At 38.5% G+C, this 62,962-nt stretch overlaps 2 protein-coding genes across 2 annotated transcripts; both read left to right on the top strand.

The window, feature by feature from the left end:
- The first annotated feature begins 40,080 nt into the window (after positions 1 to 40,080).
- LOC139741176 (uncharacterized) lies at positions 40,081 to 43,648 on the top strand. The gene is made up of 2 exons (XM_071651769.1): positions 40,081 to 40,376; positions 40,759 to 43,648. Exons 1-2 carry the CDS (start codon positions 40,081 to 40,083, stop codon positions 43,646 to 43,648), a joined length of 3,186 nt encoding a protein of 1,061 aa, XP_071507870.1.
- Positions 43,649 to 43,745: 97 nt separating this feature from the next.
- On the top strand, positions 43,746 to 44,807 carry LOC139741175 (uncharacterized). Its single transcript, XM_071651768.1, has one exon. The coding sequence runs from the start codon at positions 43,746 to 43,748 to the stop codon at positions 44,805 to 44,807; it is 1,062 nt and encodes a 353-aa protein (XP_071507869.1).
- Positions 44,808 to 62,962: the final 18,155 nt, after the last annotated feature.

Genomic DNA, 62,962 nt, shown 5'->3' with positions numbered 1-62,962 from the left:
CCCGATATACTCTGTATCTATTTCAATAAAATGTATAGATTACGTTTTCTTATGGATAGTAATTACAATGATCGAGATACATTTATTCCCATATTGTTATTATCATTTGTATCTTAAATAAAATTATTTGTATCATACTTTATAACTCGAACTTCTTATAAATTGTTCAAATAACAAAATATGTCAAATGTATACTTTGTATTATGTAGTACACTCTATTCAATGGGAATACGGTACACTGTATAATAGAAGAATTTTTAATTTAATTGAATAAAACATGAGAAAAATCAATCTCTCTTTGCTTTGGTGTAATCTATCTTCATCTAATCCCTTGAATCTTGACGCAACTTCTAGATATCCATATAAAGACAGTGTAACTTTGAAATTGGCTGGGAAATATTTTACCTCAGTGATCTGGCTCATTCAACCCTCTGTGGTGCCACATTTATTGTCTGTCCATAGGTATTTTGTGTGATATTTGTACACATTTGATTCATTGGCACAGGAAAGGTTAATGTAAATTGAGCTCACTTCATTCTTCTCCATGCACAATGTAATGTACAAAAAAAAAAAAAAAAGATGGAGTTTTCCCCTTCAGGAATTTATTTCCATTCATACTCCCTGCATTTGAAAACATGATGTCAATCCATGCAACGAATATCCTTTTAATATATACTTGTATGGGCTGTGATGCCAGAAATGGGCCCTTAGGGCATAAAATACCAAAAATGAGTTTCACCACCACATTGTAGAATGAACTCTGATGTAACTAGATATGCAAACCATTTCTGAAATACCACTCCTAAATGCCCTAATTATTACATTTCAAAAATCATGTCTTGTCCAAATTCTGCCACTTTTTGATGCGTCAATGCAGGTAGCTAGCTGATCTTTTTTTCTTTTCTTTTCTTTTTTGCGTGTATTCGTCTGTCAAATTTCCACGCCGTTTACTGCCGTTTGTGCGCAACAGGGCTAAGGACCATTTCCTTACATCATGGCCTATGTATACTTATTTCAGGGACCTTGTAACATATCTGAAGTCATGAGTTCTTGTTGTGTGTGCTTATTTGAATTCTTATTCTTTTTTTAGAGTTAAAAGTGGATGTTACATTTCCCTCAAGCCTCTTCAATTTCAGCAGCCACTGCATATCATAAATTATACACATTTATCATAAGATGGGTCCTTTTTGAACAGCATCACTGAGGAAGGAAATGTTTTTATGCAGAACTTTGTTATCCTCCTGGCGAAGTACTCCACCAATTAAGTGCTGTGATATCATTCACGGGGGGGGGGGGGGGGGGGGGGGGGGGGGGGAGAGACAGCTGTCTTCTACTTTTATATTCTTGTCACGACCAGGGTTTGATGTACGCTGGCAGCGTCAATCATCCTCACAATTAACCCTCTCACGCGAGATCTCATCGCCATGCTCTCGTCTGCATTCATACGGGCACGTTCCTCTCATTAGGGTGAAGTATCCCCTTCAGTTCAATGATCAAAAAGTTGGATGTTTTATCAGGTGTCCAAAGACGAGGAAAGAGATTTACACCTATAGAAAAAAAGACTAACAGGTTGACTGAATGCACTCAAAGAAATTTGACCTCATTAGCGAGATGACAGTTTTCAAAAGAAATCTGACAGCTATTTCATTTTTTTTTTAAATCAACTCTTGAAAAGGGAAAACAGATAACGGGGGGTAAATAGAATAGATGTATAGCATGTCATCCTGCATCATCAATTTTCCACCAACTTCACATTACTAAGAACACTTAAACACACACAAACACACACACACACACACACACACACACACACACATATATGCATGCACAATTGGGAGTAAAGGCACAAGAAAGCAAAAAACCAGGTTAAAGGACAAGTCCACCTCCATAGACATGTGGACTGAGTGAATGTAGTAATATCAGTCGAACACATCGGTGAAAGTTTGAAGAAAATCAGACAATCCGTTCAAAAATTATGAATTTTTGCAGTTTGTGCTCAGTCACTGCTGGATGAGGAGACTATTACAGCTTGTGATGTCACATGTGTGAATGATATAAAGAAAATATAAAGAATATTCAACATATTTTCACTTTTCTTACATGATAAAAGAGCACTTGACTTGCCTCTCTCAGAAGGCAGGGGGAATAATATTACCCTTAACATACACCAGTGAGAAGTTGAGGAAATGTGCACTTTTTTCAAAAAATAAGAATTTATGAAATTCTCTTTATATTTTCCTTATATTGTTCTATGCATGTGACATCATACACTGCAGCAGAGACTCCAACTCTCCCGTTTTCGACGGGAGATCTCCCGCCAAAAGCCCATTTTTGCACAATCTCCCGTTCTCCCGTTTGAGATTTGATTTCTCCCGCCCTGGCTCTGTGTCTCCCGGTGGAAAGGATTTCTTACTTATTTCTATCGTATGTTGAAAAAATAAGCCTTAGATAGCACCAGAGAACATCTAGAATCCTAGGAACTTCGCACAAATCAACTTGGAGTCTCCCGTTTGCTAGGGGTTTCGGGCGGGAGAATCTCCAGATCAGAAGGCGCTTGGGGTTGGAGTCTCTGCTGCAGTAGTCTTCTCATCAAGGAGTGACTGCGCAGATACTTTAAAAATTCATAACTTTTGAACGGATATAGTCTGTTCCCCAAACTTTCACTGATGTGCTCTATACTAATATTGCTGCATTCACTAAATCCACATGTAGGCCCTATATGAAGGTGGACTTGTCCTTAAAGCCCTCAAAACCTTGCAGACCATACAGCTACTGATGTACAGGTGTATTACCTACAATGTATGTCTCTTAGAGGGACTTTTATATTGATACACCCATCTTTAGACTGGATTATAGGGCTGATTTGTCATTGTCGTCACTCTTCCCACTTCTTGAAGAGCTAATTTACACTGCACATCCCAGGACTATCATTAGTCCTGTACCAATTTCTTCAGCTTTTTACACTCGCCAATTAGTCCCATACTATCTCTTGCCCGGGGCTAAGGAGAAAACTGACCTTTTTACACTAGTATTTCTTAGCCCCGGACTTTCCAAACCACATGAATATTCATAATTACACTGTGTACTGTACACGTACATGCACGCACCGGCAGCACTTGATTACCTCGTTTCTGATTGGTCAGTGAGGGTCGGACTTCGTCTCCGTCGCTTAGCCCAGGATTATTTTTTCGTTCTGTTTACACTCACTTGCTTGGCACTGCAATTGCGGTGCTAACCCCTGCTATTTTGCAGGGCCAGATAGTACCGTACTATCGGTGGGGCTAGCCCACTTTGGCAAAAACGAGTGTAAACAGAAAGTGGGCTAAGGATAGTCCCCGTACCAACGGTGGGGCTAAGGCCCCCCCCCCCCCCCCCCTCCTTAGCCCCACCGTTGGTCCGGGGCTAAGCAAAAATTTACAAGTGTAAAAAGCCCTTATGACATCTAAGCAACTTTCTCTTACTGAAATCTGTTCACAGAATCCCATGGCTGGCTCCATAGACCAATTTGAAATTTGTGCAGGTTAAAAGTCACGCCATCACAAATAAGGACACAGTTTATAGTGTGTTTATGAAAAGAGACAATGAGAAACATATACCACTAGCAAAAGATCAGTGATGGTTGACCAACATTAACCTTTAAATGCAGATTTTCCAATCTGCCCGGTGGCAAACCTAGTGATCTATTGAGAGACACGACAGGCGATCAAAGAGACTCTAAGCAGATTATCACAGTTGAGAGAGGCGGCTAAAACCTAATGGAACTAATGCACTTACAGGTCACTGACAGAGACCATGCATCACATGTCCTTTCTGCTGAGCATTGGAGGTGGTATCCCCTCTGCAGGAATCAGGGGCACAACTTATACCGGTATGACTCTGCATTTTTCGTCCCCCCACCCCGCCTCCATCCCAATCATGAAATCGACTTAAAAAGCAGAACAGTATTGAAATACACTTACAGCAGTTTTCTGGTTCTCCTAGGCTAGAGACATTAATCTGTGTCATGCTGTTGCTTCCAAATCAAGTATCGCTTACCCCTTCTTCTTCTTCTTCTAAGAAGAAGCTTACCCCGTTGAGGATGAACCTGATTTTACTAAAACACATATTTTTTATAGACACCTGCCCAAGAATACTCGGGACCAGTCTTCCAACAAGTTAAATTGTGTATGTAGATAATAAACTACTGATCAAATTTGTGAGTGAGCCTTGTACTAGTCCGGAATATACTCGGGCAAGCGTCTATGGGAAATGCATGTTGTAGCAAAATCAAACTGTCCTCAATGGGTTCAACTGTATTGTCCCAAAAGCAGTCCCCCTCCCCTTCCCTCCCTCCCCTCCCCTCCCCTTGCAATTCTGCAATTTTTGTCAGTGTTATGGCAAAATCAATACTCTTCATGTAGCTCAAAACAAATTACCCCCCCCCCCCAAAAAAAAAAAAAGAAAAGAAAAAGAAAATCAGCATGGAATTGAATAACATGTTTTTCTAAAGTAAATTTCTTTAATTAGCCAAAGAAAACATTATGCAAAGACTGCTTGGTTTTGTTTGTGTTTTTGCTTTGTGTTTATTGTATGATCGATGAACGATGGCTGTCATTCGGTCATATCCTCATCTCTCTCAAAACTTTGTGAGATAGTCGGTATCAGGTGTCATCGATACTGTCCAGCCATGGCGGCAACAATGTGATGAAGGTTATAGGAGGAAAGAAGTGTCTGGATATAACAGGCATTGTGAGGCAAGGTCCCCCGCTCAGACTGGGTCATCTGACAGCCAGTGTTATGTCTGTCCATTACTGACCTTGCCATCACCGTGTGATCACTCGGTTGTCTATTGTCACATGTCAGAATAGGAGGATATTTGCCTTGAGATATACTGTGTAATATTGTCCATATTTCTCTCTACCCTGCCCCCCTCCATAAGCCAGCAGATTTTTTTTTTAACTGTTGCAACAGGGCATTCACATACGCAAATGTATTTATATATGTGATAGCTGTGTTTGTGCATCCTTCTATGTTGAATAGCATGTATTCCTGAGTACGCACCAATTTTAGGTCAATTGACAAAACAGTTATACAGGCAATCAGGAGCCAGAACAATATTAGATTGCTCTTCCCATACCTAGGTGGGCTGTCTTGATTCATCGATCCTAGGCCCGAGACTCTTCGTATTAAACACTATCTACTACATTCATAATGTGAAGGAAGCAATGCACTTTTATTTTGTGTGTGCATGATGATGCCAAATAAAATAGGGGTGAGGATAACAAAAGGCTTATCCTTCAAACAAATCCAATAAAAAGCAACATCATTCAAGCAGGCAGGTTTTAAAACTGGGCTTGGAACCAGTTGCCTGAAAGCAGGGCAATCTCTTTGGTGTCATACACACAAAGCGTGCAGTAGTCAGTCCGCAGTTGATGTGAAGGAGTGAAACCATGTCGCATTGTGAGGGGTCATTATATATATCCCAGACCAGACAGAAATTACACGGCAATGTTAGGAGGGCACAAAAGAAACGGACCGGTGATAAACGGATGTCTCACGAATATACTAATAGCTCATAATTTGCAATAAAAAGCTTCCTACTGTAACAGCCAGAAAAGAAACTGCAGCGGTTCTTGAGTTTCCCCAAAGCAATTGAACGTACACACTAATTGAGGTACCTACATTAGCACATTCGTGACAAATGCGACTGGCCTCAAAGCACACCTATGCCCTTCGCTATCCAATTCTTTCCCAACTTCCTTACATAATATCATGCTCATGTTAGGTTGCTAGAATTTCAAAGTCTTCCTGGCTTTTACAATGCCAGTGTTAAAAAGTTTACCTCTGATCTAATAATAAAAAAACCCTGTACAATATAGTATGAAAATGGTAGAAAGGGAACCATCACATACAGTTTCGAAAATCATTAAGATGCACTCAAACCTCTGGAGATTCAAAACACAATGGCTACATGCATCGTAGAATCTGAAAAGTTACACAACACAATTATAGACAATGAAATCTGCATAGAAAGTTGTGAAGACACAAAAATGTATGTTTTTAGGAAAATATGAATCATTCAGTTTTGATCAAATCATGTCTTACAATATTCCAGCTTTCTTTATCAAGATATCATAGTGACATACACAGTGTGTAAAAAAAATGAAACCAAGTTTCATTGCAACATTTGCTATCAAAATCATAAATTTGGTTCTTGAGATGTACATGAATGGAAAGGTACATGCTTCTCTTCTTTTGTGTTTGATGCACAACTCATTGTTCATAATTCATGAATGACTGAGTTACAACAATGGACAGTGCTGCTGCCAAATTTTCATTTGCACAAGCAAATTGAAACTTTGAGTGAGTTTTTCAGACTTTTACTGTTATTTATTTAAAAAAACAAAGTTCATAGCTAAAATATCCAAACTTTCTTTCTTCATACAAAACCTTGTGCGTAGAATATGAATGACGCATGCTCGAGAAAAAGTTGCAAGAAACATGCTTCATTTTTACCTATTTGATGGATTGTTGAAAAACAAGCATTTGGCTTAAGCATTTAGCTTTCCTAGCAGTAAACAATTGGCTCAATATGTTTGTGTAAATGCATCGAAGCATGAAGGCCATTGTTATCTGTAAAGTTTGGTGAGCTAAATGGCTCCTTATTTAATATCCATCTATCTGGGTAACTTTTGAAAAAAAAAAAATCAAATTAAAGGGACTATACAGTTTTGGTTGAGGTGAAGATTTAGCTTTTAACGTTTTGCAAGCTATTCAGAAACCACTCTATGAGATGTCAAAGAGCATGCAATTCTAAGGGGAATCAAAAGTTTATTTGATGAAAATCAGTTTTGAAATGACTGAGATATCCAAAAACAAGGTGAAACAAAGAGATCATAATAAAAGGCGTGGCCTGTTGCCTTTTATCACTATCACTTTTTTTGGATATCTCAGCCATTTGAAAACCAATTTTCATCAAATAAATGTTGAATCCTTCTTAAAATTACATGCTCTTTCTTATTTCATAAGAGGTTTCTCATTAACTCACTTAGGAATGTTTTAAACCTGAATCCTCACTTCAACCAGTACTGTACAGTCCCTTTACATTTTCTATAGCAGGCATTAATCATTTTTATGCAAGAGCTGTCATATGGAAGGAAAAATAATGGATATTAAGGCTATAATATTCTTTTTTTGCAAAAGATTGCCAAAAGGGCCTGAAAAACTCACTCAAAGTACAAATGAAAATTTGGTAGTGCTATTGTCCTTTGTTCTAGCTCAGTCATGCATGAATTATGAACATTGAGTTGTGCATCAAATGAACGAAGAGAAGCATATCTTTCTATCCATGTACATCTCACAAAGCATATTTATTATTGTTGGTAGCAAAAAAGTTGCAATGAAACTCGGTTTTGTTTTGTTTTGTTTTTTCTGGGACACACTGTATATCTATATTTGTCCATCTCATCTATCTGTCTATAAAAGAACAAAACCAGAATGAAGAAGATAGATTGCATTACGTACACAAGACAGACTGACCAAAATGGGGCAAACATGAGACAAAGACATACAACACTAGCATGCATGCGCTTGATTTTAAATGCATTGATTTGGCACTCCCGGGATGAAACGGTACACCACAAAACAATTCAGCAATACCCTCATGAATATTTATGACATGTGGCACCGATGGTACATTTCCTAACTTGAAATATTCAGCTCACGGAACAAGAGATGCTTCCAACATCGAACCAGACATTATATTCAAAATTGGGCAACACTTTGGGACTACCTTCGTAGTTCTCTAGAATCTAGGTGATGAGCAGAATATATTATCTGGAAGGACTACAAAACATACCTTGTCCTGGGGATCTAAATGCTGGATTTGTTGAACATTTCAACTCATATTTTAAGAGAAAGCCTGAACAAAAAAAGGGCAAATAATATGGTGAGCTATGGTGTGCTAGTCTTTACAGATTGATTGACATTCAACCATTTATTTACATGTAAGGCCTACATATGCTTTTCAGATTCAGGCAAAAATATGACATCCAGTATCTTAGTTTACATTTTGTAGCATTTTGATTTCTAGGAGAATTATGATCAAGTGTTATACATGTTTTTAATTTCATGCATAATTGTCCATTCAATGTAACCTGGAAATGGTCCATATACAGATTTGCAAAAACCCACATAGAGCTTGACTATTTACTTCTCACAAGTAGATGCACATCTACAGTCCTTAAGGGAAAAACAGGCAGAGAAAGAAAGAAAAAAGAAGAATGCTTTGCACCGCCACTAATACACAGTAACAACTTCTCCTCGTAAATATAAATATAGATATACATCTGTTCTTCTCATTTAATTCATTCCCTCATTTTCATTCCACAAATGTCAAAGTTACAAGCATTGTGCTTTACGACACAATAACAGGAAACAGTGCTACTTCCTTCCTATACTCCTGCTGGAGGCACAATTCCCACAGTTTCTCCCTCTCCGCCCTCTACCAGTCCCCCCAAAATGTGGTAGAGTAACTCTCTGTTCACTTAACGAATTATCACACATCTCGGACTAGGAAGTTATTAATTTATCGCACATTGATAATTGGGCTTGCCTGTGCTCTCCTGAAAGGCTTTTTGAGCTCTGAGTCAACCTCTTTCCCCTTCACCAGCCTCCTTCCGTCCCTCCCACCCCCACCCCCAGTCCCTGTCAACGCATTAACACCAATCAGACATTATGGAAGAGCTAATGAGTGGATGAGAGACTGATGGGGGTGGTCTAGCTACTCCCAGTGATTAAATTGAACTTCACATTTTCAGTTTTATACTAATAAAGCTGGAATTGAAAACTTTACACAATTATGACAAGAGAGACCCGCTCCCCAAGTTCCCATACCAATGTGCTCTGAAAAGACTGTGGGGAGTATTGTGCCAGTTACTGTCAAATTTGGACTCTCTGAAATGTAGTAATCCAAACATTCCTTAGGTAAATATACCCCTTTCATACTGGGCACTATACAATACATGTAGGTCAGCCCTTGTGCACAGCCACCACATTGCATTTCTTTGGTGTGAAAGTGGTTAATGATGAACTCCTGTTGAAATATTGCTGAAAAATCGCATTTAAAAGAAAATGAGCAAATGTTAACCATCTCAAGCCCAGAGAAACACAAGATTGCGCAACAGGAAGCATTGATAAGTTTTGACGCACAGTGTCAAGGCGTATAAATTTGCTTTTCTCTTGCTGTAAATGCTCTTATCCCCGTGGCCAACGTATAAACGTGCAATGCCAATAGCATTTAAGGATGATGATACAGAAAGGGGTAAGATGATTAAAGGTACAGTTTACCATTGGGAGCAGTGATTTTAGAAATGTTTGAGTGCATGTGTATTATGTTAGTTCCATCACAAAACATCCTACCATAGAAAATTTGCAATAAAGCCTAAAATATAAGGATATATCACCATTTTTCACACTAAACCATAACTGTAGATGGTTTAGTTTAGAAATACTTTTATTATAACTACTGTTCACATTTTGTTTATTTAACAATACTTGATACTGATTATACTGATTCAAATTTTTTCACTGGTTGTTTCCATCGTAAACTCACAGTTTAGAACTATTTTGAAGCACTAACATATGACCAAAGCTGGGTTTTTGTTTCATCTGCAAATGGCAAATAATGCCTTTAATGTGATTGCAGGCCCAGAGCCTGGTGATATTTGGGATACGAGTGGATTCTCCTTTAGTCCTGCACAGCAGATGGAGAAATCTTTTCATTGCCTTTTCATGCTATTTATTCATTTTCACTTTCAACAAAGAATATAAGTATACAAAACATATCATGCAAAAGAAAAAAGTGATATCCATATTAAATATAATTAAAAACATCTATAATCCCACAATAGGGTGTGAAGCCCAGATGCATGTCGATACTAGGCAATACTAAATGGTCCTGAAAATGGAGGGAAAGCTAAAATAATCCCCGACAGCAGGCTATATTCTCCCTGCCACATTGGTGGAAATTAAAACACTTGTGATATGTTCTTTTTATACATTCATGTAAAATTTCATAATATCATATTCAGAACCCCTTGAGGTGTGCTAGGAAATAATGATTTTAAAAAAAATATAAGGCAAACCAACACATCAACAATCATGACAATAGCTCTAGTTGGGGGTTTAAGAGGAGGGAACTGGTATCTGTTATCTTTTAAAAACATGCCCCAAGTCCTTATTCTAAAGTTTACTTCAGGGCAATGCGATCTACTCTCTGCAACCTTAAACTTGCAAGTGCTATCGGGCTCAGCTCTTGTGATAAAAAAGCCCTGAAGCACTGTTCCTGGGTGAGCATGTCACATGGAGATGTGAAACCTGAGAGTGTATGTGTGTCTCTCTGAGTACCTAGGTACATTTGAGTAAATGTGAGTATGTGTGTGTAGAAAAAGGCTTAAAGAAAAAAAAAAACCACAAGAATATTGCCTTTAAAGACATGGTAGCATTGGGGTTCAGGGGTGGTCCAATACTTTAAAAGTGGATATTTTGGCATGGGTAATTTTTTTTGCACTCAGCTGGACATTAATTACTGGAACATATCAGATATAGCATGCAAAAATATTTGCAAGCTTTTATTTTCGTGCTAGCTTCTGGTTGAGCGAAATGTGCAAAAATTTCTACTTTTACAGTAGGTACATTAGAGTGAATGTGAGTATGTGTGTAGAGAGAGTCTTGAAGAAAAAATATGAGAATATTGCATTTAAAGATCTGGGGGGCATTTCATGAAGCATTTTGTCCGACAACTTGTCGGACAAAATTTGCTTTCAGCCAATCAGAAGCAAGGATTTCAGTAGCTTTTAGCAGTTTGTCAGACGAAATATCTGACAAATTGCTTCATGAAATGCCCACCTGGTAGCTTTGGGATTCAGGGGTGGCCTAACTGCATCGATCTTCATTCCATGCCCACCTGAGTACATTAAAAAAAAAAAAAAAGCACAAGTAGCATCTTTCAGCGAATATGTGCGTTGAAGCATATGCTCATTGGTGATGGTTGCCTTCAGTCAAGATTAGGGACTTTTCGATTTCACATCCTGGACGTAGATTAATGGCAAGGTAATGATGTCATTTAAAGGAACTGCGCATGCTCCAGGTTCTCTAGCACGTCCAATGCCATGGATTTCACATCCTCCTAGATTCAGAATGTGAATGATGTCATCGCTAGGCATACCTACTGCCAGCCTATGGGAGGGGATGGGGCCATGATGTCATGATTTGCAAAAAGAATAGACTCGCTAAATATATGACATGTGTACCTTAAACATGAAGTACCTTCATCCCACCCCCCAACCCCCCCCCCAAAAAAAAAAAAAAAAAAAAAAAAATTTACATATATGATATCATCAATGTGTCAGAAGTTTATGTGGTCATATTCATGCAATGCCATCTTTAAATGAATCGTAGTGGAACTTGGGAGATGAGAAAGGAAAGCTGATACCACTGATATAGCAGATAAAAGACATCAAAAGTTCAGTTGTGTTTTTTTTTTATACTCCGGGTATATCCCTGTACACATTTCTTAAGCATTCATCTAAAGTCCTTCGACTTAATAAAACTGTAAGTCTAAACTTTTTTCACAGAAAAACGTTTGACTGTTATTTTTTTAAAAGTGATGAACAATTTGAAGATTGTAAACACTTTCTTTTTTAATCAAATTTGTATTGTAGTATTATGTCTTTGTGAACAAATGTTGCAATTCAGCTTTTTGGCTGCGAGAACATTTTATCTAATAAACCATACCATACCATACCATACCATACCATACTATACCATACCATACCATACCATACCACACCATACCATACCAAAACTTTTCCCTGTGATGATGTTATGGAAATGATATATTACTAGGAATTGCATGGATTCTCAAATATTCTTTTCACTGTGATCCTACTGTAGAAAAGATGATTTATAGCACAGATTTCTCTATTGATTGCTATGATAATAATGCTATCATAACTCCGATGGTGCTATTTCCATGAAGCAATGGTATCAGGGATGTATTTTTCTTTAATGCTTTGCATGTAATTTTGTTAGATTAGTCACACATTTCACAGAAAAATCAATCCCGGTCGTGATTCACTGCAAAGTCGTTCTCTTTTCTCCTAATAAGACCTCTCTTCCTCAGAAAGAGTGCTCTGATCTGTATTTCCAGTCATTTAAAAAGAAGGCATTCCATATCACTGTCATTTTATCTGCATGAAACATCCTGGATATTCAGGTTAAAACTGTCTCCAGTTCATCTGTTTTCACAAGTTGAGGAGACATATTTTTTCAAATTCCAGATAGCAGATCTGTATAACAGAAAGAACGGAATTCAACAATCTTTCCTGAAAAGTCATAGAATTTCCAAACAATAACAAAACTTGCTCCAGGCTGAGATGATTGATCCTTGAAACCTGCACTACTATTATTGTACCTACAATGTATGGTTATATGTGAAAAGAATTACCAGCACAATCTTACCATACATTTACAAGTACCAAGAAATATTAAGGCCTACATACGTAATAGCCGATCATCATAAAATAATGATCTCAGTACTTTGTCCTTTTTAGTAACCATTATGAGAAAATAAAATAAAAAACAATGACTTCCAAAAGAGTGCTATCTGATTATCAAATTACAATCCTTTGTAGCGTCTTCTTCTTTTTTTTTTGCCAAACTAAAACAGACATTTTTTTCCTATGCTTTCCAATATTTCTGTCTATGAAGAGACAATGTAGAACATTCACACAGGGGTCACATAAGGATAATGATGCCTAAACACACTTCATACTTTTTCTTTTGTACCAATAGTCACAGAAAGAACAAGTTCCAAGTAATTATTGATTTTCTCTCACATCTACTTCAATCAAAGGCAGGATATCACTTGAAAGGATATCCAATTTCTTACATCTACAAGTTTTATATGTCTATCAGGTATTTCGTAAGCCTGTCCAGCATTAAAACAATAATTTAGTTAGTGCACAAAGTATTTCAAAATCACTGCATCAAGTTTTGATATAAGATTTATATGATTTCAGGACAAATAAATTCCTTTATGAATTTCTGATACTTTTCTTGGAATGCTAACAGGCTTCACCCATCTACACTATAATTAAAAATGCACGTTTTAGTGTATCACATCATTTCTTATAAACTGCTAAAAAATATAGCCAAAGCTGTTCTGTTTCTCAAACACTAAAAGAAAAATACAGCCTTAAAACAGCTGCTTGCCTCCCCCCCCCCCCCCCCCCATTTTAAATGATATTGGGATTAGATAAATAAACCAACCAATTCAAGAAGTAGTGCAGGTAGGGTAGTACTTTTTATCTTTTTTTTCAGTAATTTTGTCTTAAACTGGCAAGATGGGATGGTTCAATAGAAAATTTTCTAGCTTACAGGTCCAGTTTCCCTTTGGGAGCAGTGATTAAAATTATTTTTCAAGATATCACATTTGATGCATATGTGTAGGCCTGTCGTATCATAAAATGTCCTACCATATATATAATTTTCGCAATAAAGCCTAAAATATAAGGAGATATCAGCATTTTTCTTAATAAACCATAACTGTAGACGGTTTAGTCACGAAACATTTCTATTATGATTATTGTTCACATTTTGTGTATTTAACAACACTTAACATCAATAGTACGGATTTAAATTTTTACAGTGGTTGTTCTAATCCCTAACTCATATTTTAGAACCATTTAATCAAATCAGAATTTGAATTAGGATTTAATGCAATGAAATAGAAAATGTTTGTAAGCATGCAACCACATGACTGCTTGTACATCTTGGAAGGTTGTATAAGATTCTTCTTGCCCACTGGGCAAATATTGATTACCCAATTCTTAGCAGAAATGTTGGTTTTGCGCAATTCTGCTGCGGTCGCCCATTCACAAGCTGAAAGTTTTCTGATGCTGATGTAGAGGTATGAAGATGGGACTATGACAATATCTCTCCGGAAGCAATTATACTCACAACTTCCCGTAATCATTCCTGGGTAAATGATCATGAATTACCGGTAGATCCCTCCATGAGAAGCAAATGACCTGGGGAGCTTAGTCTCTCATCCAAACCCCACATCCTCGGTAATCACTCATTGGACGCTGACAAATTTACTTGGGGGTAGGGGGTAACGTCCCCTCCACATCCTCCATCCTCATTCCTTCACTCGCTCACTCGTTCACTCGCTCGCTCGTGGATGAAGAGGAATACGTATCGATTTCAGTTTTTGCCGTTTAATCTCTGGACCCGCACAGGTACGCGGAGAGAGGAAACAGGAAAGATATTGATTGGGTTGTTCGTGCCCGGAGGGGTGTGCGTGGAAATGTCCGCCAGTGAACCCCGAGCAGATTTCTTGCGCGCTTCCTCTTACCAATGGGGCTACACCCCTGTGGTCAAGTTACTTTACTAGCAAATGTACTTGGCAGAGATACCGCTGATGAATTGGTGAAGTGCAATAAAAAGCAAAAAGCAGGGATATATCTAGGCAAAATAAGATAAACATTCAAAAAGTCATTACTACTGAAAGAAGCTGATAACAGTGGTAGTCTGTGTTTACATAGGCTGTAAAGCATTGATCTCATTTCAATGACTGCATAGAATATATTCAGAACTAGCTTTTTGTCTGTAAGATGTGTCATTAATTTGTCTAGAAATTGTAGGGCCTATATTTATTTTTATTCAGAAAAGGTTGATTCCTTGATTTGTTCTAAATGCATTGTATTGACACTCCTTTTGTGTTCAAGAGTAATTATTGGAAGTTTTGTACAATAGCATCATCATCTGACTCCCATATTGCTCTTGCACAATTCTCAAGTAAAGCCTTACGGTTAAAACAACTCATTTACACTCAAACTTCAAATATTCAAAAGTTCTCAATCAAACAAATATAATTAAAAGAAACATGCTTAGTTTTCAGTAGCATAATGATGTCAAGAAATTGTTGAATGGACAAGAGATGAAAGCATGCAAAATAAAGAGTATTTTAATCATACATTATTGTTATACAAAGTTACAATGGTAATCAAAGCACACATTGAAAGAGTACTTACAATTTCATTTGTTACAATCTGAACTGCCAGGGTACAGACACAGTTCAGGTGCTAACTGTGATCCTCGGAATCTAACCCTAGTCCCAAGCCAGTGCATGCATAGTACATGAGTGTACATGAGTCCATTAAGACTTTAAAAAATGTATCACAACACATGATTCCCAACAGCTCCTGCTGTTAAGAACAGGAAACAAAGAAGACATAATGATAACCATGACTTTGGATGAAAAACGCTGACACTTGGGAGAATGATGGGTATTATAAAAACAAAAACAAAACAAAAACAAAGGAGAAAACATACTGATACAATTATTCTTTAGTACACTAGATGCACAGGAATAAGTGGAACAAATAAAAGCAACACACAGTGAAATCACTTAGCTGTTATCTTATCCTAAATATGAGATTTGGGAAAGTAAAGAGAATTGAGAATCACAGTAAACGCACTTCACTTTATTTTTACTCTGCACTATTTTCCTAAATGTAATAAAAGAGAACAACAGTGCACTCAAACGAGGGTCACAAGTTTTGATAATCAATGACTACAAATAAACTCTGGTGACCCTATGTCACTCATTCCATGGCAAATGGTCTCACATCCCACCAATGAGTAAAAGTGAATGAAAATCCAATGCGGATGAAACGGCCCAAACTTTGGTAATCAGACTCGAATGTGGTGAAGGAGGTTAGACATGAATTACAGGGCGAGTCGTTAAAAGCCAATGATTTGGCAAAAACAGGGGTCCCAGAGAGTCAAAAAGAAAAAAGGTTAGAAATGATTTACTGAACAAGAAAAAATGAATCTATCAATTATCAAACAGCTTGGAAAGGATTAGCCAGGATGAGAATCATTTCCTACATGGCCAAACATTAGCCATGACAAACTTTTAGCTTAATCTCGCAGGAAGATGTACATTCAATACACAAGATGACAAGCTTGGCAAAATCGTGCATAATCACCAGACAGTCATGAAAAAACAGATGTCACTGCTTGTTGGATTTAGGATACTTAGACATTAATTTGTTGGTCTTTTAAAACTGAATACCAGTAATTGTTATGAATCAAATCTGGTTTCCATGCCACTGATACAAATTTGACCTTTCTATCAAAATCTGATATCATATCCAAAGTATGACGGATCCTAATGCAAAGGACTATTTTTTTTTAAGGAAAGTTATCCATAAATCCTTCTCTTCTGTTGCATAAATACTCGTATTATTTCTTTGTCGCGCCCTTTTAAAAACTGCAGTCGAAGATTAAACATACTAAATATATACATTTTCTGGAATTCAATATCCATCGTTAAGTCATCCTGTGATGTCTCAATCATCCATAAGAATACTAAATCATCTGAGGGCATGTACAATATCCCCCATCAGGACAGCGAATATCTCGAGCCTTTAGGGAACACCAGGAATAAAAACACATAGTGGGCTTGGGTCCAAGTGGGCAGTTCCACCTCCTTTTCGTTGTGTCTGTCCTGAAATGACCCTGCTCCAATCACAGTGGGATTACTCATAGGGTTGGGATATATTAGTCCAGAGCAGTTGATGATATCTCCAAATAACATATATTTCTGTCACTGTCACTCATTGTATCTATCTTATTTGTTTTTTCTCTCTCTCCAACTCGCTAGTCTTTTGGATCAGGATATTACAGTTCACTGGCATCTGCAAATGACATTGTGCTTCCCTTCATCCCTGCCATGCCTTGTTTCTACAGCAAGGAAGTTAATAATTACTCAAAAATTATCAAAGAATTCCAAAAAGCAAAAGGAAGTATTTTTTTTTCAGTTTGTCATCATGGATGGACTGACCCCTCAGGTCCTTGCAGCCTCAAGGGAAAATCATTTAAATAGATAAAATCAAAATTTGAATTCGCTACCATCTTGTTGTTTTCATTCGTTATGAGATCACTTTCTGAGGTTATTACACAACCATTTCTGGTGGTGTTTTTTTCTTAGTCTCAGAGCTGCAGAGACCTACACTGCCAGGCTTTATTTATTATCTTGACTCATTCTTAACTTAATAATGATAATAATAATGATGATAATAATAATAATAATAATAATAATAGTAATAGTAATAACAACAACAACATTAATAATTACAATTATAAATCACTTATACTCTCCTATCAAAAATGTCTAATTTAAAACTTACTACCTGTTGACTTTCCTCTTCATATGTAAATATGAACCTTATCAATGATGCAGAAATGGTACATTTGTCATGCAAACCTGTCATCTTTATTGCATGAATATGAATTTACATATTCATCACTAATGCAAGCCAGCAAGGCAAAACATTCATTATTTTTGTTCAAGATTTTGCTACAAGAGCCATATTTTTCATATCTACTAGAGCCTGGACATGAAATTCTAGCCTTGAGATGAAGACATGGACAACAATAAATCCAATGGTAATTCAACTGATTTACAGAGATGCCTTTATCGTATGGTATATGAGAGCCACTTTGCATAAAATATTCTACTAAAATGATGGAACTTCATTGAAAACCTTCCATTTAATGTTGAAAGGCAATGAAAAGCATATACGTATGTAAATCATGTTTCTGATAAAGTCTGGTTGAACTTTAAAAGTTTTGTCAAAAGTTCAACAACCTCATCATGAAAACTTAATGGAATGTGTCTCTACAGCTGAGCAGTCGATGATGCTAGCATACTTGAAAGGGTATGTACGTTCATCACAGGTAATGATGGGTCTGTGCACATCACTTGAGAAGTTGAATAAGAGATGGATTCAAATTTCATCTTGAAAGATTCAATATTTTGTATGCTCTTTGGGTTCACCCGCCCGGTCAAACGGGGGCCTGCGATCCCCAAGATGCATCATGAAATGAATTCTTGATAGATTCGTCACACCTTATCTGAAGCTCATCACATGACCGTGGGGCAATGTGACTTTAACGACAGCTATGATAGCTCGCACAACACCAACAGTTATTGGTAATCATTTCGGCTGTCGTCGCCCGAATCCACCCGCAGATTTTTGCGTGGGGTTTTGCATGATGATGCCAGAGGTCATCTACTCCCTTTCTTTCTCTTGCAACTGCACCGAATCACTCACATGGGACTGATGAGGTGGCTGCTGCACAAGCTCATTGAAAAGTCATGCACAGTAATGAGGATAACTTTCAGATTAGCAAATAACTTATTTGTAAATATTTTAAGAAAGGTGCTTTATGCTTTACAAGCAATTATTTCTAGTATGTCTGAAAGAAAACCGGAATCATCTTTCTGAAATGTCCTGTCTAGCTGATTGTAGTCTAGAGTTGTTTCTTACTTGAGTTTTGCTCCTTTAATGTTCATGGTTTTTGTTTCATTAGTTTGGTCTGTAAAATATAATTGCCAAAGCGGAGATCAGGTTTACTTTGTATACACTTCTCTGCTATAGTATTTGTATATACTCCATGACTCTCGCATGTAAGCACATCAAGACTTATGCATTTCACTGCCAAACCATGATGTCTGTAATACAGCTTTCAAATGAAAAGTAGTTTGCAACAGGCTGTCAAATGAGGATACTTATTTCAACAGCTGAAACACTCCATACCTCAATGTTTTAGGAAGAGAAGTTTTCCAAACCATGTTCACAAACCACTTTTATTTTGTAGGTGTGAAACTCCTCATACTCATCATCACCGTCTCTATCTCCTCATCATCGGCAAACCTTTTCCCAAGTCTGGGCAAACAAGCGTAGCCCTGTGAGTCTCGAACGATAAGTATCAGGATGTTTTTACTGACAGATGAAACAAATCAGTCCTTGGATCTCTTGGTGATTCACCACAGATCTGAGAACAAACACAGCTTTTGACATCTGACTTGGAAGCAGCAGGAAATTTAAAAATCTTCAGCAAAGACTTTCAGCCAGTGAGCTGAAGGTACCCGGATAATGAGAACAGCAACTGTCACTTATTTGCCGATGAAAACTGATTCTGCCAGGGACATCAATCTGGGTCCTGAGAGGGTCATTAAATTTCTCAATTTGGGTAGATTCTGCCTTGAAAAAGAAGAAAGTCAGGATATCTTCACAGTCTAAGATAAATCTCTACAAGACGGAGCATAAAGAGCTTGGCGTCCTTTCTGTTAGATATCCACAAGAAAAGTTGGAAAATGGAAACAAATGACAACATGCCGACAATGGACTGACAGACGTTTAACATCCTTTGATACTTGATTGCAGTGATATACAATGCCATCAGAGTGTGTCATTGACACAACTGCAACTTACCACCAGCATCTCTAATATTCATGTCTCATATTCATATCTAAGTACTTCAGAGACTATGTTCTGTGTAACATTCAAAACCTATCCCTTTCAACTGTTGGAGTTTATTCAACTTTGGTCATTTTCAGTCTGTCACAGACATTTCTGAAATAAAACATTACAACGAAGAGTTTTTAAAGTTTCCTTTTGTGATGTTTGCCTACAAATTTGAGCACATTGATTTGACAAAATTTGAGCGACTGCTTCTTATATGAATATCTCTGAAATGCTGCACTAACAAACATTGACAAATAAATTTTGAAAAAAAAATGAATATATTGAACACAAGTTAAGCCTTGAGACAATTTTTAAAAGTCCATTCTCCTATTGCTTCTGTAAATAGCTTTGAATAGCCTTCTTTTTTTCAACATCTACAAACTTTTCTGTGGTGACATTTCAAAGAATTTCTCCTCACCCAAAGGAAAAGAAGTAAAGTGGGTTGAATAGAAATATTTAAAGCCTTACCAATTCAAAGAAGGTGGCTATTCACAGCAGAACAGCATGAAAACAACTACTTGCAATCATTTTGGAGAATGCTACATAATATACAACAACAACAAAACAGCTCATTCAACCTCAGGTAAAAGCTTATTATACACATGACAACATGCAAATCATGATACTATAATATACATTATCTACTATAATTATGTAATTTAGTAAAAAATGACTTTTTTTCTCTCAATGCCACTGGTAAATGACTCTAGCTTTCATACTAGATAAAATTGATGTCACAAGGATTTGCACTGCCCATTACTCAACTGTGTGAATTTGAAATGATCTGTTTACCAGATATACTTAAATTATCTGCACTCTTGAACAATATTTTAAGGAGAGCAACTGCCTTTAAGAAAGTCTTGCCTACATGTAAGTCCAGAATTAAACCACAGCATTCCATACTAAGAAAAAAAAAAGGAAGGAGAAAAACAGTAATGTCCTCCATGCAAACAATGATTTCCCTTCAGACGGAGGTTCACCCACACCTTTCTAAAAGTAGCTACGGGGTTGTCTCGTACCTTGCTCCCTCTAGATTACTTTCAAACGTGAAGGGAGATTTTGAGGATATGTTTGGGCTAAAATTAGGCTTTCAACCACATCAGACTTCACTTTCAGTCATGGTTTACACAAAAACAGGTTCACTCAAAGCAGTCGGACTGTTGGCTTTGTGAAACGCTTTCTCGGAAGGTAAAGAAACTCTAGCACAATGAACTGAAACCTTCAAAGGCTGCCTACTTGTATATCAATCCATTCGAGGCATGACATCTCGCGATCTCAAACCCGGACTGTTGCCATGGCAACATGAAGTCAGTGCAATGCTTGAGTGTGTATTTACATCAGTTCCTACTGGGGATTTAGTGACTGTTAAAGTTTTAGTTATAACTTTAAACATGCAAGAGTGATTTATCTGCAAGGCATTTCAAAGATGGTGCTCACTGTCTGATCTTTCATTTTTCTTTTTGATTACACAAGACATGATGACAATTGCCCCCAAACATTCCATCTGTCCACCCCCTCACCACCCATGGGACATGCTTGCGGTTGAGGGGAATAACCCCACAACACAAGCAGTACAAGACACCATATGGGAAGTACAGGTCAATGATTCCCATCAATCAGTCATGAAGTAATTTTTGTACATGATGTAACAAGACAAAACAAACAAACAAACATACATCACCCATTACTGTATCATCCTATCTCTTCCACATTTCTTATTTGTTGTTTTCAATCATACTACATTCCAGTTCACCTGTACAACATTAACACACATATCATTCTATTATGTAATCTTTTTAGCAGTGTATGTGATCTCTCTCGGGCAGCAGTAGTTTCAACTTCATTTGGATGCCTTTCGCAATTGTCTGTGAGTAAATTACAGCAAAGACCAGACATAACTAGCTCTTTGATGAAGAAAATTGTGCATCACAATGATGACATAGCAAGAAATGCAAATTTGTTCTGTTCAAAAGTTACTAACATTAGGGAGTCACATAGGGTAGTCCCTTTTTTGCAGGATAGTATATTAATCTCCATTTATTGCATCTTTAATAATAAACTTGTGAATGTAGTTTGCTACACCTCCCTGTTTGCATTGACAGTGACTGTGGACAGCACTCATTTGATATCAGCTAAAATTTTTAAAACTTTTTAGATAAATTTTGAGATAACTAAAACTTCTTTTTTAATAACAGAGGAGGTGTGAAGAAGGCATGAATCCTGTACCATCTATGTCTACTTTTTTTTTTCCACCATGTCTTACAAAATGGAAGATTTGCTTTGAGCCTTTATTACTCCATTATAGTTCCCCAATGGCTACGTGCAATCTGTGCTTGACAGTGGGCAGCAGCAGCAACAAAAATCAACAAACCAGCTCAACTAGGTAACCACTGCAGTGGATATAGGGTTGTTCAGTTGCCATGACGTACAGAGAGAGAGCGTCGAAAACCCGGGGGTAAAATTGAATCATTTAGCCGGTGGATCAGATGACGCTCTTAACCTATCCCATTCCTAACTGGCCACATAATACTTGCGATTGGTGGGGTAACGGGGCATGTGCCAACTCCAATTTCGAGGAGTTCAACTTACATGGAAACCAAAGATGGTGCAGGTTCTACATCAACCATACTTTAGACAGGTATTACATGGCAGGTCATCAAGAGAACACAGATCTTTTTTTTTTTCCTTCAAACTGCAAATTTCTATATCAGTATCTATGACAATATTCATTTCTTTGAATGGACACTCTACTTACACTCTATTGATACGATGTTTGTCTGACACAGCATATATTTTTTTTTTCAATAAGGCTACTGCATAAATACTTAAAGGGGAAGGCTAGTAACTGATCAGTGGGAATCAGTGGAAATGCTGGGAGATGATTGTTCCAATCCTTATGGGATTCATTCGAGAGTTCATTGTATATCTATTGTTGTGTGAAAATGATTTGCTTCAGAACGGTCTCATATTCAAGTAATGTGCAGATTAATGCTCCGTCACTGACCAGGGACGCTAACCTGGAAGCATTAAACTGCACATTACTTGAATGTGAGACCATTCTGAAGCAAATCATTTTCACACAACAATAGATATACAATGAACTCTTGAATGAATCCCATAAGGATTGGAACAATCATCTCCAAGCATTTCCACTGATTCCCACTGATCAGTTACTAGCCTTCCCCTTTAACATCATACGTGAGAATGAAAGTGTTCCTTTAGTGACTGATGCCTTTGAAGCATATTCAGTGGTATATTCTCTCATAACTGCAATCAATCATTCAGTATGCCATGAATTAGCTGCAACCAATGGGGTGTCACATTTTCATTACTAAGAATACCATTAACTGATATCCATACTCTTTTAAAGGGATGGTACAGTATTGGTGGAGATGAGAATTGGGCTTTTAACTTTTTGTGAGATACCAAGAAAACACTTATGAAATAGTACAGAGCATACCATTTTACGAGGAATTCAAAGTTTATTTGATGAAAATCAGGTTTGGAATGACTGAAACATCAAAAAAACAAAGTAAAACAAAGCGATCGTAATAAAGTGTGGGTCCCACACTTATTGCAATCGCTCTGTTTTGGATATCTCAGCCATTTCAAAACCAATTTTCATCAAATAAATGTTGAATTCCTCATGGAATTACATGCTCTTTCATATTTCATAAGAGGTTTCTCATTATCTCACCAAAAAAATGTTAGAAACCTTGAAATTAGGTCTCAACCAAAACTATACGATCCCTTTAATAGCTGTTGTAAATTTGGACATGCTAACTGTTCAGACCCTGAAAAAAAAAAGAAGTAAGGAAGAAGGAAAAAACGACAACAAAGAACTAGTTTTCATCTAATTTAATACAGTCTCTACTGATATTTAAACAGCTAGTAGTATCATGAGTAAGATGGGGGAAAGTGAATAGACAAGAAATATTGTCATGACAACACAAAGCCTTAACTCCTCCTACCATGCGGTGTGGGGAGAAAAGTCCACAGAGTGCAACTCTTATTGGAGGCTGGCTAAACAAGGGCAGGGCAACATAATCAATGCCGATGTATTGAATTAGGTAAGGGGATGATCTTTTGACATCAGTCTTTAAAGATGCACGTATACATGACCGTCTGTGAAAAAAAGTACTGTTTTTGAACAGCAATTCAAGTCATGAAGAAAGTCATGACTTTAAATTCCAGCATGCACACGTACAGAAATAATGTGCTGTTTAACCTTGCACGCAGTGTTGAGTGTTAATGTGTGTTAATGTTTGTTTCTTTGATCATTGATGTTGTTGTTTTTGCAGAGCAATATCAATTTCTTAGCAACAATGCAAAAACACTGTCTATAGTGTCTTCTGCAGTATTGCAGACCTAAGGAATTGATAATAAATCTGAAGTTTTATTGACATTGCTCCCCAACCCCCCCCCCCCCCCCCAAAAAAAAAAAAGAGAAGAAGAACAAATCCAGTGGGTCATATCAGTTAACTACTAAAATAATGGCTGTTTCATGATACTGTACAGAACTAATTGCACCAGATTTTCATGATCAATAATTGTCACTATCATCAGCTCCAGTAAATATACATGTTTCCAATTTTTGTAAAGCAGTTTACATGACCCAATGGTCCATTGATGTTATGAGAGCAGGTCTCTTGCTATTTCTTTCTTATTCTACATGAAGAGCCTTCTCCATTTAGCTCAGTTAGTTTTAATAGTTGAGTTAGTTTATTTTGTTTAATCATGACATGATCTTTGATGTTCCTATACAGTGGAGCTTTTGTCGAACATTTACATGACTTCAGCAAATGCACAGAGGTTAGTAAAACACTTTGTGAAAGTTTGAGGGAAATTGGAAAGATAGCTTTGATTAGTTTCTGTATGATAGTACATATTTCGTTTGCATTCCACCAAAAAAAAATGTTTAAGGATATAAAATTGTCCATATCTCCTGAAGGAGCTATGGGAGAAGTTTCTTTTTGCATTAATTTTTTGTTTAAGTTTCTTTGGCAACATTCACTTGTTAACTTTCTGATATTTTACTACTGTGACACTACAAATCTTTGTAGAGTTCTACTCCACATACATGTTTGGGAAAATTTCCTCTTTGAAGGAATGGTATAGTTTGGGTTGAGATAGGGGATTGAGAATTTATATTTTTGTGAAATAATACGAAACCACTAATGAAACATGCATACAATTCAAAAAGGAATTCAGAGTTAATTTGATGAAAATCAGTTTTGAAATGGATGAGATATTTAAAATAAATGAATAAAGTAAAACAAAAGTGGTCCCAATAAAAGGTGGGTTCCACCTTTTATTAGGCCATTCTTTTTTTTTCTTTTTCTTTTTGATATCTCAGCCATTTCAAACCAATTTTCATCAAATAAAATTTGAATTCCTCATAAAATTGTATGCTCTTTCATAATTCATATGAGGTTTATCATTATATCACAAAAAGGTTGGACACTCAAAGGACCATCTCAACCAAAACTATACAATCCCTTTAACACATTGAGGGCCATGTTTAATGAAGAGCTATTTGAGTTGATTTCTATGGTAAGTCTATAGCAGCCTGTGTAGTAAGGAAGTTTACAATCGATTATATATTTTGACAAAACAGAGCCCTGGAAAAACTTAGAAGAGGAAATGCTCCTTTTAGCTTATGATGATTGTTGATTCAAATGAGTGTGCAGTATGTCCTTTCTGTTACAATTAGAGAATAAAAGTTAATTAAAGAAGAATGCCACTAATAAGTAATGGTTGTGATAGATCCATTTTGGTGTCAAGACTGTGCCTTCATAAGATGAGATCATGATATCAACCATCAAATGTTGATCTTCAAAGTCACATTAATTCTTTCATTTTCTTGGTACAATTGTGCAAGTTTAGAGCTTAGTCATAAACTACAGATCAGATAAGAGTGATAGACTGTTCCCATCGTCAATCAAATATCAGGTAATATACATAGTATCAGAAGATGGCATCCCACTGTTAAAGTTATTTATCATTTTCACACATATTTGTGTGAAATATTTAGAAGAATTGATTTGCACTGCATTTTTCTTGATAAAATTCTGAGGTTGCTATGACATATAATACACGATGAAGTTTAAGAATAGAAGATTACCAAAGGAGGCATTTACTTCGTAATTTGTCCTGCTTCAATTGAAGACATCAATTGATCTAATAAAGGTCCTGTTTGATTGATTTTGGGAAAAAAAATGAGGGCTTCTATGTCATTTTATCTGAAGAGCTCCCTGGGAAAACACCCCAGTCATGCCTGCACAGAGTTGTCCCACCAAAAATTGGACATCCGTCAACTCTGAACAACTTTGAAAGAGCTGCAGCCCGACAAGGAGCGTAAACTCGGCAAAAGTCTCTTCCAGGATATTGATGCCGACCTCTGGTCTGTCATCCTGTGCAGATCACAACCTGTTTGCTCACCAAATAGGATCGGCGAGTCCAGTGACAGAGATTTCCTTAGCAAAACCGAAATTTGATGAGCCGGCCGGCAGAGGGTGCTTGCCGGTGCCTCGGATGTGATCAGGATAGAAACGAGTGGCTATATCAAGAGAGATGGAAATCCAGTCGCAGTAATTCAACCTTGTCCACGGAAAAATATACTGGCGGAACGCTTAACCCCTTGAAGACTTTTAAATTTGTGATAACTCACATTCCTCAACGGAACCCACTTCAAGTTTACCAAAGACTTTTCATGACCACTACAGATTAGTCATCATTCATTAACCTGTTGAGGACTTAAAACATACATTTGCCATATACACCTGCCGTAGTATACTTGGGATTAGTCTTAAATAGGTTAAGTCCTCAAACAGCTACCTTTATAAGTGAAGGTAAAACATGCACATATCACAGAGCCACATCATATAACCACAATATGATGGGGGAGGGGGGGTGGGATGAGAAATGGACAAGTACTTGACGAATTTTAAGAGATAGTTGAGAATGGATGGACTCATGAACAAGTGGACACACAGACAGGAATATATATAAATGGATAGACAGATGGATGGAAATGAGGTACACCAAAACATGTTTTTCCTGGAAATGATACATCATGTATTCAGTACTCTATGTAATATTGTGAGCACACAGTTTGGATAACAGTCAGATTTTTTTATCAATGTTTTCATTGTTCATTTCAATATATTCATGTTAACATGAAACAAAATCAACAATCTATAAAAGGTGATCATATATATTAAAACTGTTAATACCAACTGTTGTCAGTATTAACAATCATTTACCAAGGCACATTACATTTTTGGTCATTCAAGCTGAATTAAACAAATCAAGTGAGAAGAAACTTTGCTGAAAGTGGAACTTGTCTTATATAGACAGGCCCTCAAGTAAAACAACCTAATATCTGATATTCAGAATCCACTTCATGACCCTCTTTGTGAAAAAAAAAGAGAGTAGGTATGGACCTTAGTAGAAGAGGGCAAAACAAAGATGACATTGCTAACAAGAGCGTTCAATGTGGCGATAAGTCAATGTCACGCAAAGAACTTCATCAGGTAGCTCTTGTGAGCTATAAATTCCACTCACCCACTGACAGCCCCTATCATATCACTTCAAACAATTTGATATGTGATAATACCAGAGGGTGAAGAGGTCTGTAATACTAACTCCCGGCTTTAATGTATTGCACCTGCTCATGTATTACCCCTCTAATGCATCATTACGGAGGCTAGTAATTCTACTCTGCAAATATTCATTAGCACCCTCCAATGTGGTCTCAATGGAAAACCCCCGGACGCTCTAGCCACCTCCACTAGCGAGATTGAATCATAAATTGAATAAATTGGGAGTGATTCCCACACACACGCAGAGTCTGCTTGGTGGCGCTGTAGAGAGAGGACAAACATCCAGAGGGGTGCAGTATTACTCGTTTTCCCCATCCACACCCATGTTTCTTTCCCCCCACTGGATGAGGTGTGTGGTACCCCTACTAAGATTCTCCTCTTACACAATGTCTGCGGGGCCTCGTTAACTCTTGGCGGGGGTTTGATGAAGGACATCTTTGTATCTCATCGGCCATCATTTGAAGTAGCCGCACACCTAACTTTGATCTAATGGCTTTGTCAAATAGTTTCCATTCATTCACATAATGGCAAAAGACTCCATGTCTCACGCTTATTTCAATTTACATCAGTGTTCAATTTATTTTGCACTGCCTATGAATGTGTAAATTACATTGCCTTGTATTTGCATGAGCTACTAAAGACATTGGTGATGATGATGGAGACAAACAACACAAAAATGTAATATCAATAGTGTTTTTCCATTCAAAGTTGTAGGAAACAACATTCCTTTCACCAAGTTTGTGTTATATGATAATTTTGCCACGCAAAGGGTGATTACCTTTGCAATTGGGAGAGCAGTGCCAACTGAAAGTCAAGCTCTATAGCTTCTCTATGATGTTTTGTGGGTGTCCAAAACCTGTGAAAGTACAACATCTCAGCACACGTAATGTCAATAGCATTATCCAGATAGTTTGAGCAAAGATTATCAGCCGAACTACTGGATAAGAAGCATCTACTTAATAATAGCATCTAAAAGTAGTGTACTAGTATACTTAAAACAAACAGAATGCAGTTGTAGCTGTGGTGTTACTGGAAGTAACAGCAAGGGTGGTAGCAGTGGTAGAAGTAGAAGTGGCAGAAGCAGTAGTTGTAGAAGTAGTACGTTGTAGTAATATCAAAGCAATTGAGGTGATATTTGTTCTTCATTATAACAGAATAGGCCATAAAAGAAAAGGTCAACATCGAAGTAAGAGAACAGGGATGACAGTTCAGACAAACATGAAGAAAATGAAAGAAAAAGAGAAGGGACAGAATAAAGAGCAATTAAAAGACCAAGTACAAGAAAATACAGAAAATGAAAGAAAAACTGTGTCACAGTTGCATATTACAGTCATATATACATACAAATTTTCCTGAACACCTGGAAGTTATCTATACAAATTGTGTAAATGAATAATAATAAAGTTGACCCACAAATTTCTAAAATTCCAAAACTATATAAATACAATCTAATGGATTGTGAAAGCTCTTGATACACTTAATGTATTAACATACTACAAATGTAACTTTGAAAAGATTCCCCTTTTAATCTTGGTGGAATTCTTCGAAAATGGAATGCTGTTGTTGTGTTTTGGCAATGGATGGGCTTGAAACTTGACTGTGCTTCAGATATTCCAAAACAGTCATGGGAGACCACTTCACCAGGTTCCCAGCGGAGGGGTAGGAGGCATTTGTGAGAATGCCATAAGGTTAAACAAGCGTGGGAGGATGATGTGCGTATGTCATCCGGGTCGTTAGTGCTTTCCCACATGTCCTTTGATGACGCGTTCCGATGTGCATACCACTGCGAAAACCCATGTATAATATCATGGTATCTGACAATAACGCAGACGATGAGGCTCTACAGTATGACATTTTCTTTAATAAAAGGTACATAGAATGTATCCTTTTTGGTCTGGAGGAATGAGAAGAGATCTGGCCAAGCTATAGAACTTGGCAACTTTAACCTTTTGGATAGCATGGATGGCAAGGCCAAAAAATAAAGAAATAAATGAAGGCATTGTATTAAGGTGTATACTTCCCTGCACCTTGCCATCTGTCTATTTAAACCTGACAATCTTCAACACAACTTGTTGTCTCACAGACCCCACAAGACACAGGCTAAAAACCTTCATACTCAATCGGCCTTGTTAACAGTTTGACAGTCCCCCCCCCCCCCCCCCTGTCTGCTGTTTGCTTCTTACGTGGTCTGCTGTCTGCAACAACCTGATGAGCTACTATTATGTCCCAAACTTTTCACACAATAATTATTTTGTAGCCACTTGTGATCACCCTCTCCTTCCCTCTCCCTCTATAACTATTCAGTTTTGACATTCTTAACAGATCCACTTTTCTGTGCATTCACTTTGATAAGAAAGACTCTCTAACTCAATTACAAGTAGAAGTTAACTTGACAATGAAAACGCCATTGATCTGCAAAGCATTTTCATATGGCATTTAGAACCAGGCTTATAATATCTTGAAAGTGTGACATGTGTTGTGAATGGGTCTAGGGCAATTACCCCCTGGGCAATTACCCCGCACCCTTCCCCTGGCCCTAATCCTATTCCTAATCCTGAACCTAACCCTAACCCTTACCTAAACTCCTAACCCTAACCCTAACCCTAACCCTAATCTTTACTCTAGTCTAACCTTACCACCAACCAGTATTTGGCCGGGGGGGGGGGGGGGGGGGGGGGGGGGGGGGGGGGGGGGGGTAATTGCCCTCTGGGGGTAATTGCCCGGATAGGGTTGTAAATGCATCCCATTAAATTTGCCAAAGACAAGAAAATATGGTGTGAGATACAAGCAATCAAGTACAGAACTTTCACACCTTGTGGGCAAATATGTCCTCTCCTTTGACTTTCCACTGTAGTCAGTCTTGTACATTCACGACTGTTGCCATGGTAACAAAAGTTATAATTGCATAAACAGAACAAGTGGCTTGGAAGGTTGAGGGAGACATACATTATATAACAAGTTTACAATTGATCATAAGATGCTTTTAGTAGCATCTAAATATGATATATTTAGTAAAGAGTTTACTTACAAAACCAAAGGAATATAAAATCAAATTAGACACTGAAGGAAAGTAAACAGATGATTCTGTGTACTTGCATTCAATTTCTACATCACAGTTTCCTTCCATCCACATTAAAATTTGTAAAGACTTTCAAATGTACAATCATTTGATTTGTAAAGAAAAAAGGTGCAATTGAGCATGTGGCACTGTACATTTGACAAAAAGTACACATAACTTTTTTCCTTCCACCGATGTAATTCTCATTATATAGCATGTGTCAGTGTTATTGCCACTAACATTTAAAACAATTTTATCTTCAGTTGTCTCTTTAAGAAAAATACCTTTGACAACTACTATTACCACTATACATGTAGATACAATCTGCAAGTACTGCCTTTTGTTAGTAGTACTGCTAGTGTAAGTGTTGATATTGTTGATATTGTTACGTGGCAAATATTTTCAGCCAATTTTTAAGTGGTATTTATGGTATAGCCGGTGATATGGCAGTGGCAATGTCTGAAATGTTGAAATGGGAGAGAATGAGGTATTAACCCCACTCTCATATTTAATTTTTTCTTTTGATGATGATGATGATGAAAAATTGCCATACATTTCCAAACATTGAAAGAAATTAAAATGGGAATTGATGCAAGGATAACCTCTGTGAGAAACTGGACACAGAATACTAGCACTGCCCAGCAAGTGGTATTTAAACATGATGGGCATTGAGGTTACTCTCGGTCAGCCAGTCAGCCACTTGAGTCCAAGCAAAAATCTCCTTGAGTGACCATTTCTGGAGGGCTTAAAACACTGCCCTGCTCCTTGGAATCAATTGCACAAGAGGTTCAAGCACGCTTTCACTTGGCCCCCTCCGGAATATGACTTCTCTACCTCCAGATAACAATAGCATGAGGATTTGAGGGACTCAAGGAGTCTTACTACTCCACAGAGCTATCATTAGAGGGATTAGACAGGATGTAGCAGCACCACTTAAATTCAGTTATAAAGGAAAGCTCTTTATCAATAATTAGGTAAAAGAAAGTTTAAGGAAAAACACTGTTGGGCCAATCTCAGGACAATCATTTTTATAAAAAAAAAATGTCAGATACCATTATAAAATAAATGGACCCAAAAAGAAATCCTTTTTAATAACCTTTTCTCTGTATCAAATGTGGTCACAAACTGACCAATACATACAACAGCTAATCTAGTACAGTAACCCATCTGGCAGTCAACAGATTAATTAAGTGATTTTGTAAAACATTCAGCATTAACACCTCACAAACATATAAACCACAACAATCTGTAGCAAGACATTTTTCAGCTAAAATCTTGAACATTGCACCAATGTCAAGAACATCTAGTGCTCTCAAACATCAGCTGACTATCAATTACCTGGTAGGCTTATGTGTTTGTCTTCAAGACTGGAAAGAAGCATACAAACAAGAAAAGCTGTAATTTCTTCCAAGCCTCCAGTACAGTGTCCCTTTAAAGTAGAGGCAACTTTCTTCTAACAGCATCAGTCACCTATGCAAATCAAAGAGGTGGTCAATGCAAATTCTGTGAATCCCATCCAATCAGCCCATTCTCTGCCACTAGAATACCACTAAACTCCTCTATACCTCCTCATGTCATGCCCTACTGTACCCCAAACAAAAAGACCTACTTGACGGGATTTCTGACAGCTGCACGTCATGTCAGCTGCCCTTTGCCAAGATGTATTCAACCACGTAACAGAGAAAAGGAACGAAAGGAGTGATGAACTAAAAAAAAAAAAAAAGGATGGATGAAATTCACTAACTGAGACAGGTGCCTGTCAGAAACACCCTATTTTCTCCTCTGTAGGAACTTCCTGTGTCATTAGCTTCCACCAAAGTGTCATCTTTACTTCCGTCATCTTTTCAGCTCTAATTTTTTTCTTTTCATTGCTGTTGTTATTTAGGATTTGTTGACTCGATGAAAGTGCTTTCAATTGGTCACCTGGGGTCTGTTTGTGCCAATAAAGCAATTTTCTATGGCAGAAATGAGCTGTTCAAGACAGTTTGGTTTTTGTTATGGTGGACAGCACACCAGAGCGATAAGCTCTTTTCTTTTTTTTACTTTAATATCGTCTCCATTTCCTAACACAATGTGATCCTATCATGCCTGAATGCCTTCTCAGCCTTCCAGAATATCATCACAATAATGATAGTAGTTGATGTTTATATGGCACCTTTTCCCCTTGATACAAAGCACTTACAAATCATATCAATTTTGTATATCCACACAATTTTTTTAATGTATACTATAATCTGATGTACTTAACTGATGATCGTATAAAAATTTATATCATCATAACATATTTGTCAGTAAGAAGATTATTTCAAAAACATCACCATAGCACTTTAGACAATGAAAGACCAATTTCTTCAAACAATCATTGTTTACAGTTTGATATAACATGAAGAATGGGCAAAAAAAAAACAATTCAGGGGAAATTCTACAATCATTCAGGTGAATCTCAGAAAAAACATGAACACAAACAAAACGAAACAAAAAAGCCATATATGACAAACAGAAAAAACAAACAAACAAACAAACAAACAAAGGTACATATGGCTGACCTCTTATTTTGACCCTCTAATCTGCCCTCTCTGGGGCTTCCTCTCTGTAACTGATAAGACAACAGCCCAGCAGGAATCAACACAAGGAGATGATCCCTCAAAGTGGTCCTTGATAGTCCCCACTAAGTACCCTTGAAGAGCCCTCTTGAACTTGCCCAGAGATGATAATGAGAGGACTGGAGTGGAGGGGGGCACTCGAGGGGGCACTCTGGTCCAGACCAGGGCATTGCCTTCCTGGAAGAGGATCACCCTGTTGTACTCAAAGGTGATCACACAGGACAAACAGGAAGAGAGAGTGGGGTATGTGTGTGTGTGTGTGTGTGTGTGTGTGTGTGTATGTGTGTGTGTGTGTGTAAAAGAGAGAGAGAGGAGGAGAGAGAAAGTAAGGAAACTTAACTCATTATACGGTTACAATGTTATCACAACTTATCATAATGCAAGAATACAGACATTACTTTCAATTTCTCAACCATCTTGCATGCATTCACTACTCTATCAAACTGTTCTGAACCATCATTTTTTTTCTCTCTTTTTTGTGGGAGTGTTCTTATACTCTTTTGACAATATTTAGGTGTTATCTGTTACCTTAGTAATAAGGTCAAGATGAGAATTTTCTTAAAGATTAGTCAGTACTTCAATAAAGATTTCAATCATTGAGCAGACATCTAATTGATTTGTTTTAGAAAATATATATCACTTTGGGATTGAGTTTTATTTTTTATTTTTAACCACTTTAAAGAAAAAGGCGGTTCATATAGGCATGATGAATAACACTACCTGTCACTCTCAGCTCAGGTATAATGACCAAAAGTCTGGCATAAGTCTACAGAGATTTGTGTTGTTAAAAGAGTATATGGTAAAAGTCTTGGTAAAAGAGAGAGGTGTAGGACAATTCTATTGGCACTCATGTAGCACCACCAAAATTGAAAAGAATGTTCATCCTTAGCAGCACATGTATACAAACACCCCTTTTTAAATGAAATGGCTGCATACAATCAAACAAAAATGCTTGCTAGTTGGCTATGACTAAAATCTTAAGCAAGCCAAGCTGTGTGAAATATTCTCTTAATCTACTCGGTAGGCCTACATGTTCATGATTCACCATGGACAAAACAAAAACAAAAACAAAAATAATGCCCTGTGGCAAACTTCATATCTACCCCTGAAATGCAAAGCACCTGCTGTAAATCACCAGAGTATACCAAGGATCAAAATATTCTTACAATTTTCAGTGATACTCTACAGCTTGTTTTTGATGCATTGTAACAAACACTCATTTCAGGTAACCCCTCCCCCCCCCCCCCACACACACACAAAAAGACCCAGTTTGAATTGCCAGATCACTCATTATGTGCCTTATTTCTGTGACTCTGCAGCCCGAGGTAAGGGTATGATACACTACATTCTAAAATGGCAACCCTTCCCCCATGATACATGTATTATTTCGCTGTTGTTTGACAAAAATGCATTTGCCAGACTTTGATGGATATTGTGATCTTAAATGCAGGAGAAAAACACAAATACAATTCATTGTGCAAGTCTGACACGACGTGATTGGCTCATTGTGTGTGTGTGTGTGTCTGTGTGTGTCTGTGTGTGTGTGTGTGTGTGTGTGTGGGATAGACATAGAGTCTATGGGGATGGTAATGATGTCAAACACTCAAATAATGCAATACCAGTAGTTGGAAAGGGGACAGATAAGTCTTTTCTTAAGAATACTTGCTTTCCTGCAGCATCAACAATTTTGTACATGATATAACTGTAATATGATGGCACACAATCCAAAATTCATCATTTTTGTTTAGATTTACTTGAAAACTTTATCCAACATTGACTTTAAGATGATGAAACCTTAAAACCAACAGACTATACCTTTTAACATCAATTGGCTGTGTTTATATCATTACCCAGTCATACTGAAGAAAATATTTGTGGAAGAGTTTCCGTAATGTAATGTGCTTCTTTAGAACAGAAAAACCATGAGACGGCTTCACAACGCAGTTTTATACCCAAGCAATCTTACCTCGTTTCGTTTGACCGAACTGCATTAGTATATAGCACAAAATATGCAACATGTATCATAGAAAATTAGACAACTCCCGTGAAGTTGAACTCTTCACTACAATTACAAGAAACATTTCACAGTACGGGTACGATAACATACGGTCGTTGTACTATGTTATTCTCAGAGTGCGTACCGTCTGACTGCGAAGAACTATATTCTATCGTACCGAGTGACGATCACATCCAATATCGTAGCTATGTGGGTCATGTTGGAAAATATTTTGTGAAATTACGAAGCAGTTTGGTAGGAACAGCAGACGTCGAGACAGCTTGCTTGGATGCGAAAATGTATTCTTGACCCGCAGGAACCAGAAAAAACAAAGTCTTCCTCTGATCAATCAGATCCAATTGGGCAATGTTTGAGCTCATTGTCATGATGTACGTGGTGTACGCAAAACAGGTGCAAACTAATTTAGGGGTTTATACATGCGTGTGTAGTTACATACTCACATTAGGTAGAGTGTGTCACGTGAATACCTCGTCAAGGTATACGAATTACGATGGTCAAGATGAAAATTTTTATTTTGCGTGGACTCACCTTCCTTACTCTCCATGCTCTGCGGCTGGCCCAGTCACTAGATATATCCATCTAAATACCTGACGTGATTGGTTCACATCGTTGTCCTGCACTGATCGCACGGACTACTGTACGTTCTGTATCCGAACCAGCACCACCGAAACTTTGAAAATTCTTGTCTTTTGAACGAATTGTCCGATTTTCCTCAAACGTCACCGATTACATGTTTTATACTGATGATATTGCTGCGTTTAATCAATCCGCATAAAAAATGGATATCATTCCCCTCAAATGGCTGCATGAGAAACTCTCAAAAATGTATATTTCATTTGGGAGTTGAATGTCATTAATAGCATATCTTAATGTCTGAATTTAAAGGGACTGTACAGTACTGGTTGAGGTGGGGATTCATGTTTTGAACATTCTTAAGTGAGATAATGAAAAGCCTCTTGTGAAATATGAAAGAGCATGTAATTTTAAGAAGGATTCAACGTTTATTTGATGAAAATTGGTTTTCAAATGGCTGAGATATCCAAAAAAGTGCTAATAATAAAAGGCGACATGCCCCAACTTTATTAGGATCTCTTTGTTTCCCCTTGTTTTTGGATATCTAAGCCATTTCAAAACCGATTTTCATCGAATAAACTTTTGATACCCCTTAGAACTGCATGCTCTTTGACATCTCATAGAGTGGTTACTGAATATCTCGCAAAACGTTAAAAGCTAAATCCTCACCTCGACCAGAACTGTACACACCCTTTAAGAGCAACTTATTAAAGTGCTTTATGAAACACCCTCCTGGCTGTGCTATAACTACATTTTAATGAAGCGTCAGTTTCGCGCTTTCTCAACAGCAGTCTGTGGAGTGCTTTGAAGTTTTCTGTCTGTTTGTTTGTTTTATTTTTAAAGCAACAAGAAGTATAATTTGTGGCTGTTTAGTAATCTCAGTCATTTATTGTTGTTATCTTACACTTTTGGCATTTTTTTTTAATTCAAACTTTATTTGCACCTCTTTTTTTTTTCAACAGCTGATTGTGCACATGTGAAACTTCGCATGCATGCATTTTATCGAATAATACAGACACCAAAGAATAACAACCATTAACAACATGTTCATGTCTATGATCAGTACAAGAAGAAGGGTAATCACGTACAAATATATACATTCTGCGAAAAAAATGGACTTGTACCTACGCAAAAGACTGCTTGTAAACGCCTGTGTGTAATCATTTAGTTTGCACTATAAGAAGCGAGAGCTATACTCGTTCTCGCGAATATTACGTGGTAGGCCTACTTATTCAGTAAGTCACAAATCGTGATATATTTAGATACACCAAATATAATTATGTACGTTTCTTAATAGGCCTATATCTATTTACATCCTTCAAGATTTTGCGTCCTGAATCTTGCAAATCCTCCACCTCTCTGTTACTTTCCTGTGCATTATGATTTTGTCTGGCCAAGTTATGCTATTGACCGTTCGACAGACGATTGCCCTACATTTAGATTTTTCTTTTTTGAATTGCTGCATGTCTTTCCTTTTCTTCCTCACCGGCTAAGCGGCACAAAACAATGTCGGTCTTTTTGTTCTGTCATGATAAGTAGAATAAAATGCTCCCTTTAGCTTGAATAGTATAATTGACAAAGATTACTGAAGTATTTTTTATTTTTTAGAGAGTTAAAACAAAACAAAACAGAAGCTTTGAATACATAATGGAATCCATACATCGTGTTTCCACAACGGACTGCGACATCCGGCTCGCTCGGGAAGTCCAGCAGTCCGACGTGTCGTCGTTTGGCGGCAAACTGAGCGGAAAAGACAGTCACTCAACTGTCGGCTGTCTGATAGGAGGTGAGGAATTACCACCGGCCTGGCTGCCCCGGTGCTGTGTAAATCGGTGAGGATCAAAACTCAAAACGACATCAAATGATAAGCGATGTTAAGGGGGATTACGCGCACATCCACATCCCATCGTAAATCCGCTGACGGATAATAATATTCGTCCACAGGACTGCGAGAACGGATCGATGATGGACTCGACCTAAAAATAATGCAAATTTTGTAAGTAGCGCATATGAGTGTGCGCAAGCGTGTGCAATATAATTATGCCCTATTTGGTGGACTAATTTAAGAGAAAATGAACATTTTTTTCATCTCTCTCCCTCTCCTTCTCTTCCATCCCAGCTACGTAAGAGTCGGTGAAGAGAATTTCGTGGAAATTTCCCACTGGGTAGGAATGCATTAACGGATTCATTAATTCATCCGGCTCAATATTTAAGACCAAGTTGAAAAAAAAAATGGGCTAAGTCGTAATTGGACAGAAATTAGGTGTGATCGCGCTATATATTCAAGATAAAGGTCTGGAGAAAAATGGCTTATGGTTAGTTGAATAGTTTGAGCGTTGGATACTGCGCAGATTGAAATGGTCGATATGATGTAATATTTTGTTTGAAAATTAACATTTTTGTAGCGGCAGTATTGATTTATTCAAGAAATATTTGATTGGAACAATCTAGACTGTTACACCCCCTTTAAGGTGCAGATCGTTACCTTGGATACACCGTCAAGTGCGCATTCCTTCGGTTGCTTGCGCACTGATTTTGCTTTACGTACTAGTATGCTGTATGCGTACTACATGATAGCCACGCAAAAGATATGGGCCAAGATGCAAGACACGATCAAAAAAGAATGAGTTCGGATCTGGGATTGATTTACTTTAGGAACCTAAACAGTTTGGTAAGAGAAATTATGATGGAAAACAGACGAATATTTGATTGCTGTAGCTTTGTTTAATTCTTTATGTAGTGATATGTGTTGTGTCGTCAGCTTGTAATCGAGTTCAGAATTTAGGTTGACATAACGATTCGATACGGTGTTCGTATAGAAAGTGATTATACGTAGAACAGTACGGTACGCTGTAGGTATTGATTATTGTACATGATTCCTGCTTAGCAGGCAGGGAAGAGAAATGTTGGAAGTGTGAGTGTATGATTGAAGCTTACAACACTGTGTATGTTTTATTTAGGAATGATATAAGACTCCATATTCAGAAGAATATTGTGTCATGGTTATATAGGAATGAGAATCAGATAAAGGGATTCAATTTTGTCACTTTCACAGAGCTGTATACTGTTAGATTTACACAAGTATGGTAGGTGTCCAACCTACCGACCGGGTCCATAACGACCGGCCGCGCATTATAATGGCATTGCGCGTACAGAAAGAAAATGTACGCATGGGACTACGCGCAACGGTGTTCGATTCTTCACTGGGCTACGCTACCGAGTAAAATGTGGCGAAAACAACTAAGTATTCCCTCTAAATTACCGAAATTTAGCAAAATCGAGTAAGGTTTATCGTGTAACTACATATAACTAGGCCTACCTTTGCTAACTCGTTGTTAGATGTAGAGTATCCTTCCGTAATAAATTTGACGATTTTGACCGCAAAATTGTCACCGCCGCTTGTACGATCGTGCACACACGTTACACATATACATGACATAAACATTTTGTCGCCCGCTACGACCGTACGAGTTGATGCAGAAACGAGAAATGAATGTGAAACAACAAACCGACTCATCTAATTTATTTCAATTACGATGAAAAGTTTCCTAATGAAAATCAAGTCAAATTCATCAAACAGTCCTTCAAAAGTAATATCGAAGGATTCAAAATATATTCAAATATTATTGGGGAAAAAATGACGGCTAAAAAAAAACAGCGGCCTGTCGAAAAAACGCATTTAAGTGCCCTTTATACGCATTGTCAGGGTGGTCGGTTGAAATGAGCAGGGCAACTGAGTGCGGAAAAAATGACACCCCACGCGTTCGAAGCCGCCATCTAAGAGCGCGTACCTCAGATCGCATTTTCAGTGCGCGCTTGTGAATCCGGAGTATTTTCTCCACACGTGAGTAAAATTTCAGTCAAATTGTGAGATTTTTCACGTTTCTATTGATAGAAAAACGTTAGGTGTCCGGTATTATGAACACCCAACCATACATGTACGTATACCCCCACCCCCGTACGGTCAATACAATCCCATACATAACTGCAGTTAGAGGGCTAACTTATTCAATGTTTGTGAAGGGTTAGTTTCTTTTTTGGTGTATCATATGGATGTTGAGGCGTCAAAAGGAAAGACATTCAAGGGTTTAAAGGAAAAGATGACCTTGGATTTATTTTATTGTAAGAAAGGCAGGCTTCATTTCTGGATAGTGTTGTAGGGATGCAATTGCATCATTTGAACTGAATTATGTGAGTGATAGAGATAAAAGTCACTTCATAATGTACGCTTTGTTTGAATGATCAAAGTAAACAAGTGTGATAGAGTCAGGTCATGTAGAACAATATTATTATTTCATGGTGCAGTGTATTTGTACACTGAAAATGCAGTACCATACATCAGATATTGAGTCAGAATACAGCTGTATGTCTCTACAAGACATTGATGTGTTAATGTTTAGGACTGAACACCGAACACTTGCATATTTAGTGCACTGCATATGGTTGCATGCATTTGGGTTAACAGTGTAAAGTTGTTACTGTTGTTTATGTTAGTTGCACAAATCGAAAGGTGTTTCGAATATTACAAGTATTAAGTATATTTGGAAGACACAGAAATAATGACACTTGACAAGCTGCTCAAGGTAGTGATAACTAAGCATTTATTATTTCTTTTCTCTTTTTATAGCGAACCACAAGTTCGGGTTCGACACCAGTATGCAAGCACACAAGTACACAAGTTGGTGTGTTCCACAAGTTTTGGTTCAACACAAGTTCGTGTTTGTTACAAGTACACGAGTCCAGCTGGTATTGATGTCTTCAATAAATGAACGAACCTGTGCGTTCCAACTGTGACTGACTGAAGTAAACTTTCACCGTTATGTAGTACGTGTCTACATACAGTTCGCAAACTGGATCCAAAATGGAAGGTCCACTGCATGATAGTCCCAGCCCATCTAGTGACGTTGCTGATGAACAACCGGCCGTCAGTGATCCTCCCCAGGATAGAGCTACCTCAGGATTGGTGGGAAACGCCCAGATTGGTGGTATTCTACCGGAGCAAGCTATCCCGAGCGTACCAAGACGTAACCCTGACGATTCGGATGACGACAGGTCAACCACGCTATCATCAGCATCACGACGAAGCAACAGGTCCACATCATCTAGAGATAGCGGAAGGACCGCAGCGGCTTCCCGACTGCGTGAGGCCAGAATCAAGTTGGAGCTAGCGAAAGCAAGAAAGGAACAACTGAAAAGGAAACAAGAACTAACAAGAGAACAGTTGAGATTGAATGAAAAACTTGCAAATCTTGAGTTAGAACATGAAATTGAAAACGCAGAAATTGAAACACGTGTATTAGAATGTGAAGTTCATGATGTTGTTGGTAAGCCACAGTACGAAGTTAATGAAAAGAAGGATGAAGTGAAGTCCTCAGTGTTAAATCCTGATGCTCGAGTGTGGTCAGGAGTAAAGGGTAATGGTGTCACATCTGACCCGGTAGAACGTAATAGTACCACGCCAACTTTCCAAAGCTCGCTGTGAAGTAACGGACTGTGGTAAGAAGCATCATGCTCTCCTGCACACAACATACAATCCTAGTCGGAACTCTCCTCGGCCAGAGAACCGAGAGGACAGTACAAGGCAAGAAAACCAACAAGGGGTAAAGCAAGATAACCCAAGCTCTTCAAGTGGTAGTCAAGGAGATGAGAGGTTGGGTCGGTCATTCACCGCTCATTCCTCAAGAGGCAAGATCTGTCTGAGAGTCGTACCCGTAAAGGTTGGAGGAAATGGGAGACAAACTACAACCTGGGCCTTGTTAGATGAAGGCAGCGACGTTTCGCTGTGCACCAAGAGTCTTGTCGACAAGCTAGGTCTCACTGGGACGGAAAGAAGCTTCAAGCTGTCTACGGTGGACCAGACAGGAGCAAGCAAACGTGGCCTTGAAGTTTCCATGTCAGTCGAAGGAGTTATGGGCCAGGAAACCTTGACACTGGACAATGTTTGGACTGTAGACAGTCTTCCAGTCGCCGACGAATGTTTCCCCCACTCAGCAGATGTAAAGGAATGGTCACACCTAAATGACATCGCCCTTCCTTCCATGGACCAAGGAGAAGTGGAGCTACTAGTGGGAGCAGACACCCCAGAAGCGTTCTGGAATTTGGAACAGAGAGTCGGCAATCCGAAAGAACCCTATGCAGTTCGAACTCCACTAGGATGGACGCTTATGGGTCCCGTGGCCGGGAAGCGACAATCCATGACAAGTTTCCATGCGAATTTTACTCGCCTTGAAGACGACTCCCTCGAACAACAGTTGAAGCAGTTCTGGAGGGTGGACTTTGGCGGGTATCTCAATCAGGACAATATTGGAGATTCGGTTGAAGATCTTCGAGCACTGAAGGTGATGAAGGAATCTGCAGTGATGGTTGATGGTCACTATCAAGTCGCTCTACCGTGGCGCAGTTTTCCACCTGTCCTGCCAAACAATCGTCGTTTGGCCGAGGCGCGACTTGGGTATTTGAAGAAGAGGTTGGAAAGGAACGAAGCCCTACGTGACAAGTACGTAGAGACAGTCAGCGACTACATAGCCAAAGGGTATGCAAAGGAAGTCGAGTGCATACCGTCGGATGTATCAGCTGAGAGCGCCACCCAAGAAGAAGCTTCAAATGAGCCAGTTTCGTATCTCCCACACCACGCTGTAGTTCATCCTCGTAAGAAAGACAAAGTCCGCGTTGTGTTCGATTGTGCGGCGAGATATGGAGGAACTTCACTCAATGAACAATTGCTCCAAGGGCCGGACCTTACCAACAATCTAGTCGGCGTGCTTACGAGGTTTCGTCAGGAACAAGTTGCCATAGTCGCCGATATTCAGTCTATGTTCCACCAAGTGAAGGTTCCGCCCAGGGACAGAAACGCCATGAGATTCCTTTGGTGGAAGGACGGTGACTTGGCTCAGGAACCAGCCGAATACTGCATGACTGTACACCTATTCGGCGCCACGTCTTCACCTAGTTGTGCCAGTTTTGCTCTACGGAAGACTGCTGAGGATAATCGCGGACACTTCAATGAAGAAGTGATCAACACAGTGAAAAGGAACTTCTATGTGGACGATTGTCTTAAGTCTGTTAAGGATCGAGCTGAAGCAGTGACTCAAGTAGAAGACATTCGTGACCTGCTCAGTCGTGGTGGATTTCGGCTCACGAAATGGTTGAGCAATGACCGCGACGTCTTAGGTTCTATACCTGAGGAAGAGAGGGCAGCATCGGTGTCGAGCCTAGATATCGATGAGCTTCCTGCAGAACGCACTCTAGGAATCCTTTGGGACGTTGAAACAGACTGTTTTGGCTTCAAGGTGCATCTCCGTGAGAAGCCTGCAACGCGACGGGGAATTCTGTCGATAGCCAGTTCCCTCTATGACCCCCTTGGGTTCGTCGCTCCCTTCGTGCTGCCAGCCAAGATTCTCCTTCAAAGGTTGTGTAGAGTAGGATTAGGCTGGGACGAGCCTGTTGGAGCCGAGGATGAGAGAGAATGGCGCAGATGGATGGAAGACATTTCCATGTTGACTGACTTGAAGATAGAGAGATGTTTCAAACCGAATGGTTTCGAAGTCGTGTCAGCTGAAGTGCATCACTTCTGTGATGCCTCCGAAGTTGGATATGCGTCCGTTGCATACCTACGCCTGACTGACAGAACAGGACGGATACATTGTGCCTTTGTTATGGGGAAGTCGCGACTTGCTCCAGTGAAAGTAGTATCCATCCCCAGATTGGAGTTAATGGCAGCAGTGTTGGCCGTGTCCATGGATCATTTCATCAAGTCAGAACTTGACATCCAAGTCAAAGACAGCGTCTTTTGGACTGACTCAACGTCTGTCCTTCAGTATATCCGCAGTGAAAGCAAGAGATTCAAGACGTTTGTAGCCAATCGTGTGGCAAGGATTCATGATGCCTCAGAGGTGTCTCAGTGGAGATACGTAGACTCAAAGTCTAATCCAAGTGACGACGGATCACGTGGCCTGAAGGCACAGGAACTACTCCAGAACCAGCGTTGGCTCAAAGGACCAGATTTTCTGTGGAGAGACGATGACTGGCCCATTCAGCCAGAAGTCTTGGAGTTAAGAGGAGACGCTGAAGTGAAGAAAGCAGTACCAGTATATGCGACAGCAATCAGAGCTCAAGTCAGCGACCTCTTGCATAGGTACTCTTCGTGGAATCAGTTGAGGAAATCCACAGCGTGGCTTCTTCGTTTCAAGAAGCTTCTCCAAGTCAGGGCTAAGGAGGAATCCACGGATGATCTGAAGAAGCCCACTCTATCTGCCGACGAATTGAAACAAGCAGAGAAAGCAATCGTGACTCTGGTGCAACGCGATGAATTACAGTGCTATCCTCGAAGGAAAGCAGATGAGCGGTACAGTCATGTCCAAGCTGAACCCAATTCTGGTGGATGGCATCATTCGAGTTGGCGGAAGACTAGAGAACGCACCACTGGATGATGAGACGAAACATCCTATCATTTTGCCCTCTGATCACCATGTGACAAAGCTCTTGATCGTTCATCACCATCACCTAGTAGGTCATTCGGGGGCCGGGATGACCTGGACAGCCCTCAGAGAGAAGTATTGGGTGTTGAAAGGAGGGGCAACCGTGCGAAAGGTGATAGGCAAGTGTTTCTCATGCAAGCGAAGATCTGCCAAGAAGATGGAACAATTCATGGCAGATCTTCCGAGTAGCAGGGTAACCCCAGACAAACCACCTTTCTCTTATGTGGGAATTGATTACTTTGGACCAATCATGGTGAAGCAAGGTCGTAGCCGGGTCAAACGTTACGGGTGCCTGTTTACCTGTCTGAACTGCAGAGCGGTCCACCTAGAAGTAGCAAACACTTTGGATACAGACTCCTTCATAAACGCACTGAGAAGGTTCATCAGCAGGCGAGGTAAGCCATCCAAAATCATCAGTGACAATGGGAGCAACTTTAGAGGTGCGGAACGAGAACTTCGTGAGAACCTGGAAAGTTTGAGCCAAACGCGTGTGACTAACTTCCTCGCAGAGCAAGGCATTGACTGGAACTTCAATACTCCCACAGCTAGTCATATGGGCGGAGCCTGGGAACGGATGGTGAGGTCTGTTCGCAAAATACTTACCTGCTTACTTGGACAGCAAGTTGTCAATGATGAAGTTCTGTCCACGCTCATGACTGAAGTGGAGTCAATCTTGAATGCTCGGCCACTCACTCAGTTGAATCTTGACCCAAACGATGACGAACCGTTGACGCCAAACCACTTGTTGATCATGCGAAAAGGCTCTAGTCTCCCTCCAGGTGTCTTTGATCAGAAGGATGCATATGGCAGACGCAGATGGAGACAAGTGCAATATCTCGCTTCTGTCTTTTGGAAGAGGTGGCAGAGGGAATATTTACTTCTGCTGCAAGAAAGGCAGAAGTGGAATGCCCCAAGACGGAACCTAGCTGTCAATGATTTGGTCTTGGTAGCGGATGAAATCACACCTCGCGGACAGTGGCCTTTGGGTAAAGTGGTTGAAGTGTACCCGGGAAAGGATGGACATGTTCGACAGGCTCAAGTGAGGGTTGGAACAAGATTCTTCAAGAGGCCAATAGCAAAGCTCTGTCTGCTCGAAGCCGCTGAAACGTAGTGATATAAGTGGATGACTTAATTGCAGTCATCAGACTTGATACTCTAGCTTAAGAGTTGAATCGAATGTTTGATGTTTGTTTATTCAAAGGTTAAGCAATGGCCTTTGAGATGTAAGCGCGAGTAAGCCAATTTGACAGTTATTTTAAACTGTAGTTATTTGCATTAAGTACATGCATTTGCTGTTGAACGGTTTGTATGTGAATAGGAAGAATTTCTGCCGCCTAAAGATTGAGGTTAAATGACCATCCTGTGGGTTGCTCATTGGGGGCCGGTATGTAGCGGCAGTATTGATTTATTCAAGAAATATTTGATTGGAACAATCTAGACTGTTACACCCCCTTTAAGGTGCAGATCGTTACCTTGGATACACCGTCAAGTGCGCATTCCTTCGGTTGCTTGCGCACTGATTTTGCTTTACGTACTAGTATGCTGTATGCGTACTACATGATAGCCACGCAAAAGATATGGGCCAAGATGCAAGACACGATCAAAAAAGAATGAGTTCGGATCTGGGATTGATTTACTTTAGGAACCTAAACAGTTTGGTAAGAGAAATTATGATGGAAAACAGACGAATATTTGATTGCTGTAGCTTTGTTTAATTCTTTATGTAGTGATATGTGTTGTGTCGTCAGCTTGTAATCGAGTTCAGAATTTAGGTTGACATAACGATTCGATACGGTGTTCGTATAGAAAGTGATTATACGTAGAACAGTACGGTACGCTGTAGGTATTGATTATTGTACATGATTCCTGCTTAGCAGGCAGGGAAGAGAAATGTTGGAAGTGTGAGTGTATGATTGAAGCTTACAACACTGTGTATGTTTTATTTAGGAATGATATAAGACTCCATATTCAGAAGAATATTGTGTCATGGTTATATAGGAATGAGAATCAGATAAAGGGATTCAATTTTGTCACTTTCACAGAGCTGTATACTGTTAGATTTACACAAGTACATGTACGTATACCCCCACCCCCGTACGGTCAATACAATCCCATACATAACTGCAGTTAGAGGGCTAACTTATTCAATGTTTGTGAAGGGTTAGTTTCTTTTTTGGTGTATCATATGGATGTTGAGGCGTCAAAAGGAAAGACATTCAAGGGTTTAAAGGAAAAGATGACCTTGGATTTATTTTATTGTAAGAAAGGCAGGCTTCATTTCTGGATAGTGTTGTAGGGATGCAATTGCATCATTTGAACTGAATTATGTGAGTGATAGAGATAAAAGTCACTTCATAATGTACGCTTTGTTTGAATGATCAAAGTAAACAAGTGTGATAGAGTCAGGTCATGTAGAACAATATTATTATTTCATGGTGCAGTGTATTTGTACACTGAAAATGCAGTACCATACATCAGATATTGAGTCAGAATACAGCTGTATGTCTCTACAAGACATTGATGTGTTAATGTTTAGGACTGAACACCGAACACTTGCATATTTAGTGCACTGCATATGGTTGCATGCATTTGGGTTAACAGTGTAAAGTTGTTACTGTTGTTTATGTTAGTTGCACAAATCGAAAGGTGTTTCGAATATTACAAGTATTAAGTATATTTGGAAGACACAGAAATAATGACACTTGACAAGCTGCTCAAGGTAGTGATAACTAAGCATTTATTATTTCTTTTCTCTTTTTATAGCGAACCACAAGTTCGGGTTCGACACCAGTATGCAAGCACACAAGTACACAAGTTGGTGTGTTCCACAAGTTTTGGTTCAACACAAGTTCGTGTTTGTTACAAGTACACGAGTCCAGCTGGTATTGATGTCTTCAATAAATGAACGAACCTGTGCGTTCCAACTGTGACTGACTGAAGTAAACTTTCACCGTTATGTAGTACGTGTCTACAATTTTCGACATGCATTGTCATGACTACAAGATATCGCGAATATTCAAAGCCAAAGACGGAAATGTCATCAACGATCGCTATCATAATAGTATAAGGAGGCAGTTAAGTAATATATGCACAAAATGATTCCGGCATGCCTAAAATCAAAAGTGTGTGTGTGTGTGCGCGCGCTTTTGTTTTGTTTTGTGGGGGTTTTTTTCATCATGTAAAAGAGGGTCACTGTTCGATAAGACGCTCAGGGTCTAAATCAATAGATGTTTTTAATTAGTGCAAAAAGTTTGTTGCTACGTGTTGTTCTTTACGTCGTGGATGGTTTTGCTGTTGTTACTGCAAAAGGAACCACCAAAGTGAAAGTACAATGTAATCCCTATCATTTGTTTGTTTCATTTCCATCTAAAAAGATGGCTGGCCCTATCCCATATTCAGATGCAATAGCTGGTCTTCTGTGGGGTCCAGTTGGATGTAAAGCGGGACCACTACACCGGGTTAAACATAATTATGCATGAGCTCCATTGCTCAGTATCATAGCGATCCACTCTGTCGGCATCTGTCACTCGCGTCCAAAACCATAAATCCACCGCCAAAAAGAATATAGATGCTTGGCCGGGTACCAAAAGTTCGAAAGTTCATGAAGTCGTCATGATGAATAGATGGAGTTCCGAAAGATTGCCTGCAGACGAAATTTCTTAATAACAGACAGCTTGATATACAACAGGGGACCCGACAAGTTCAGCCCACGATTGGCTTAGAGTGTCGTCTTAAACCAACAGACCACAGGCGATCGCATACAGGGTTTGTGGGGAAAACAAAACACAGCAAAACAAGCTAATTCAGGGATTTTAACTAAAATCAGGATTTTAAAAAAATGACAGCGAGTTTTTTCCCCTTTCTTTTATTGAAATGACACGCAACGTCAACATTGTGCCGATGGGGAGACGACGCGACGTGAAAATACATCGTAGTCCGAGTATCAGTTACGGTACAAACAATCGCGAGGCATAAATGCAGAGAGCTCCGACGTTGTATTATTATGGATCCTCAATTTTTTTGCATCCCCCGGGCTAAAAGAGTGTGTATGTGACACCGGTTTCTATAATGGGTCATTACTTTCACCGCAGCAAAAAACTGCGCGCAATCAGGTTTTAGGACGTGAAAATGGCCAGTTCCCCATAGAAAATGCGCTGAGTTATGTCGTGTTACCTATAAGAATCAGCGGGTTGTTGTCAGTTCGACGCGCTGAATTGAGGCAGGGTCCCTCCGCGAGCTCCGCTGGACTGAAGACCCTGACTGCGTCCCAGCTGCACTCACACGGATGGGGCCTGATTTCAAACGAACAGGTTCACTTGTCGGGTATTTAATATCTCATTTTAAGCCTTTAGAAAGTTGCATGAGCACCTAACGAGACATCAATTACGTTTCAACACCTGACGGTTTATTCTCAAAAAATTAAGGGTTCAGTTCGCACCATTGTTTGCAGCCATATTAGCGCCCCTCTCTCGATATTGTCAATCATACACCACCGAGTTCTTTATCCCTGGTATTCCAACTATTTCGCGTTTTCAGGTGCTCTATTGAACAGGTGTAGCGATATATGGACGTAAATCAGTGTCTATGTAAGAGCAGTCAATCAATTTTAAACTTCAAGGTACTCACTGCTGGGCAGAAATGGCAAGAGGAGAAGAAGACGGAGAGAGAGAGAGGGAGGGAGAAGAAGAAGAAGAAGTATCCGTTCATTGTATTTTATAATTTTTTTTGGGTTCCTTGAACTGTTTTTATTCCTGAACCTATCAAGAATTTCTTTCACTCTTAACTGTAAAATCCATACAAAGTAACAATGTGAAGTCAAACACAGAAAGACGGACGAGGAAACACACATTTTATACATTATAAACACATGACTTACATACACACACAAACAAAAAATACATACATTGAAGCATTTATAAATGTTTCCATTTATAACAAAACGATTATTTTGTTATCGAATATTGGGCCTACCGTAATAATTAGATTTTGTATAAGCTCCTTCGTGGAGATATTCATTATGAGCTCCCTCGTTATAATGGAGACATCCAATATGAGTTCCTTGGTGGAGACATTCTTTATGAGCTCCCTCGTGGAGACATTACGGTAGGGTCTATATCTAATAATAATGTTTGATTTGTTTCAAGGAGAATGAAACCCCAAAATACATACTTATTGAGTGAATGGAGCAATATTAGTAGAATACATCAGTGAAAATTTGAGGAAAATCGGACAATCCATTCAAAAGTTATGAATTTTTGAAGTTTTGGTGATGAAGCCGCTGGACCAGAAGACTGCTACGGATTATGACATCACATAATATGGACTACCATATAAAGAAAGTATAATTAAAATTCAAACATTTTTCAGTTTTCTAGAATAATGAAAGAGCTCTAGACGTACCGTTTTCAGAAAGCAGGGGGAATAATAATACTCTTGTCTTGACATAGGCCTATGTCAGTAACAAGTCTAGGGAATGTGTACTTTTCACATGAAATAATATTTTGTGGAATTTTCTTTATATTTTCTTTATATTGTAGTACATGATTATGTAATATCATGATCTGTAGTAGTCTTCTGGTTCAGCGGTCTTGTTACCAAATTTTAAAAATGCATAACTTTTGAAGGGATTGTCCGATATTCCTCAAACTTTCATTGATGTCTTCTACTAGCAGCATTCACTAAATCCACCTGTGTATTTGCGGTTAATTCCTCTTTAAGATCTATATGGTCTGATTTTTATGTCAGTATTGTCTGGGGCAAATAAATTTAATGCCGTCCCATTTTTTTCTCTCTCTTCTTTTGTTTTCTTTTTAAACAACAACAACAACATGGAAACATGCACAACACACGTAGACTCTAAGTAAGTTCGAGATATACGAGACGAGCACACACATAAACATACACGCATACAAACATACTTTTCCTATCCCATCAGTCAAGGAAAACAAAGCCCAAAATATAAATGTGGATTGTATGAGTGAAAACAGCATTATTAGTAGAAAACATCAGTAAAAGTTTGCGGAAAATCGGACAATCGATGTAAAAGTTCAGAACCTTTAAAGTTTCGGTGCCGTCATCGCTGGATGGGGAGACTACTACACTTTATGCGTCATTATGGGCAACAATATAAAGGAATATAAGGGAAATTCAACATATTTTCACTTTTCTTACAAAATGAAAGAGCACTAACGTTGACTTACTTCTTTTAGAAAGCAAGGGGTGTAATTTTACCTTTGACACATTGAACAAGTCGATGGAATATGTGCTTTTCATGAAAAAAAAAAGAAATTTTGCAAGTTTTGTGTGTAATGCTGTGGGCAAGGTGTTATGCTTACCTCTTTTCTTTCTTCTTCTTTTTTCTTCTTCTTCTTCCTCTTGTCCCGCTATTAGATGTGGTGTCTACTTGTTGATGTTATTTTATTGTTCAATGATCTTTCTGCTTTCCGTGTTTCGTTCTTTCCTCATTAGTATACCACGCATTTTTGGCTATTGACGAACTGATGACGTCATTCATTCTCCGTTGTCAAGACCGTCTCTTGATGGAACTGAAGAGGCGCGCTCTTTCACACCCTATTATACAATTTACGTTTCAGTCGTTACGTATCAGTCATGTAAATGATTTTCATTAGAGATCCCTTTTTTTTTCTTCATGTTTTGTGTATACAGTGTATTATATTTGTATTGCAAATATGGGGCCATGTGGAAGAACAGTTATATTTTTGCAAATGTGGCTGAATGGGCAATCCCCCGTTTCTTCATATTAAATAATGTATTCTTGCAAATTGTGTATGTTTTATCTAAAGACGGAAAGAAAAAAAAAACAACAACGATGTTCATCAGTGACGACAACAATCATCATCCATGAAAAATACTGAAGTTCAACTCCTGGGACGCCGTCAAGCTCAGATTTTTCACTTTCGCTTGGTGACAAGCCGGTAGATTCATGAAAGGAGGATGCTCTGGTGAAAAAAGGAAATGAATGAGTTGTAATTCTTCGCTCCTTTAAATGCATGGACCCATACCATATCATAAAAAGATGTTTGACAGAAGCGTTATATTTTGACCACGATGAGAAAAGCAGTGATGAGTGGCTTACAGCTACCCAATGCACTCCTGCATAGTTTAAAGGTATTGTTTACCATTGGGAGCAGTGATTTGAAAATACTCAGGTTATCGCATTCTATATATGCCCATGTGTAGGTCAGTTGTATCATAAAACATCCTACCATATAAAAAATTCGTAGGAAAGCCTAAAATATAAGGAAATATTTTTTTTTCTCTCCATAAACCATAACTGTACGCGGTTTAGTCTAGAAACAATTTTACTATAGCTATTGTTCACATTTTGCATATTTAACAATACTTAACGTTAATTATACTGATTCATTTTTTTTCTGTTGGTTCTTTCTATCCCTTACTCACATTAAGTTAGAACTATTTTGAAGCACTCTTAAAATATATGTTTTTGTTTCATCTGCAAATGGTAAATAATACCTTTAAATGGAAATTGGAGCGAAGCAGTGTTTTAACAAACAAATATGTTATGATAAGGGGAAATGATAACGACATGGTCCTGTGGCAAAACAGGAGCAACACTGAAAAAAAAAATTATGGTATACCCAGGACAAGGAATGATAATCTTACATAATAATATAATGGTATAATAATATGATAGATTTCTTTCGGCAGATCATGCAAAATATACCCATTTATTATGGAGGCAATATAACAACACTGCATGCCTGAATTCATAATTAATTTTTTATTTTGATTTGATTTGATTTATTGGTTCCTGCATTATATCATTGCACATGCAGATACATACACATGTATTATATAAATAATTGTTGGTGCCATACATATACACAGTTGTTAACAAGCAAGTTTCTTCATTGCCTTTACAATATACAGCAATACAGTTTCTTCATTGCCTCTACAATGTACATCAAAACATATCAGCGATGCAATGAATAATACAGAAGGGCTACAGCTTAAGCATTGCTTGATTTGCATGCAGCCCTCGTACATAATACATAACATATAGGAAACTAGGAAAAACTAATAAGAGATCTCTCATGCACCTTTTCCCCCACCCCTGTCCCCACAACCCTTCTGTATTTAGTTATTACATGGACTGACAGTATAAGGGGAACTTCTCAAAGGCAAAATTGTTCTTGATCATCTTTCCTCGGACAAAAATTCACTTTGTTTCGGTTTCCGTTTTCTTAACCAGAGAACGTTCCTGTTTCTCCAATAATTCGCTTAAGTATAAAATCTAATTTCTGCCGCAGTACATTTCCATTTCCAAAGTGCCACGAACTTACGTGGACTCTGAACATGTATTTTTTCTCCTTTCTTCCCGTTTTCTTCTTCTTTCAGTATTCATTTTGCTACGCGAAGTTCGCGCGGGAGAATTACCCCCTTTTTTGCGCCATTCTCCCTTCCGCCCCGGGGCGAGCTTTACAGCGCAATTCGGTGACCCCTGCCCAGCCGCATACTGCCAACATTCAACCTACATCTATCAATACCACGATTGTTGCTTCGAATGTTATTCCTTCACAATGATCTGTCTGGAGAACTTGACATCACTTTAAAAAGGAAAAAGAGGAATATCTTTCCATGAAAAACAAGACAGAAAGAAAGAGGCAGAGAAATCCAACACCTCTGCTTTAACCCCTCCTTGTTGGAAGGATTGGAGCAAAGGAAAATATCGCTTCGAGGAAGGGGAGGGAAAATGGTATAATAGTATAATAGTGATTTGTTTGCTTTTTGAACGCTCAATTAATATTTTCAGGGTTGGTACTTTTTTCTTCTTCTTTTGTGACACCTTTGCACTTTTGCTTCGATCGCACACAATAGTTCCAGGAATGTCTGTCTTCTGAAAGAATTGCAAAGATTCCGACATTACAATTTTAGAAGGTTTAAAAAAGGGGGACATTGAATAACCATGGAAGTAGGGTCCACGGAATAACTAAGCCTAGATGCGCAGATCGCATATTGGGGGTTATCATGTAATCATACAACGTATAAGCCTGTGCATTAGCTGCACGAACAAACTCTTTGTTAAGTGCAGTGTAGTTGTTGTGCAGCTTTATTTACTGTAATTTAGTTGATACCATTGTCAATCTGTCATTATGTCCTGATCTGTAGTGAACTATTTGGAAGAATAGAGCTACAATCTCTTCCTCTTTAATAGCCAGTCATTCTTTATTCATAGAGCCCTTCGGATAATTCTTCTGTTCAGCACCACATTTTCACATAAACAACTTTCCTCAGAGAGGTTCAGTGATATCTCAAAACAAAAACGAAGATACAAAAAAAAAAAATCATGATGCCATTTTTTCTGGCTGTTTCCAATATGTTTACGTGGCCTTTTTAACGGATTTTGCGTTGAGATTTCAGCTTGATTTCAATTAGATTGCTCCGCCCGGAGGATAGAAAGAAAAGGCACTGTCTCGTTATTTTCTTCTTTATTATATAGACAGGCAGGATTTGTCGGCAATCATGTAACGAATATCAAATGACAGTGATTGGCGAACTCGCGATGGAGATTCAGGAAATCAAGCGTCCCAAATGTCGCGACACATAGATCGACTGGTTATCGTCAACAACTCACTCAGTAAAACGGATGCTTCCCTTAAAGGGATTGTATACTGGTTGAGGTGGGGATTCATGTTTTGAACATTCCTAAGTGAGATAATGAGAAACCTCTAATGAAATATGAAAGAGCATGAAATTTCAAGAAGGATTCAACGTTTATTTGATGAAAATTGGTTTTCAAAAGTGATAATAATAAAAGGCGACAGGCCACGCCTTTTAAGGATCTCTTTGATTCATCTTGTTTTTGGATATCTCAGCCATTTCAAAACCGATTTTCATCAAATAAACTTTTGATACCCCTTAGAATTGCATACTCATGACATCTCATAGAGTGGTTTCTGAATATCTCGCAAAACGTTAAAAGCTAAATCCTCACCTCGACCAGAACTGTACAGTTTGACATTGTGATGTCTCAGTTTAAAAATCGTACCTTTTACTTACTAGATTTATTTACTTAGTTTAATCTATACTAAAGGGTGGCATCATCAGTAGTCAAGCTCTTTTTTTCTTTTTCTCTTTTTTTTTTTTTGGGGGGGGGGGTCCTGTGTAAGCATACAGCGCAACAAAATGAGAATGTCATTATGACGTAACGTTGAGAGCACATCAACACAAGAAACCATATATTATTACATGTAATGATGTTCTTCTTCAGAGAGGCCCATCACAAGCATTGTCTTTCAGTGCATGATGGGTCCCATCGCTTTTTCGTACATGAATTTTGTTCTCCTTCGTGATTTATTTATAACAATATGTATATGTACTCAGTAGTTATGTTTTGTCAAAAAATCAAAATAAATTTGAATTGAATTGAATGATGATACTACGATGCGAGTAAACCGTGTCCGAGGTTGTTTATTTAAGTAGTTTTACTTCTGTCTTCTAGTATGGTAAACCCATGGTGAATCTGGTAACTTACCGATTGTTTTTCCTCCAACTTTTTGAAACAATCAGCGATCATGTCCTACTACATTTTTGTTTTCATATTGCTTTATTTTGCGGCCCGCTAGAGACACTGGTAAAGCATGCAAGACCATTATTTATCATGTACAGCTCATCAGATTTTGCAAACTGAGAACATACTCACAATGCCTTTAACACGCGCTCTCTTTCCGAGTTCCGCATTGACCCAAATAGAGCGAGAGATGGGATTAATCACCGACAGTTATCGGTCGGATAATTTCATCCCCCCTCTCCATCTTCCCCCCCCCCCTCCCCCTCCTCCTTCCCCCTCCTTCTCTTATTGAAATTTTGCCTCCCTCTGGTCCCGAGACAACGCCAGGTCTGTTTCGGTTTTGGCTGTTTCGGATGCAGACTCGCTAAGACGTCATCGCTTTGTATAAATTTGGTTCTTTCCAAGGATATTGTTGTGTTTTGATGTCGAGAGATAAGAGTTCAGCTAATAATACATTCTCTCGCATTGGACGCATTTGGATAATAATTGCAAAACAAAAACGAAACAAAACAAACAAAAAAATAGCGTACAGATAATGGTATTTCAACGGTAATACTTCCTACGAACGCATCAAAGCATTTTCTACGAGAATGGCATTTTTTTGAAGACATTGTGTGAGGGTTTCGGGAAAATATACAGGTCCATTTGTTTTCTACTCCATAATCAAATTAAAGAAGACATCACCAATCACCAATCAAGGTCGTCTTCAGAAGGCAGGGTTTACATACGGGGATATACACACTCTCAAATTGCTTACACATCTGAATCTTTAGCAATAAAATGACTAGAACACATAATCACCTTTTTACACCACCTATTCGGTATACTTACTTTACAGCAATTAAAGCGTTTAAAGAGTATACTCGGAGAAGTATACGTTTCAGCCCAGGCAGTTCCCGAACCATGTGATGTGCCGAGTATTCCATATTCATAATATATTCATAACAATTTGATAATGATATCGATTCATATTGTTTCTTACTGTCGGATTATTTTTTTTTTACTTTATAATCGAGCCACCCCACCCCTGAAAAGAAGGTCCTTGTCATAGCCAAGTTTGCCTTTCTCAAGAGAGAATGATGATATTCAGCGTTAAATAGAAGCGAATCGGTCTTCCGATAACTTATTTTTAATATAGACGCATGACGTCAGGGTAACAAAAATTGGAAACAGAATGCCTTTGGGTCGTTGTCCTCTTCGATTTCTTGTATAAATTTCACTAATATCAATAAAATTCAGATTATAAACTACGTCAAAGAAATCCCAACATTCTACAAAAATAGCGCAGGGAATGACAATGTTTATGAGAACAGCGTGTGAAGGATATGGAATGCTCATCTTAAATTCATTATTGCATTGAATTCTGTTCTTTTATAGAATGAACATAACTCCATTCTTTATAGATTAAAGTCACTGATTATACCACAGCTCGGAATGGTGATGCATCAATTCTGCCCTTTCATTTTTCCTGTTTGTTTTAAGCACTTGCGACTTAGTGTTTTTACGAACAAATTCAAAATTGGATACGATTACGTGCTTGGGTATCTAATTTTTTTTTTTTTCATGTGAGATCTGTGATGTATGCGAGACATACACCCTCATAAAGGCATGCGCCATTAAATTACTATATAGTTGCGCTCCTCCGCAACCCTTTAGTTTGTTTGTTCATTTGTTCATTTGTTTGTTTTTTGTTTTGCTTTTGTTTTGTGTTAGTTTTCTGCTATTGCATGATTCTTAGAGCCAAGTGTCTCGACGTTATATGGAGGAGTCCAAATGATTCGCAACGTATAGGCTTACTGATATCATCATTTATATCAAGATGTCTGCCACAGTTTTATAGATGAAGCCGAGGACGAAACCAAGTCTTGTCAGTTAATTAGCCGTGATCATGCTGCGTTTCCTATCTGTCCTTGATTTATTATTTTCTTGCTTGTTTATGTTTATTTTGATCATTCATATTTTTCCATTCCCATTATACGATCTTACGCTCTATTCGAATGAGTATTGTATACTATACCCAATTGATCCCTCAGACGATTCAATGCATGACGTCGCAGTGCAGTAGTGCTACAAATATACCGTCTATCTGGCTGAGTTATATACTTAAATTCAACACATTGAAATTGACAAGACTGTTTGGCTGGCTGCAGATGTAATTACGATTGATTATATTAAGTTATTCACATAACAACAGATAACGACGCAATTGTTGGGATTATCATTTATTATCACGTATCGTTGTGTAAGGATGAAAGTTACAAGACAAAGTCTACAAAAAGAATGTGGGGTGCAGACATAGACATGTAGACAGACAGACCAAACGCAAATAGGCCTGCATACGTATTTTACACAGCTCGATCCTACAGGCATGAACGCAGATTCGGAAAACAAACAAAAAAGATGAGCCGTAATATATTTAGCGCTGTTTATCTTAAAATGAATTATGACTGCGGTCGTGCACGGGAACCGCTTTCAAGAACCATTACAGGTTAAAGGCATAATTTACCATTTGCAGATGAAACAAAACCCAGCATTAGTGCTTCAAAATAGTTCTAAAATGTGAGTTAAGGATAGAAACAACTAATGTAGACATTCTAACCAGTATAATTAATGTTAAGTATTGTTAAATATACAAAGTGTGAACAATAATTATAATAAAAATGTTTCTAGACTAAACTATCTACAGTTATGGTTTAATGAGAAATATAGTGATATCTCCTTATATTTTAGGCTTTATTAAAAAAATTTATATGGTAGGATGTTTTGTGATACAACTGACGTGCACATTATGCATCAAGAGTGATATCTTGAACATTTGTGAAATCACTGCTCCCAAAGGTAAACTGAACCTTTAACATCAAAAACGACAATCATAATCGAAGCTCAGCGATCTTGTGATGGACGAAAGTATTTTTTTTTTTTTTACTGATTGAAAGAAGGCAGAAATCTCATGAAAACATTTTAGACCATTAAACTTATCAATCATGATTACACTGGATGCCGCCGAGTCAACATTTCACGGAATGCACAACCTCGCACCATCCCAAGAAACTCGCTGAGGAAATAAACCACTCGCTGTAAGCCTGCTGCTTTCACATTATAATCTCCGCAGCGTTCGCGGAAGGTTTTGTTTTCCCAGGGAGATGGTCCGCATCTCCCTGGTTTTCCCGCGCGCTAGGTTTTGTTTTCCCGCTCTGAAACAGCTTCCAACTTGAGTTGTTCCGCAAGAAAAAGAAATGAAGAAGATGTGAAAGGGGGGAGACGGGGGAGCAAGAAGTCGTACCTATACAACTAACTTCCGTTGGTTTGGCTTTACTCTTCTAGACAAGATTGAGCGATCTTGCCAATCATAACAGATATTCCGTTCGCGTCGGTAAAGAAAACACGTTCCCGTTGTGTGGGTGACAGCGACTTTTATTATCCGGCATAAACGATTTCGAAATCAGAATTTCCGGGGGTTCCCATTTACTGGTTTTATTTTAGGGTGTGTTGGCAAAGGACTCCCTCGTGTTTGTGGACACGGTGTAGGCCTGGGATTCAAGCTGATGAGAAGCGAGGGAAAGTTTTGTATGAAAATGTTGGTTCAGATATTCGTGTAATGAAAGCAAGTGTGGGAAAGTGTGCGAACAACGGAAAGGGTGAGGGTAGTGGTGATGATGATGGGTGGGGGAGGTGAGGGGAAGTATAGTTGTGATCTAAATCTTTCATAATAGGTGGAGAGGGCCGGAGAGAAATCGATTTCATTTAAATTGTCGGTGAAGACGAGTCAGTAATGACAATAAAGGTTAACATCACCACACATGAAACTGAATGAATCACAGCATGTAATATTGCATTAGAACAAAAAATACAGACAAGCAGATCAAACAGACCGGAGTATCTTTTTTTTTTTTTTTTTGGGGGGGGGGGGGGAGGTTACAGTTTACAATGAGGATGTGTAACAATGGAAGTTTAATGGACCTGCAAAATCTGTCATACTTTTGACTTTCAGACGCACGCACTTCTCAATGCGCAACCAACAGTAATTACGGCTTCACCGGCGCAAATCCTTTTCTAAGCCAACCAAGTTAATTGTTATCTACTTGATGGAAATTTTGATAATCCGAAGTATTTTCGCTGACTATTCTTATCAAACGCGGCAATGCAGAAAAGAATGCACACACGTTTTTATTTCTTCTTCATAGGGAAACAAACAAGCATATTTTAATTGCGTCAAACTCTATCGATTTGATGCATGTATCCATGAGTCAGAAGAATGGAATTATCGAACGAAGAAGGCATGGAACCTGCAATGGTATTGATTATCTTCTTAGATAAGATATGACACGGTTCCGCTCTGAGCGCGGCTGCTTGCAATAAAAATTTTCTAACGTAAAGGAGGTTCCACCGCGTCTTGTGAGAACTGCGATAAGATATAGGATTGCCCTTGTCGACGCTGTATATAGCGGAACGTTCAAATCTATTTTGCGATCATATTTCACGCGAACACTGATCTTAAAAATAGATTCAGGTACTTACGGAGACTCCCAGCAAAATATTAGCACCTGACATTTTTTCCTTCATTCTATATTTCTTTGTTAAATTTTCTGCGGATAGACTGGAAATTGAGGAGTCACCGCTTAGAGAGGTAAACGACTAAGTCGAGCGTGGTATAGGAGTTTCCCGCGCTTTCACGCCCCGAGTGGTTCCTACGATACAGACTAATTCGAAACGCCTGTTGATTTGTCTGACGATCGATTACCGTACGTAACTTGGGAATAGAGGCATCGCATTTTTCCCCTGATTTTTCCCTTCTTTTCCCCAATGCTAGTTATTACTTTATCTAGGTGTGGTCCCTCAAAATGTTCCTTTCTCTCTCTCTCTCTCCCTCTCTCCCCTGTTTAATCTGTCTTTATCTTTGTATCTGTCTTTTTTTTTTGCCTATAATAATTTATGTCTCCCTCTCTAACTTTTGCTCTCTCTCTCTCTCTCTCTCTCCCTCCCTACTTCTTTTGTCGCAGTATCGCAATGTCATTCGTGCCTTTTCCCTACACATTTACACTCAATGTGTGTCTTGTTATAGGTTTGCCCATTGGCCTGCAAAGGTGTTTCAAAGGAAGAGCGTGTAATATTGTACAAAATATCATTCACAACAGTTGCTTTTCATTAAATCAATATAAGCAGAAATCTCGATTATTAGGTACATGCACCAAACACACTAATGATGGTTTCGATATTTACATGTCAGCGAAAATGGCGTACATGTGAAATTTTCGCTGAGTTTGTTCTGTAGCACACTCAAACATTACTTTAAGAATGCTTTTCAGTCTTCACAAATACGATGCGCCTCCTTGTGCTGGAAAATAGAATTTACAGAGAGGCTCATGGTCAATTTCATTTTTGCAGTAGCAATGAGCCATGTCTCGCATTTTAGCTCGTTCGACGATGATTTCCAGGTAGTGTAGCTCCAACAAACTGCAAACAAACAAACTAACAAACAAACAGGCAAGGGGATGCTTCACGCTTCTTTCACTCCAGAAAGCCAGTATGGGTTCGTTGGCAACGATAAATACTTATCACTCGTGCATACACATCGTGATAGTTCAAATTTCTGAGTACGTCTACAACGTATTTTATACGGGGGGGGGGGGGGGGAGGGGGACATAATGTTCCATCCCTTCCGTAGATGGCGCTCTTCTCGCAATATTTCGTTCCCCCATTTTAGAGAACCACCATGACACAACTGAAGGGTGAGCTCAGGCATCACGTGTACAAAATCAAGCAAACAAAACATGTTTAATTTACGTGATTGTGTTTATTTATATGTTTGAAGATTATGACGAAGTTTATACTCCATTGCACAAATTTCAACTACGACAACAAAATTTAAATGGCACTAGTACCGTGCTATAAAAATTATGCAGAGCAGGTTATGAGTTCTAAATCTCATTGCACATTTGTATTCTTGGTGCATTTCTAAGTTGGCGGATTGACTGATCTTGAATGAGAGAGTAACAGGAGTATGACGGTCTGCCGAATACACCAAGGGCGTAACTTCTCCAGTAACTGCCACCTGTTCTCGGCACGCGCCATGCTTCAGGACACATTACGATTAATACTTTACGAGCTCCATACTTTTGTTGATATTCTTTCTTTCTTTTTTGAACATTTATATCTGTTTTGTACTCAAAATCTTTGGACACACCGTGCAATATAATAATGTTGCCCAGCTCACAGACACAGTGAAATATGATATGCTGAAATTCCCTCAGAAGGAGCTCGAAACTGCAACTTTAATTAATCTACTCCTAAAACGTACTTTTCAATATCTGAAGTCCAGTTTGCGTGCGTTACTTCTGCATGGTTATGTGATTGTCTTCATGGTTTCTAAAAAACAGCCGTAAGGTGTCCATGGTCTGTGGTCATTCGTTTGAAAACAACCCCCCCCCCCCCCCCGTCAGAAAATAGAAGATATGAAAAAAGATTATCCGAGTAGTCTATTTATGATTTACTCATCACTTTCCAGTCAGTTTTAATCTTTATACAATCACATATAAACTAACATGTCCATAGATGTCTGTTTAGATTTTGGTGCTTTCTTTTTGTTTTTGTGTTTGTTTATTTTTTATTTTGAATGACGTTCGCAAATAATTTATTTCACTCTCACACGCAAGCATAATTTGCATCACGTTGGCGACATTACTTACAACTGCTTCATGACAGCACACTTTGCCTAGACGAAAGTTATATCATGAAACATCGGGGTTTGGGGATTTTTTAAAGACATCAACAGGTTATTTTTAGTCGATGACGATTTTGTTTTTCTCTTTTTAAAGTATTATTCTTTATCATTGTGGTGTGTGTGTGTGTGTGTGTATGTATGGCTGCTGAGTTTTAGAAGACGTATGTGATTATACGAGAATGACTGTAATCCCTTATATTTTAGAAGAATGACATATATAAATGCGATATCATTTTCATTTCTACCGATAGAAGTGCTTGACACATTTCAAACGAATGTATTATTTCACAGATTTGCATCGAGATGACGTTGTGATCGCATTTAGCTGGCGGGAAACGACTTCTGTTTTTTATTTTCCTTCCGCCACTCCCGTGACACTTGGCAACTCCCATGGCAGTTTTGGAGTTCCCAAACAAGAACCAAAAAGGGAAGGACCGCGGGGAGAAAGTAAATCTCTCGAGCTACACCGGCCTATATCCCTGCCTTCCTACGCAGACGATATTTTTCCTCCCGGCACGTAATATTTGTGACAGTTGGAAGACAAATGTAATCCAGTTGTAAGAAATGGGGACGCAACAATATATTTGTATCCGTGGCTGTCACGTTTTGTGCAAGTGTACAATGTATTTTTCGAAAGGACATCAATCTATTTATCTCTAAGTTATAATGCACGTTTGCATGACTGTATAGGGCCTACAGCGTTGTAATAATATGCAATGTTTACAACCTATTATCATGTGCATTTACATACGAATAATTATGCACACATGTACGCATGTAAACATTGTAATTGTGCATGTTTGTCGGTAAATAAATAAAGGGAAGGCACATTCTTGACTCCTGTGCATCCCTATTTCTTTTTGGCCTCATCGTGAGGCTAACACAAAGAATGACATGCTGAGCTGCTGGGATCAAAATATCGATAGCTGACATTTCGAATATGGCATGTTTACTCTCCAATATCTAAAACATGGTGAATGACATGGGTGGTCGTCTGCGGTAAACAACTTCACTCGTTAGAATGCAACTCTTTTTTTCCCTTAACTGTGATAAATCCTCAAATCATATCACGTAGGAGGATTGCTTTTTTTCCATCCGCGATGATTTTAGTTTCTCATCCAGATTTAAGTGATACTACTCACAATCAGCGATGCAGAAGATGATAGGGAATTGCATCGAGTTTAATTGTGATATATATCATCATGAACCCCCCCCCTCTTCTCAAATTAAAAAAAAAGGAAAAATATGAGATTTCTGTCTGTTTGTTAAGTCGCGCCATTCTTGCTGGAAATTATCACGAATCCTCAGGGCGGATGTAGAATTATTGTCCGGGGAGCGACGCGCTCTGTTTAACTTGTTTACAAAATCCCCCCGATGAAAACTGATTTCGTTGTTTTGCCAACTATTTCGCGATCAGGAGGGAAAATAAGGTTAACTCTCGGTGAAACATGTTACGGAGACATTCATTACGCTATACTGGCGTAATTACATCCCATCAAATATATTCAATAAGTCATTATATGAAATTAAGAAAACATAATGATGAATTTCACGAGCGTTCCAACACACTAATGTCGCATTATCCGCAAATTGACGTTTGTGATCTGCATTCATAGTTTGTAGTGTGTTTTTTTTTTGTTTCATTTTGTAATGTTTTCGATAACTCGGATTTGACAGGTCAGTGTTCGTAACTTCAAAAGAACTCATACTATAAGACAAACCAAAATGAAACTACGAAAAGATGTCTAAAAGTTGAATGCACATTATTAACTTGTCAATTAGCGGATTACTTGATCAAAAGGGTGTAAAGTTCATCGTTATATCGGACAACGAAAGTCCGAACTGTACGTCTTGTGCCAGGTTGATTTCAACGTTTTATTACTATTTCCTGAGTGACAAGGTTTCTCTTGACAGCTAATCCTCTCCTTTGATCTGCAACCCAAACTATCTGATCCAACGAGTTCTCTGATCAACGGTCATCTGAAAGTGAAGA

The sequence above is a fragment of the Diadema antillarum genome, unplaced genomic scaffold, assembly GCF_040938485.1.
Source record: "Diadema antillarum isolate AM-2024a unplaced genomic scaffold, OU_Dant_1.0 seq00000908_RagTag, whole genome shotgun sequence".
Taxonomy (NCBI): Eukaryota; Metazoa; Echinodermata; class Echinoidea; order Diadematoida; family Diadematidae; genus Diadema; species Diadema antillarum.
Note: the sequence above shows the minus strand (reverse complement) of the source record. Positions and strands in the feature narration are given on the sequence as shown.

Coding starts and splice junctions, on each gene's coding strand:
- LOC139741176 (XM_071651769.1), top strand. CDS start 40,081: ATGGAAGGTCCACTGCATGATAGTCCCAGCCCATCTAGTGACGTTGCT. Junction 40,377..40,758: donor CTGCGTGAGGCCAGAATCAA/GTTGGAGCTAGC, acceptor ATACAATCCTAG/TCGGAACTCTCCTCGGCCAG.
- LOC139741175 (XM_071651768.1), top strand. CDS start 43,746: ATGACCTGGACAGCCCTCAGAGAGAAGTATTGGGTGTTGAAAGGAGGG.